Source organism: Musa acuminata, chromosome BXJ2-4, assembly GCF_036884655.1.
Source record: "Musa acuminata AAA Group cultivar baxijiao chromosome BXJ2-4, Cavendish_Baxijiao_AAA, whole genome shotgun sequence".
Lineage (NCBI taxonomy): Eukaryota > Viridiplantae > Streptophyta > Magnoliopsida > Zingiberales > Musaceae > Musa > Musa acuminata.
In genome coordinates, this window is record NC_088341.1 from 11,766,603 (window position 1) to 11,838,169 (window position 71,567).

Genomic DNA, 71,567 nt, shown 5'->3' on the forward strand with positions numbered 1-71,567 from the left:
TTGCTACTGCCAAGGAGAACGACGACGAGGACCAAATAGATCCTTGGCCGTGAAGTGATTCCGCGGCCGTGGGGGAAATTCGCGGCAGAGATCCACGACCCTTGGCACCGCGTCCGGGTGTGGCTCAGCACGTTCAACACCGCCGAGGAGGCCGCCAAGGTGTACTACTCTGCAGCCGCCCCGCCACCCAAGAAGAACCACTCTGACAACAACCTTGCCTCCATCTCGGACGCGTGCGACTCCAGCGATGAGTCGCGCAACCTCTCCTCCCCGACGTTTGTCCTCTGCTGCTCCTTCTCTGTTGATCTACCGCTAGCCGGTGGACTTCAAGCCACCGCAGCCGCCCATCTAAACTCCCCTTCCAGCCCTTCTTTCCCCTTCGTTGGCCCCCTCAATCTCACCTGCGGCCGTGTAGAAATCTGTCAACAAAAAACTGTTGCCGATCGACCGTTCTGCGACCATAGCATCGCCGGCTTCTCCCAAAGTGGGACTGGTTCCAGCGACTGGTTTCGGCTTACCTTCTCTCCTCATCTCTGCCATACACGTGACTAGTTAAGGGAGTATGCCAAGTGGGACCCCGACGGCCTTTGCTTCCTCGCATCCCAGCCCGCAAATCACGTCATACCAAGATCGTCAAGCAATTCAAGCTTCCTTCGTTGGATTCCTTGCCCACTCATATCTTCATATGACATTGCTGTCGAAGCCTGGTGCAAGCTACAAACCATCTTGACAAATCGTTCGCGTACTCGCCTGCTCAGTCTCCTATCTAGTCTCATGCAAGCAAAACAAGAGAGAAGTACTATTGTTGACTATCTACAAAATATCAAAGTTATCATTGATAACATGACCCTGATAGACATAATCTTAGTAATGAAGAAGTCATTATCCATGCACTTAATGGCCTCAGGGATGAGTATAAGGAACTGGCACCAGCGATACGGGCACGTGACTCACCGATGTCATTTGAAGAACTCTATGATAAGTTGACTAACTATGAGATATATTTCAAGTTTGAAGACAAATTGTCGGGTTCATCCATCACAGCTCAAGTCAGTCAAAAATCACAGAAGAAGGGTAACTGATACAACAAAACCATCAACAAAGGTTTGGCCAGCATGCCTCCTGAATTTATGGGCTCTAACCAAACCTCTCCCTATCCACATCCTTCGCATTTCAATCATCATCATCAAGGCATCTACTATAATTATCCTTAGTCCTGGCATCCTGATCATACAAATCAATAAAAAGTTATTTGCCAATTGTATGACAAAGTTGGCCACTCTACAAAAGGTATGTAGAACTCGACCCAAACTTCCTCCATCACATTAGCCTCACGTAAATCTTACAACTATTCCGAATACTAGCAACCAAAATTGGATTGTGGACTCTGGCGTCTCTCATCACATTACCTCTGATTTACAAAACTTGTTTGTCTACAACAACTATGGGGAAATGAAGACATCATCGTCAATAACGGTAACAGACTTCCCATTACATATACTGGTTCCACAATGCTCAATTCACATAGCACAACTTTTACACTCGATGATGTTTTGTGTGCACCCTACATATCAAATGAAATCTCATTTCTGTTTCTTAATTCTGCAAACAAAATAATACCTCAATTGAATTCTTTCCTAACTCCTTTCTTGTCAATGACTTGAGCAAAGGAGCATTCTTGGACCGAAGCCAGAGTAAGGACGACATCTACAAGTGGTTGTTAATTCCATAAATCACCCAGCCTGTTGCCTACTCTTCCGTCGCAGCTCTACCTAATGTGTGGCATCGTCGTTGAGAACTTCTTTCAGTCTAAAATTAAAACGGTTTACTTCGATGGTGGCGGCGAATATCAAGCCCTCACATCCTACCTATCTGCTTATGGTATACAACATCTCAAGTCACTTCCACACACTCCTAAACTCGTCAGTTCTGCTGAATGCAAATATCGATATATAGTTGAAACTAGTCTCACACTCCTACACCAAGCCTCTATGCCACCAACTTTTTGGACTGCAGCATTTCAAGCTGTTGTCTACCTCATTAATTGTATACTCACTCCAGTCATCGAGTACAAGTCACCATTTGAAAAATTATTTCATAAATCCTCAAACCTTCAAAAACTTAAAAGTGTTTGGATATTTATGTTATCCATGGCTCCGTCCCTATACCTCACATACGATAACATCAAAATCTAAACCTTGTGTTTTTGTTGGATACTCCCTTAATCATAATGTCTTTCGATGCTATGAACCCCAATCTCAAAAAGTCTTTACGTCTCGTCATGTTATTTTTATAGAGACTATCTTTCCGTTTCACAACCTTAAGTCTCTTGCTGTGCGACCTACTCTATCACATATACATCACTGGAGTACGCCATCAATCCCGTCAACCGAGTCTCCCATAATATCATTCAGTAATTATCCTCAAGATCTACACTCTCTCCTTCTCCCGGTACAACAGCTCCTCACTCCCTCCATTATGCCTCTCTCTTCTTCATAAGGTTCCCCTATGACTGAAGGCATACCCTCGGAAACACAATCACTACCTTTATCCTCTCCTAGGACCAATGATACTGAAGTCCCTCAGCATACCCTAATCCGTGTTAGTGCCTCTTCACCACCCATACCTACATCACACTCTATAGCCCTTGGACATACAATGACAACACACTCCAAAAGTAGTATTTTTAAACCACAACAAATCCTTGACCTACATACTATCACAACATCCTTGTTAGAGACCACTAAACCTACCATAATTACTCAAGCCAAAAAATCTTCATATTGGCATGAAGCCATGTGTGAAGAATATAATGTACTCCTTTATAATTCTACATGGACCCTTGTACCTTCTCATCCCATACAAAATATCATCGGGTGTAAGTGGGTCTTTCGAATTAAGCGGAACCCAAATGGATCTATAGCTAGATATAAAGCGCGTCTAGTGGCTAAAGGGTTTCATCAACATCCGAGTGTTGGCTTCACAGAGACATTCAGCCTTGTTGTTAAACCCACAACAATCTGACTTATTCTAGTTTGACTATCTCACAAGGTTGGCATTTACGTCAACTCGATGTTAACAATGCCTTTCTACATGAGACCCTAGCTGACGCTGTCTTCATGCAACAACCTCCTTGGCTTCATCTACCCTCAATATCCAAAGCATGTTTGTAAATTGTAAAAAACTATTTATAGACTTCGTTGGGCTCCAAGAGCTTGGTACACCGAACTTGGCTCATTTTTGGCATCAATTGGCTTCATCAACTCCAAGTCTGATACCTCCTTATTTCTTCGTCATTAAAGCTGCAATATAATATATCTTCTAGTATATATGGATGATATTATTGTCACAAGCAATAATCCTATAGTAATCAAGGCATTCCTCAAGCATTTAGCAGATCGATTCTCCCTTAAAGATCTAGGAACCTTGAGCTATTTTTTTGGAGTGGAAGCAACATACACATCTTTCGGGTTTTTCCTATCACAACGAAAGTATATTCGAGACCTATTATCTAAAACGAACATACAAGATGCAAAAGCAATTACAACACCTTTATTTACTAGCGAGTCGCTCAAACTATGTGATGGAAGCCCTACTACAGACCCAACTTAATACCGTGAAGTCCTTGGCTCCTTATAGTATTTATCTCTCACCCATCTAGATATCTCATTTGTGGTCAATAAATTATCTCAATTCATGCATCGACCATCTACTATGCATTGGTCTATAGTCAAATGAATCTTACGATATCTTCACGGGACTATCAATCATGGCATTTTTTTTTGCAAACACTCCCTCATTCATCTCCACGCCTTTGCTAATGCTGATTGAGCAAGGAATTTTGATGACAAAACATCAACGTCGAGGTATATTCTCTTCTTTGAACCTAATCCAATTAGTTGGAGTTATAAGAAGCAAAAGATAGTTGTACGTTCTACTACTGAAGCTGAATACCGTGCCATAGCCACCACTACTACAGAACTCAATTGGGTCATGAATCACCTCAAGGAACTTGACATCAACATCACATCTACTCCTACAACATATTGTGACAATGTCGGAGCCACTTATCTATGTGCTAATCCAGTATTCTACTCACGCATGAAACACATAGCCATCGACTTTTACTTTGTACGAGAACAAGTTGTCAGACATTAACTATGTGTTTTTTACGTACATACGGTTGATCAAGTAGCGGACTCCCTCACGAAACCTCTCACCTGTAAATCATCCGTAAATTTTTCTCAGTTCCTTCCTATAAATAGGGAGTATTATTTCAAACTCAGTGGAATCTTCTTCTTGTATTTCATTTATATCACTTTTATTGACCGGGGAATTATAGTTGATGCGCCGGTAGAATCAGCGTGCAGGATCATAGAAGAATTCGATAAATAGTATAGAGGCGTGGCTTCGAACTTTCCTTTTATGGCAGCTAAGTGTTATTGATCCGGCAACGCACTTTTACAAGTTCTTGAACATTAGAAAAGATATAAAAGTCGCCAAAAAAAAAAAAAAAAGTTACGTAAAGCTGCCTTTTCTAGTGCTATAATTGCCATATGATGAACTTATTTGGATGACGTGCGGAACACTCGCTTGGGCACGTGGACGCATCTACTCGTCGTCACCTTCGGCACGAGCCTAAATCTGATTGCTTCCGATCAAATTAGACCAAAGCCATGTTGCATGGTCGAAGCGACAATTGGTGGACGGGGATGAGATGTGCGACTGGTTCCCATCAAACAATCGTGACCGCCCAATCTCGATTCCCAGCGTCCTGTCTCGGGCCCCCCTGGTCCTCCTTTTCGTCGTGGCATCGAGTTCCAACCAGCTGCCGCCCACCGAATCATCCAAACCCAGAATTCCGACATTGGCTCGCCGGATCCTCGCCCGCGTCGCCCAGCTGGGATCCACTCGGATTCTCCAATCGCCACGCAAGGAGACGTGCGTCGAGCAGGTGAGGCCAGCGGGTACGGTGTGGCGCCTGTTTGGGATATTGATTACGTAGAACGTCGTGCCCCACCGGTGTGGGAAAAAGCCCCGACCGTGGGTCGTAGTTTTCTCCAGTGCCTTCACACACAGAGATCCATCCCACTGCGTTCACACGGTCGGATCATGTTTTCCTCGGGTGCGTTCACACGGCCACCAGTAATCCCGTGCCTCGTCCTCCTTGGGCCCCATCCGCTTTTATGTACAAAAGTCCAGTCGTGGGCCCCACAGTTGTTCCAAGGCGATTACCGCGTCGGCGAGCGAGCTATGGATCTGTCCGATTGGCTGATCGGGCCCCATTCTCTTGGCCACGGGACATAACTCGGCAGTTCTAAAACCCGTCTACGAATACGGAACAGAGAGTCGAGTTTCCGGACACGAGAGACCCCACGACTGATTCTATTCCCGGAACGACCGTCGCTTGCCGTTGGATCATCTATGGACGCCTCCGATCGTGGTTGTTAGAGCCTGGGAGAGTTGGAGACTCCGCCAATGGCTTTATCCACTCCATTAGGGTGGATTTATTCCGGGGGTAATGATCTCAGAAAGCAACAGCGTGTGTAGCGAGCGCTCTCGCCGACCCCAGTGGTACGAGTCCCTTGTTCTTCCTCGTTGGCCTCGTCCAATCCCGGGATCGAAGCGGCTTAATATAGGAGGGAGAAATCTTCGCCACTTCTCCTGTATTCTTGTGCGACTCTCCCCAGATCTGGATCCGCTCTCCGCGCTCCCGTTCGAGGTAATCCTTGCTCCAATCCGTTAAAGTTTACGCCCCACTAGAGCTCTGCCTCCTCCATGGCTTCAGTCGTCGAGGCTTTCCTTCGATCCGCCTTCGACTGGAATGGTTAGACTGATGACTGATGCAAAGTGATCGGCTCTAGTGTCGTGCCGTTGCTACCGCGGTCCGAGAGGAAGAATCGAGCAGGGAGCTAATCTTTACTCGGCTAACATGAGGATCGTCGAGTTGGAGGACGGGAGAGAAAAAGATTCCCGCGGTGGCGAGATTGCGAAGGTTAAGGCGAAGCGAGCGTTAGTTGGCGCGGGCGCTCGGATCCTTTTCTATCCGACCCTTATTTACAATGTAATCAGGAACAAAGTTCAGGCCGAGTTCCATTGGTGGGATGAAATTGATCAGGTATTCTTTCATGCTATACACATGCCTTTATTTCCTTTTTCCTGTCCGGAGTTCCCATCACTGCAATGATTTTTTTTCTGTGGTGGTTCTTAAATTCTTAGGATACTGCCATATACGAATACCTATTGCCAATAGCACTTTGAGTATGCATCTTAGGGAAAATTTGTGTTTAGCATTACGATGCATGCAATCTTACAATATAGTGGTGGATTAATTGTTGGACATTTTTATGCTGTTGAGATATCTAATAATCCGATGGACTGAAAGGCTTTTGCTTACTAATATTTGCCACTCTTTGGACATTTTTCAGTTTCTACTACTTGGTGCTGTTCCATTTCCCAACGACGTCCCTCGCCTGCAGCAGCTTGGAGTTCGAGGTGTCATCACCCTGAACGAACCTTACGAGACTTTGGTCCCATCATCCTTATACATGGTGACTTTTGCCTTCTTGAATGCATTTACTTCTAGAAATGCATTTTCAACTTGAGAATTACTATATAGTCTAAATGGTTTAATAACGACTTATCCATTTTGCCATATGGTAATACCCTTCATTCATACATTTTGTGGTTCTTTGTGCATTGGCTGTGCAGTGAAGTCTGATGGTCCAGCTGAAATATTTACAAATATGTAATTTTATACTAGCCATAGGATTACAAAGGTGAACATGGTCAGTCCTTTCAGGAGATTGAACGAGATTTAACATATATTGCAATTACCACACTAATCTTTTTGAATTCTAATTCAATAATAAGGTCTTAAAGTGATTTCTTTGACCTTGTTTTCCTTGGCAAAACATTCTGTAATTAATTCATGGAATGTCTTGCCACACACTGTATATTGTCTCACTCATTCGTTCAATCAGTCATTCAAATTTTCATTTATTAATGCATTCGTTCATTCATCATTCAGCTGTTTTTTCATTAATGTATTTTTTGTTATTCATTGCCTTTCTTCCTTATTTTCAGGTTCACGGAATCGATCATTTAGTGATTCCTACAAGAGATTACCTCTTTGCACCTTCACTTGTCGACATATATCGAGCTGTTGATTTCATTCATAGTAAGGATTCTGTCTTATCTATATCCTTATGAATAGTAAGAATAATGGAGCCTGCTGTCAGCGAGAATAAAACTATAAATGGAAGGGAACCCTGTTTTAGAATGCTTATCTTTAATTCCACTCAAAGGAATTTCACTGCTATATTATTAAAATCTCTGTGGCATAATAATTGTTTAGTGACACATGGTGAGTTAAGGTATATGGAGTCTAAGCTGGTCATAGTGGCAGTGTTACATGGAGCATTGCATTTGTACCTACGAGACATGCTGGATATGTATCCACAACCCACACACTCGTCAAACACCATTTCAGCATAATTTCATAATATATATATGTATATGTATGTATATATATGTACATGTATATCTATATATATATATGTGTGTGTGTGTGTGTGTGTATTCTCCTTGCTGAAGTGATACTTGGATAAACATAGATGTCAGATTATGTGCATGATATTGTATAATATTTCATATATAGTCTTGTCAAAACTAAGTTTCTGTCCGTATTTCAATTTCTTTTTAGATGTAGAATTGTTGAATGAGATAAAAGCTTCAACCTTCTTTAGGGAATGCATCCTGTGGGAGAACCACATATGTTCACTGCAAAGCTGGAAGGGGACGAAGCACGACAATTGTCCTATGCTATCTGGTACCTTTTCATTCTTAAACTTATAAATTGTATGGAATATTGATTAGCTGATCTATTACTCCTAATGATATAACATAGTGATAATTGTGATTATGTTACAATGTCAGGTGCAGCATAAGAACATGACACCCACAGCCGCTCTGGAGTATGTGCAGTCAATAAGACCCAGAGTTCTGTTAGCTCCATCACAGTGGAAGGTGTGAATCATAAGCACTAATTCATTTTACTCCATGAAAATTATGTTATTTTTGTTGGATCTTGTTGTACAAACATTAAGCTCCATTGCAGTGCAGCTTACGAGCTAGATCTGCCTTTTCTCCGTTCACTTTATGATTTATCTTAAATAAATAATATATCTTATACTTCATATGTATATCTGCCACTTTGTGATTTTAATCACATTCTCAAAGTTGTCAACATTATAGTTGGAAATAGAAAAGTCAACTGCTGTGTTCATCTAACTTTTGTGCATTATAACATATTCAAACTATTATGCTGACCATAGGGAAACAGCCTTTCAAGTTTCAACAGACCAATAGTGCATCTGATGCAGAGAGCTGCATGGCCTAACTTAAAATTGGCTAGTTTGCTATTGTATTGGACACATATGGGTAGCCTGACACAATAAACTTGGGAGGACATCTTGTTGCATTTTGGATCAACTTGTTTATTTTGTTTGTATGAAGTTGAGTAACTCTAAGAGAACAAAGAGGAATCTTGTTTCCAGTATAACTGCTATGAAGATTCTTGCCATACTGAACAATTTAACTTCTGGTACTCGATCACTGATATTTTTGGGCATCATCTTGAATGAAACTTCATTGACATTTGCTATTGCATTTAAGAGTTTCACTACCCTTTTATTTCCTCGCTCACCTGTTTACATATAAAAATTTCCAGGCTGTCCAACAGTACAGCCAGTGCAAGTTAGAATTCCCTGCCATTCGAAGTCCAAGGTCGATAGATTTGCTCACAGGAGATGAAGTGTTGATATCTGAGGCTGATCTTGAAGGTTACAATGTTGGCGAGGATACTAAAGACCTCAGCATCTCATCATGTAAGATGGCTGAAGCCAGTCCCACGATTGTGAAGCATATGACAGAAAGTCCCATCGGAGGGGATGAAGTTCTGATAACCGAGGCAGACCTAGAAGGATATGAAACCTTTATGATTGCTTGTGAAGATGGGAGTCTCTCATCAACTGTGACGACCGCCATTGTGCCTGCACGAACAAGAATGGTGATGAGGAGGCTTTGCTGCCTATGCACTTCCTTGAAATCCTCTGGCAGTAGCCAGGCCGTTGCGAGCCGGTTTCATGAGATCCATGCTTGTTAGATACAGAGAAGAAAACCCATCTCATGCATGTCAATTGCTGCAGGAGAGGTGAGGAGTTCCTACAGGATCATAAGTTTTCCTCCTTTTACCAGCACTACTAGATGAGACCGAGGACAGGAGGCAACCAATCAATGTATGGTCGTTTGGTTTGGTTGCCGAAGCTTTTGGCTTCATAATAATTGTATAGTTCACTCTTTTGGTTTGTTGTGGTGGCATCAGCATTTTGTTTTCATTTTGCAGAACAGTTTTCTTTTCAATAAAACAACCTTTGTTACTTTCTAGGTAACGTCCGAGCTTGTTTTGTCAGAGCCGATATCAGCAGAGTAATCTGAATGCTACTTACTCTTTCTGTCATTCCATCTGATCGATTGCTTTGTCTGAATGCATACTCGTATCTTTTTCACAAACGTACCTGCGAATAGCAATCGATCTTTCTCAGAAATTTCCATCGACAAAATGCATTTGTGTTGCGGGATAAAAATGCAGGCCGAAAGGACACGTGGCCTAAAAAATGTCGGTTCACCTTGGTGGGCCCCGTATTTACATTTACGGCCCAAAATGATTCGTAAATGAGTGGACTTCGAATCTGGGCGCCCCTCTTTCCTCTGGCACTTGGCCGTCCCCGCTACGACGATCGCCGCCCGAGCCTTCCCCATCGCCATCGGATTCCTTTTCCTCTTCCACGATCGGCTCGCCGCCACCCTCGGTTGGCGTGGCGGCAGCCGAGAGCTCTGGTCGCCTCATCTCGCTTTGCCTCCTCTTTTCTTCTCTCGAGCATCCGGGTCTCTGATGCCGTTCGCTGGAATTATTTGCGAAGCTCCCTCCGTTGGAGCGACTACGCATGAAGACATCAGCGTCGGCATCGAAGAAGAATTGCCCGAGGAGCCTGACGTGTAGGTTAGTATATGAGATTCTTTTTCTTCATTGCTTGCATCTGGCAGTTTTGACATAGAAATTATGATCGACGGTTAAATTATTGGAGACTATGGTGGGTGGCTTGTTTTGGTGTTGTCGATGACCAAAAAAAATATATATATATTTGAAAGTTGCAAGAGAGATCGATCTATTTTGAAAGTTTTCGACTCTTATTGTTGGATTTGTTTCTAATGATAACGATCAATTAGGAGATAAAATGGCCATAAGCTTTTGTTCTCTCCCGATGGTAAATGCCTTTGCTTGGTTAGGTTGACCATTGAGATGCTACCCATAGATAATTTGTACCATCATTTTGTTGCTTACAAGCAATTTGATGGATTCATTTTTGTCTATTAATTAGGTCATCATTTTGGCTCCTCCAGTATGATGCTAAGATTGGAAAACAACAGTACGTACTGTATTACTATCTCTATAGAACGAATGATGTAAGGTCATCCTTTTCCCCCCCCCCTTGAATTTGGTGATCAACCAGGAAAACCAAGGATGGGTATACACAGAGCATTTCCCCCTTTTGTTAGAAAGAAGTGGTCATTCTGCATGCAGACGTTATCTGAAATGAAAAACTTGCATTTCCCCCTGTTTCTAGCCTGCGCATGTTTCATAAAAAACTTGCTACTTGCATCCTTGAGAAGATTAATATCATTACACAGCTTATCAATCCTCCCAATTGTTCCAAACAGCAACGATAGTCACCTTAAGGTGATGAACTCTTCCAACAGTGAACAAATGTGTTCAAACTTTAAACCAGATTATACTACAACATCACAAGCCTTCACAAGATTCTCGTCACACTTGATTTCTCAGAGGCTCCGCACGGTAGAGATGACTTTAGGAAATGAGTGAATAGATGGAGCTCTTTTTAAAGTTGTTTGATCGAGACAAGACATCTGTTTCCATCTGCCGTGCATGACAAGTTCAAATGCACAACTATGTATGACCTGACAATTTCTCCCAAAATAAAGATCCCGAGTCGTCTGTGTCTGTGCCTGAGTTGAGTGGCTCGGTCAACAGGATTAGTGCCCGAGTCAAAAAAGGGAATAGATCTACTGGTTGTAGTCTCAACAAACTTGTGAATTCACTCTTAGACACAATTTAGACATTAAAATTTACACAATTTAGACACAATTGATGGGTGTATTAAGATTAAAATTGATTTATAAAAATTTGATGATGATTCAAATTCAATAAAATTACGGGGGTTGTTGCATAATAGCTAATGGGTCTTATTTCAAAGTGTGTGATGCTAATTCGTTTGAGTTATATTAAATAAAACATACATTTTGTCAACTAAGAAATTTGAGCTATTTATTGGATCATAGACTCCTGCGGATACACATGGTTACAATGAGTCATAGTTTGGCAACTTCAGTGTCTAAAGAAGAAGGTGAGTGAGGTTGATTGTCTGATAAGTTGTAAGGTAAAATATCTATGTCCATGTCCTGATCTTTGCATTTTAATAAATGCTCGAGTCTGCTGCTATGACTCGGGATAGAACAAGGTGTTGCCATACAGAAGAAAAAGCAAACAGATTAAGGGGAAATCAATTTCACTCGGAGAAATAAATTCGTAAGCACATATATGATCAGCCAAAGGCTTAGAATAATATCATCGATAATTTCCATTCTGCTCATGTGCGCTAGAGATTTGTTGTTGATGATGAGCTAAAAACAGCAGCAGGTTGGTTATATGCAAGCACTTGTGCGCACATTACCTGATGATGATATGATGAGCGCCTGGGCAGTGCGATTCAGGCAAGTCTTTTGTTGGAGTAGTAAACCAAGTTTGAGGACAGGGAAATAAATGAACTGACATGGTGCAAACTTATAATAGATTTTCTTAATGCCAAAGTGTTAAATCAAACCGAACATTGGCTGAAGATTTCAAATGTCCAAGAACATATAGAGTTTCATCGCATCAAAAGAGGGAGAGGAAATAAGAGACAACTCACTGTTGGCACTGCAGCTACAGAACCTGAGATGACAACACCCGTCTTGACTCTTGAATCCTGACCCTACTGCTTCTGAGAAGAAAAACATTTGAATCAAATTAAATTGAGAAGGCGTAATCTTCGGTCCCAAAGCAGACAGTTGATATATACTTGTTCCTTCTCAAATTAAATTGAGAAGGTGTATGTTGATCCTACCAATCATATATGTGTTCTGTTTCTTCTCGATCAACCATTGATCCGATCTGATCATATACTTATTCACGTCCGCACCCTTAAATTCTACCCTCCTCCTTTAAGTGGGTGGCCGTTGGACCGGTGGATCCTTCTCCTTCTCCCTACCTCAGCGGTAGCGCGTGATGGCGGAGGCAAAGGATCGAGTTCTGATCACTGGTGCGACTGGGTACCTGGGGAGGAGGCTCGTCAAGGCCAGCCTGGCTCTCGGCCACCCCACCTTCCTCCTCTTCCGCCCCGACACCGCCTCAGATCTCGCCAGGTGCCAGATGCTCATGGAGCTCAAGATGGAGGGCGCGCAGCTTCTTCAGGTGATCGACAGATCCTTGATCTGCTGCTTCAAGCGCTACTCTTGCGCGCAATTGATGATGTCTCGCATCTCCGCGCGGCTGCTCGATCGCAGGGATCGCTGGACGATCGCGACAGCCTGATCTCGGCGCTGAAGCAAGTGGACGTGGTGGTGTCGACGATCGCGGGCGATCAGATTCTGCAACAGCTCAAACTCGTGGAAGCCATCAAAGAAGCCGGCACCATCAAGGTATGCCCCATCCATCCCATGCCAAGTTCGTTCCCTCGTTCTCGATCTCATGATATGATGCCTTGGTCTCCGAGAGAACAAACTAACTAGTAGCGCGAGATGAGAATGATCCGATCCGGCTATTGTTTTAGTGTCCGAATGAGGAGAGAGTTCTGCTTCTACATAATGCAAAATCTATAAAAGAATAGTGTGACGTTTAGGATCTCAATCAACACCGACATACGTTCATTTTCTCTGTCGATCGAAACAAAAGGAGGCCACAATCGAGAACAATAAAGATTTAGGCGATGAATCGATATTTCACCTAAACATGAATATTCAGAAACTGCCCACAAACCTATGGAATGCAGTCGGATCGTAACAAATCCACGCCTAGTCGTCTTTATCCTACAAAGAAAAATAGTTAAGGTTTATATTTGAGCTATTAGGCTTTCTAACCGTCGTCCCTTGTGTTAGTTGATTAGAGTTAAGGATAAAAGAGATAACTCACTTAAGAAATAATCCTTAGGACTAGGATTTGGAGCCTTATATAAGTACGTAACTTCCATCTCTTTGCGAGTAAGATCTATCTACAATTGCAGGAACTCCTGTAGCATTTCGAGTGATCTCTCTCAAAGATCAATCTATATAATTCCTCTAGGATTCTATCATTCATGATGCGCGCCAGCTTTGCACACCAACGTTTGGTGGGTTCACTATGCACACCAGCGTTTGGTTGATGCCTATCCGGTGAGTTGGGACAAAAGATGTATTAGTACGGCTCGTGAATGGGGTGATCAGTTCACGCAACTTGTATTTATTATAAATTTAGAGTGATCATTAACTTATCTTTTACTCCAAGAGACCCATTTGTTCGTGGATTCTGGTGGGATACAGCCTGGTGCTATGCTTCTTCATATATAATGATAGTGTGTCCATCATGAAGTACCTACCAGATATATTATTATTGTTTTTGTAACCAATGATAGAGACAGACAATCAATCATCAGTCACTTTACAAGTTGATAGAAACGCAGGCTTCTCATTCACCGTATCACCTTTTTGTTTTTCTTCCTACCCCTACCCTAAAATCCTTTTGGTTTAAATAGTAAAAAAGAAACACATAATTGTGCGCATATATATATATATATATATATATATATATATATATATATATATATATAATAACCGAATATAAAAGAACTTGCATATGAAATGAAACCATAATGGGTATTGATACTCTTTAGAAACTCTTTGTGATGAAAAAAACATTGAGAGTTTATATCTTTATACATATTTGTTTAACTAAAATTAACTGATGTTTATGGAAATGGTTTACCCAAGCATACCGACGGGATCTCACATGATCTTATTATCTGGAGGGACATATATTCTATATTAAAGGATAAATATGTTATTTGTTAGTGAACAAAAGTATTGTGGTTGATTAGTCAGCATGGTTAGGTCCACGGGTTAATGTCGGGAGCTTCTTGTGGGGTGAGTAGGATGGTGAGGTGGTCGCGCCCTCGGGAAAAAATGTTGGCTGACATTGGTCGGGATCTGAGCCAGCTCACTGCTCTCCTTTGTGCGATGGAAGGTATCTCCTGGGTCGGGACGTTCGTCGGTCGGGAGTGACCATTTCAGAGCAACTCGGACAAGAGTCAGGTCGACGAAGTTAGCTGAGCCCTTGTGAGAGAGTGTTGATCCGAGTTTCTCAGTTTGCCGACCCGAGCGTCGTTTCTGGTGGGATGCGTCTCTCCGATTCCGGGATGAATGGCAGCGCGTCCTTGTGTATTGGATGGCAATTCTCGGACCGAGGTGCTCGCCGTTTAGGGGTGTCCGCCTTCCTGCAAAATGGCCTTCGTCGGGTGCTTCCCGACTTTGGCCCCTCTAACGAGCAAGTCAGTGGAGTATTTGATATTAAGTTCTTTTCTCCCCCTCTGGCCGAGCGTCGGCCAGGGGTTTATATACTATTGTGTGAGAATTGGTTGCACCTCGGTTCGGTGTGGTCGTTGACCCTTGTGGGATGGGACGACTTTTCTGACGAGCTGGCGTCTTGGAAGATGCCTGAGCGGCATCAGACGATACCGTCTCGAGCCCTCGGGATAGTTGTGTTGCATAGTATCTCGATACGGAATTTGGCTTGACGTGCGTCACAGGATTCTGATGGCGTGCGGCGTTGGATTCTGATATTGGTTGGGACATGACGTGTGACGTCGATGATGACTCATATGTGGGTTAAAATATGTCATATCACTGTTCTTGAGCTTCCAAGGATACATATGTAGAACATTTTCCTCTCTCTTTTTTTTCCCCCTTCCTGAGACATCATGTGATCGAGCTTTGAAACCAGTATCGGTGTTCAGATTCATCCTGACTCCACTTTTCACAGTAGAAGTTGATGCCGGTAACATATGCTTGCAGAGGTACCTCCCTTCCGAGTTTGGTATGGATGTTGACCGTATGCATCATGCTATGCCCCCTGGCGATAAGGTCTTCAGCGAGAAGCGTATCGTTCGACGAGCTATCGAAGAGGCCAGCATCCCCCACACTTACATCTCCGCCAATTGCTTCGCCGGCATCTTCCTAGCTGGGCTGGCGCAACTGGCAATCTTCATGCCGCCAAGAGACCATGTCAACGTTTATGGCGGCGGGGATAAAAGATGCATATGGGTGGCGGAGGAGGACGTTGCAATGTATGCCATGCTATCGGTCGATGATCCGAGGACCCTGAACAAGGTTCTCTACCTCCGCCCCCCGGATAACATCCTGAGCCAGATGGAGGTCATCGAGATATGGGAGAGGGTCATCGGCCGAAAACTCAGCAAGACGTTTATATCAGAGGATGAATGGCTCTCCCAAATGGACAGTGAGTGCGATTTATGATGCCTTGTGTTGGCTGTCAAGAACTAATAATGGTTCAAGTTTAAAAGTTGTGCTGGTTGATTGTGATGCAGAAATGCCACCATTTGAGCAATCGGCGATGGCACATTTCTGTCATATCTTCTACCGTGGTGAGTTGGACTTCGAGGTGGAAGGGCCGCGTGGTGTGGATGGTAGCGAGCTCTACCCTCACTACAAGTATGTCACGGCCCAAGAATACCTGAAGCGTTTCGTTTAGAACTGGCTCTGCCTCTGCCTCTGCCTCTGTGCACAACAATAAGCTGGTTCGAACTGCCTATGTATCATCAAGTTAATCACTAGGGTTCTGCTATGGAGATCATCTGTGTGTAATCAATATTTGACATCACTAGATTCATCACAGAGTTCACCATGGACTTCCATTCGAGAATACTAGCAGGGACGACTCTGTTTTCCATTCAACAACACCAGGAGTGGTCCATCTCAGTCTCTCCACCTCATCAACGGAGACTAATCTTTTATGTAGCACATATAATACGATGACAAGGAAAGGTATATTAGATGCTGACATCAGGTACATGGACACACAATGAATGATCTACCAAACCCCGGTTTCATTTAGTCTCTGCGCATGCGTTTCTACAGCATAGCTGCTGCTGCCGTCTTTGTTTTCAGAGTTTTCAAAAAAAAGGAAAAGGGATTTCGACTGGCACATGTTCTTCTCATGACTTAAACTTGGAACTTTTTTTTTTTCTAATACAATAGAATGTAGGAAGAATTTTTGAAAAAAGTTTTTTGCGAGAAGCATCCCCGTTTTCAGAATTTTCAGAGTCTCCCTTTCTTTTCTTTTTTTTTTTGTCTAATATACCCCCAACTATCTATATTCTTTCCCTTTTTTTTTTTATTATAGATCCATAGGATGTCTTCTTCGGTTATGGGATATGATCGATCTCAAGAAAGCCACCTCATTCTTCTCGATTGTGGACTTTGGATATTCAAATATTTCTTTTTATATTTTACCTTCATCATAGATATAAAATACCCTCATACTTGAATTTCTTATTTTTCAATATTTATTCTCCAAATAACATGAATCATATTAGTAATTTTTGAAATTCGTACTTCAAATCCAATTAAGATAAAAATATATATATCATTCCTGGAATGAAATTATCAAATGTCTTTTCTAAAATTATCTTTTTAAAAACTATGTAATCGTATTGTTACAGGAAAATATCATCCAAATCAAATCGATGTGGTTTAAGCTCATCTGCGTAAGGTTATCTGAGATACGTCTAAGGTAAAAACGTCGAGCTCCCGAGATGGTTGTTTGATGTGTCTTCGAGATAAAAATGTCAAACTCTCAGGGAGATCTTCTAAAATGCCACATGTATGAAGATTGAGGTTAGGAGAGGTTTTCCAAACTAGACTCTTTAATAACTTGAGGTAAGTGAGTGCAGTAAAAAGATAGTCTTTAATAACCTTTGATAATTTTGATTTAGCTTTTTATCCACATAAGTAACAAAGTTAGAGACAACCTATAATTGTATATCTTGGACTGATATTCACACGAGTAGATCGATGGAGGGTAGGTTTTGTCTCCTTTCTTCTAGCTTATATGCCACATGAAGGATATATGTTAAATGATAGTTTATTAATAATATCATCGCTATCATTTGTCTCCTCTTGAAGGTGTCATTTTGAGGCTTTTTGGTAAGGGTCTTGAAGCATAATATCTAGCCTATTCGACATATCAATTATATATTTCTTTAATTACTTTTTTGAGGGGGAGTACGGGGTTTCCGACCAACATATATTGGGCACACCTAAAGAGGGACTGAGAACTCATCTTCCTCGTCTTGAGTAGTGAGGCAATCAATATGCGTTGACTAGCCCACCCACCTCGAGTGGAAGGAGAGGTCGACACTCGACTCCTCCTCCATGGTCGGTGGAGGAGGTTGACACCCGACCCACTTGTCTCGGGTAAAGAAGGGGGGTTGGTGCTTGACACACTTACCTTGAGTGGTAAGGGGAGTTGGTGCTCAACCCCTCCACTTCGAGCTAGCATTAAGGGAGTCGAGTTATCTCGACCTCTATGTCTCGAGCAAGCCTCACTTTAGGTGGGTTAGGCTTTCTCGATTCGATCTGACTTATGCTTTAATGGCTCTCTTCAAGTGGGTTGAGTTTTGCTGACTCATGCATCTCAATTATATTTTATCTTATGCTTATTAGAACCCTTGCAGATTCTAAACTTGGGGTTGATCTCTTTAGGGGATCGACCTCCTTGGAACTCTATAGGGGTTCCTCCCTCCAAGTTGCTGCTCAAAGGCTACAGAAAATATTCATCTATTGCTTATTAAAAGAGGAGAAATACATGGCTATTTATAGGGCTTTAAACCCTAACTCCTAATAGGACTCCTACTCAAGACTCCTACTTATAACCAACTCCTAACAAGACTCATACCCAAGAATCTTATTCCTTTACAACTCATAATTCTTCTCTAAGAAACAACCTCCTAATCTTAGCTGGCCTCTTCACCTCTTTAATAGGGGTCGGCTTAGGTAGGTCTTACATGAATGCCCTTCTCAATTAGGACTCTTCTAGCTAGAGTTCTAACAATGCCTCATATTATGACAAATTTCTTCTTATGTGAGTCAAGTTTTCCTAACTCATATATCTCAGACATATTTTTTCTTGTGTCTCCCATCACGGTAGGTTTCTTTCTATGTAAGTTAGGTTTTATCGGCTAATGCTTCTTAGGCACATTTTGCCTTGTGTTTCCCATCGCGATGAGTTTCTTTTAAGGTGGTCTTCACACATTGATCACTTTTATACTTTTCAAGATAGTCCTTCATCAATTAGTATATATTTGAATTTGACCCAAAGGAACACTTTGTCTTCAATATAAGAGAAAGAGATTGATCCATTCCCTATAAATCCCCTCTAGTTATAGGGTGAGGCTCATTCTCTTATTTAAGCCTCTATAGTCCATGAGCTTCTTCTTAGCCTTCACTTTTTCCTTCAATGCAACTTGGTCCTTTATCTATTTTTTTAAGGTGGGTTGATTCTCGGGCTTCTAGTCGTCTAGGTATATTGGCTCTCCAATATCTCGACCTTCCAATGCTCCAATATCAAAGATTTTTTTTCGCCTTTACAAGTTGGGATGTCTTTCTTGTTAAATCTCAAAATTTGATAATGAAATTAATTAATGAGTTTATGGAATTAATATACTTTTTAGATAAATGAAGTAGGAAAATGCTTCGATTATAGAATTAAACCACAAAAGGGCTGATTATTGAATAAAAGAGTCAAACATTATGTCAAAAAATTATTATGTCAAAAGTTAGACGTTAAGCCAAAGGATTAATCGGCGTGTTAAAGATCAAATTTTATATTAAAGGTTTAGGCATCATGCTAAAAAAATTGGATATTTTATGAAAGATTAGATATCATAGAAAAGCTGACATATCGATGGAATACTGATATACCGATGGAAAAGACGATATGCAAAAGGTTTAGACGAAGTATTAAAAGATTAAATGATATGCCAAAAGAGCATACAATATACCAAAAGTTTATAAATACGTCCAATAGGTGGTTGATTTATCAATATCTTAATTGAGGATATTTTGGGTCAATTTAAATAAGTATTGGGTTGAAATAAAGTCCACTTATTAAGAAAGTCATTGAACTTAAAGTCGAGCTGAATTGGGCTAGTTAAAAAGCCAAACTGATAGCCTAAAATAGGCCAAGGTGGTGGTACTATCAGGCCTAGGCAGTAGTATTGCCTAAGTTAGTTGACATACATCGTTTGTGCTCTGTCAACTTTTTCAATGATGATACTACTTGTGATGATGATTGTACCACATAGGGTATCAATAGTACAACCCAAAATTTAAATTTGTGATATAGTATGGTCGAAGTCTATATTGACGATGTTAAAAATTACGATGGTAATACCACCATGTTAGTGGTAGTACCACTTGTATCTCAAAATTTTGAGAATTTAAATTTTTAGCTTAAAGTCTTTTAGGACTAATAAATACTCTATTAGGGCTTAATTGATATAACATCCATTATGAGATACAACATCCACTCGACTCATCGTCTACAGATGTACTATGCCACTATACCATAGTCCATAGACGATACAGGGAAATCTAATCCATTGAATTTGTTTGTCCTTAATTATTATGTATCTATAATCCCTCATCCATCTAATATCCCAGAGATCGTATATTAGACATGGTGTTGTCAGGCTCATACGGTTTCTACTCGAGTCTCGCTTTAATCGGATTCTCTTGGAGAACTCATTCTCTCTTAATTCGAATGACCCTAGCCAGGGATTTACCTAAGTAGGAATACATGAAATATTCCTCTTATGACACCGAGAGAGGATAATCCTCTATCGACACTCAATAGCCCTCGTAAGGTTGGTTGTCACTCCCGATGATCGGTTGTGTTAGATCTAGAACTTCAAAACCTATAAGTCCGGTATCAAATAGTGGAGTACTCATATAAGACATCCTTATTATCTTAAGTTTAAAGACCAGATACATCATTAGGATGATAGAATCACTGTATAACAATAAGGCATCATCAATCATCCAACATTCCGTGAGCGGATCAATCAGTGAACTCATTCTCTAATGAGTACCGTATCTCTAGTGTCCTCACATGAGCAACTATGAGACTAGCTACCTCCATCATATGAATATGTATATAGTACACCAGTCTATTCTGATTATCTTGATATCTCTTACGAGTAACATATGACTATGATTATTTAGGATTTGTGTCTAAAGGTCAATTAGTCTCATTATCGTGATCTCATCACGATCCGGTTCTTATTGCACAGATCCATGGATATCACAATATATACATGCAACAAACAATATAAAGTGATAAAATATCAAATAATATAATATACAAAAAAAAGTACATATCATGCCACTATGCTATCACTCATATGATTGTCTTGCAAGACATCTATTACTAGCAGTTAGGAGCTTGAGGTGGGTGAGTGTAGTCATCAATAGTAAAAAAAAACCCCTTAACTATGTGAAAAATAAACTTTTATACTTAGTAGTGAAGGAACAATATATTATGTGGAATATTCTTTGAGGGAATAGCTTTTAACCGTCTCTAACAATCTTAATTTATTTTTTATCCACATAAGAGACAAGGGTGAAGACAACTTATACCCACCTATTTTGGACCGATGTCCACACGGGCATACCAATGGGGGACAGCATTTGTCTCCTTCTTCTAACTTGGATGTCACATGAAGGACATATATCGGATGATGATTGATTGATAATATCTTTCGTATCATATATAAAAGTGTATATATTGAGTCTTTTATATATGTTTAAAGTCCGTACCATATTAATGAACATAAAAGATTTAAAAACGAATAAACTTATGTGTCACATCATATCATTAATATAATATCTCATCAAGAATTTGAGGTACTAATATTTTTTGTGGTGTTGTAATATTTCTATTTAATTCTACCCATGAAATGGTTTCAGATTTATAAAGTCTTATAAAAAATTAATAAGTGCGTTATTATTAATTTAATTTCAAGTATTTTAAGTTAATGATTTATTGTTAGAGTAAAAAATTATTCATGAACGAAGCTAAAGTTTATGTTTTTTTTCCTTTCAAAACCACCACAAGGTCAGATATCAGCTTAGGTTGGTAAATTACTCTCTCAAGCAGGGTTTTAAGTCCATAAATCATCGCAAATTTTCCTATACGTCATAAAAAAAATTCAAATAATTATGTCATCGAAAATGAAACAAGCACCCATAAGCATGCACTCTCCAAAAGCGAGGGACTGTAGGTTGAGAGGCACTTCCATGTCGTTGTGTGCGTGATTCACGAAGTCCCTGACCCGCTCCCCTCATTGGCAGTACATATATCAAACCAAACCATGCATTAATCCATCAACTTAGTACAATTAGAAGCTGCACTAAGGAAGCATCTGCTGATACATGCCCGCAGACTTGGCGTGCAAACTGCTGTGACACAACAAACACCGCCGACTGCAGACATGGTATCAAGAAACACACCTACTACCGTAGTATATTACAGTACTCAGCCACCTCCCCCACGCAATGAAACGCATCACCGATCTCTCAACGTAAGGGAAGCAGATGAGACGTGGAAATATCGATCACTGGACCTGCGACTGCTTGATGTTGACATCCAATCTGGGACCGCAGCTCATCGCCCTCACGATCTTGGACCCCGGCACGTCCGTGATGGTCCTGCGCTCGGAGCTCTTCCTCGCTATATCCCTCATGGAGACGGCCAGGGAGAGCTTGGGGTTGAGCCGGGTGGTCCGGTTGAACTTCTTGCAGAGGGACATGTGCGTCTCCAGGGCTTGTTCCTTTGTGACCGCCGGCGTCCGCTTCATCTGCTCCTTGACCGCCTCCGAGCACAGCCCGCAGATCCATATGCCGTGGAAGAACTCCTTGATCCGTTTGATGTACCTCGGAGTGCAGTCCTCGGAGATCCCGCAGCACTCGCACTCCACGCTCTGCACGTCGCTACCGTTCGCCTGCTCCTTCAGCTCCTCCACGATCTTGTTGGTGTTCATGATCGACACGTCCGATGAGACCCTTAGAAGCGCTTCATCCTTCCGTTGTGTCAGCTGTTACGTCAATAAGAAGAATAGGAATGATGAAGCAGTACGGAGACTTTCTTTACGTAAGGAAATCAAAAGAAAGACTTGCATGCACAGATCTTGAAGTAGGTGGCCCATTCGCTAACCGATAGATACCGATGATGGTTTTCGAGATCAAACATAGGGGAGCATGCATACGCGCATGCGTAGCAGCAGAGAATGGCAGAACGGAAAAGATATCACTATGAGAGTACTTCACCCCACCTTGACATTAGTAGGTCTTGCCTCCTCATGCCGGTGTGTCTTTTTTCTCGAAAAATGATGGTAATAATGATAGTTTACCTTGCAAATTAAGGATGAGACCTGCTTCTTGCTCTGTAAAAGATCGGACTGCCTTGCAACACGAAACAACAGACTTCTATTCTACCATCCTTGGGGTGGAAGGGAAATGCTAAGATATTGATATTTTTGCGTTTCGAGGGCAGGATAACCTCCGAGAAGATGATGGGGTGTTAATAAGAACAAGAAGCACAGATATGGATCACAGGTTTTGATGCTATATGAGCAGCCTACTGCAAAAGATAGATAAAGATGTATCTTTTAGTTAAGCACTTGCTTCGCCATTAAATAGCAAATTGTAACAACTGGATGTCTAGATTGATTGCAAGTGGATGATGATTGAAGTCATGGAAATTATCTTATTACAGTGGATCATAAATTGTGGAAATCCATCATCGTCCAACTCAAACTTGGATACAAAATGATCAGTAATGAAGCTGCAGCAGCAGCAGCAGCAACTACGACGACAACAGCAAAGTGATAGAGTGATGATTACCTTAGAGTGGATCAGGCGTGGCTCTTGCTCTCCACCAGAAAGCTTGGAGTACTGCATGTCCACTTGAGACTCGAAACAAGGGAAGCTTCGGATGCTGTACTACTTAGTAAGATGGCGTGGGGCTGCCTTGCCTCTTCTTATAGATGCGAAAAGCAAGATAGTTTACGAATGTACAAGGGGGGAAGAACCTCCAAGGTGGTGGGATGGTCATCTCGAAAAGGTTACACAGTGTTCAGATTAGGCCTTTTGCTTCGACGTACGTGAATGACCTTCTGCTAAAGCGAAATAAAGATGGATCTTATTTATGGTTACGGAAGGCTCGCTTCGCCATTAAATACCAAATTGCAGCAACCGGCGGCCGAGGTTGCAAGGAGGCACTGTGGCAGGGCGTGTGAGTTCAGACACTGGCCTGCACCACCTATGTGGGAGAACCAAACATTGGAGATGAAAAGAATTTATCATCAAAAGTGTATGGAATGTTAAACTTGTCGAGATCGATGCCCGTGATCTGCTCACGAGCCGCGGGCTGAGGTTTTCAGCCATGGAAGCTTTTTTCTCCGGGCTCACCTTTTAGGTTCATGGTCTTTTTCCTCCGTTTGCAACTGGATATTTTCCTGATCTCCATCAGTCATGTAAATTGTATCGGTAACAGGAAGAAGGAGAAGTAGAAGAAGAAGAATCAAAGAGGGATGAGTATTAAGGATACTTACAGCTGCATTTAGTTTCCTCAAGTTGTTGTGGTAGCTTTAAGCCCAGGGAGCATTGATGAATCATGTGGCAAACAATGTGCTGAAATTTAAATTTCTCTTTCTCGTGAGATCTAGATTTCATTTTAGATTTTAGCCTAAAGGCTGTTCATGCTGCATCACAGAACCCCTCTCAGTTAGATATCATCAGAAAACCTGGGTGTTTGAGGTGCTCATTCTTGCCTACAACCATGGGAAACAAGAACACATAAAATATATATATAGTGTTGGGAAGTCAAAAGTGAAATCTCAGATGCAAAAGAGTTGATAGAAGATTTACGTGATTCAACATTGGAAACCAAACCAAAATTTTCACCGTGGAAGGTACAGCACCCTTGAATTAAAATTACAAAATTCTTTTGAAATTTCTTTTTTTATTTTTTTTCTCTCGATCCTCTGTAAATTCATTAGAGCTCTCGCATCGCATGAATATTCAAAGTTTTCTTTTATCACAAATGCTCTCCAGATGTGCATAAAGTATAAATACAATAATAATAATAATAAATAATAATAATAATAACAAGCCTTAGTTTTTAGGGATTTTTTCCTTCACCAAGAATTCCTTTTTAGTATTGCTAGGATAAATCCTATACTCCAAGGATTCTGACTCAACGAATCAAAAAATACTTGGCTAACTCCTGCAAACACTAATGGTTGCCGTGAGAAGGTCTCCGGTCCTCCTCGTCTCTGCTCTTTCCTCTATCTTGACGGCTGTTAACGCATGAAAACAACTCGTACGGGGTAGCTCGTCCTAATCCCAAAGATATGGGGGTAAATCCGTCTTTCACTCGTTACGAGCGCGTCCTTTACGCCCTCGGATAACCAATGGCCCAGCGCAACCCATCCCCTACCTCCCGAAACTGCCCCTACGGTGATGTTCTCAGGGTGAAGTCGCGAATTCTCAGCTTCTGGTGACCCAAGTCTCCTCGTCTTCTCTGACCTTTTTAGATCTGTATCAACTTAAAGAGCACGACATGGAAAAAGCAATGCAGGGAGGCGGCCTTTAATGGGTATGCATGACCATACCATTTGAGAGACAAGGACATGACGTCACATGGCTGTCCGTCTCAGCCCCTGTACACACTATTTCGCTCTCCTTGCTTAAGCGGGCCGGATCGCACTTGAGAGCGTCAGGCCCAAGCTGGCCCACTACCAAACACCTTGGCCCGCGTTCCGAACTCCCATGTACGGGGAAGGAATTGATATTTATGTTCTTTTGACACGTAACAATTTCCCCAAAACCGCGGTATTTCCAAAGGGGCTCAGTTGTTTGAAATTTCCCCACCATTATTTTCGTCCAATTATTTAGGGTTTAGGGTTGGAGAGCAGAAGTGGAAGAGGAAGAGGAGAGGATAGCGATTGATCGAAGACCATGAGCTCCCCGATGCCGCGAAGTTCCAAGCCAACGCGGCTGTCTCCCTTCTTCCGCGATCTCGCCTCGCCGATCTCCCCTCACCACCGCCCCGTCGGTCGCTTCGCCACCCCCGGCCAAGCCGCCGCCGTCTCCGCCCTCTGGAAGGAGAACCTCGCCGGATCATCCGCGGATCCCCCTCCGCCTCCCGTCTTCACCCTCGATGACCGCGCTGATCTCTCGCCGGAGGTCGGCCTCGGCGAGCTGCCGCCGCCCTCGCCGGTGTCCCCGACCAGCACCCGGAGCCGGACGCCTCCCCCCCGGCCGAATCAGAAGGGATATCCCTCCCCTTCTCCGTCCCTCTCGTCGTCTTCCTTCGTCTTGAGAACCAGGGCTGAGGTGATTGGTTCTGGCGTCGCTAACGGCCGAGGGCAGAGCCCTGAGGGTTCCATCTGGATGGCCTCGCCGAAGGCCGACGGAGGAGAGCGAGAGATGGGCCAGGGTTCTCCGGTGGATGGGGTTGTCGAGTCCGGTGCGTTGATGGTACTCCCACCCCCGCTATCGAGAGAGATCGCGAGGCCAGAGCCACAAGGATATGGCGTGCAGAATGGAGGGCTTGATGCAGACGAGTGGGTTACTGTTTTTGGGTATGCACTCGATTCTTCCTTCTCCTTTGTTATGGTTTGCTGTTAAGTCTTCTGCACTTTCTATTAAACTAATTGTATGTATGAATCTAATAACCTCAGATTGATTAGATCTAACTCGAAGCACTGATAAGGGTAAAAAGTTTACTGGTTAAATGTGGTCTGGGATAAAAACAGGAAGCTAAGCATGCATATCAGTTATTAGTACATGGCAGATTACTAGATCAAGTTAGGTTGGTGAGGCAAAATTTTGCAACGTTGCTGCTCCATCTCATGTCATCAGAACCAGGAAATATTGGTCATTTGTTCTTTAAATTTTCAGTAGCGTATGGGGAAGTGATACTGAGCCAGTGCAGCATTAGCAGGGAGCATAAGGATTTTCAACAGGAATTGTCCTGGTCTGAGGAATTGTTCAGGGAATTCTGATGCTTTCGAGTTGAGAAAGACAATATGCTGCTGCGGTGTGTAATGTTTGGATTTAAAGAAAGTAGTAGGTTGTTTAATAATGAGATTACCGATAAACAAGCTGTCAGGTTGAAGTTTGTCGATAACTTTGATGATGGTCTCAAGTGGTGAGTCTATTTATGATGTTTGAAGTGTGATTTCAACTACTGGTTAACGTGCATTGTACTGATTGATATTTATCAGTTCGATAAGGACTGGTATTGTATTAACGGTTGGTATTCAATTTTTTAATATCTTTTTATTGATATAGGATGGTTTTGGATTGGTATACTATATAGTATACTGATATCATACCAATCTATTAGATTACTGAAACTACTACCAGATAGAGATTCGAAATCTTTCTCTGAGATATGAGTTTTTGTTGTTTATTGAGATTGCAGCATTGACACTTAATACTTGGTGTTTGGAGTGGTAGCTTCTTGTTGTTCTGCAAGTTGGTTGTGATTATTCATGGTGAAGGGTGTTTCTTTCTTTTAGCAAGTTGTGGGTGATGATTTGTGTTGTTAATTTTAAATTCTGGAGTAGAATAATATCATTTAGAGTGCCACCATTTGATTCTCGATTCAATTGGTGGCGAAGGTTGGTGTCAGTTGGGAGTTGTGTAGTCTTTTGGAGTATGTATTTTTACTGTATACCTGCTGCATACTGTGCAGTTGCACAATTTTAAGGTTGGATAAGATTATGTACACTGACTCTTCCCATTCCACATTGGTCGGAACCTCATGCACTATTCCATTTGCAGAATTTATTCATAAGTAATTACCTACTGAAAAAAAAAAATGCTTAGATTGATAGTTTTGATATATTGGCTTGTGTAGGGATCTTGAACTAGATCTATATGTCCAGAGTGTCTTTAGGATTTAGATGATGTTAAATAGTGGTGGCAGCCTTTATGTATACTGACTCTTCCCAACCCCACATTGGTGGGAACCTCATGCACTATTCCATTTGCAGAATTTATTGATCAGTAATTTCCTACTGAAAAAATGTTTAGATTGATAGTGAAAAAAATGCATAGATCGATAGTTTTGATATATTGGCATGTCTAGGGATCTTGGAACTAGATCTATATGTCCAGAGTGTCTTTAGCATTTTGATGATGTTAAATGGTGGTGGCAGCCTTTATTGATACTGACTCTTCCCAACCCCACATTGGTGGGAACCTCATGCATTATTCCATTTGCAGAATTTATTGATCAGTAATTACCTACTGAAAAAAATGTTTAGATTGATAGTGAAAAAAAATGCATAGATTGATAGTTTTTATATATTGATGTGTCTAGGGATCTTGGAACTAGATCTATATGTCCAAAGTGTCTTTAGCATTTTGATGGTGTTAAATGGTGGTGGCAGCCTTGTGCATTGTTCAATATTGCATGCATAGGGCTTTTTCCTGGGGGAAAAGAAGTAGTGTAGAGCTTTCTGTGTATTATTTTTTGAAGTTCCCCTAAGTTTTAAATTTAAGTTGTATGTATTATTTTTTGTCAATATTGAAGATTATCCTGATATTTTCACTTTAGGTGCTTTTGATGCACTTTGTAGCCTTTCTTATTGATTATCATTCTGTTGATTTGCTTATACATCTAGACCAATGTTGAAAAGTTCACAGGTCTATATTTCAAGGTTAGTTATTTACAGTATATCTAGTATTTTGCTATTAAGGCTGCACTTCACTTGAAATTCATCCATGTGTATTTATGCTACTAGCTTTCACTGTTTGTTTTATATGGAGGGTAGATTTTCTTACGTTAATTGGTTTGTGCAAATTTTACAATGGTATTCAATATCATTCTTTTACATGTTTGTCCTGTAATTGACTTACTATATCTTTCATTAAATATGCTTTGTTTGCTACCTCATTAAAAGGCCTCTTAGTTGATTATGGAATTGGAGAACATTATGATCTGCCTCATACAAATGTGTAGACAGTACGTTGCCCACAAGACATTTCAAACAATATTAACTCTTTCTTTGTTTTCACCAGTATTTTTTTCTTTACTGGTTTTGAATCAGAACCTGTAAACCTTAATCCCTCTAGAACATTTAGTTAACATGATCAGCTTATGTTTCATCTAGCTTTTTCTTATGTTGTTTGGATGTCCATATTGGTGGTTTCTTCTTGAGTTGGATAAGTGGATTTTTTTTTTAAGATACTTCAACACTTCAGTATTATAGATACATTAAACATTGGGAATATCATCATGTAGGTTCATTCAGAATACATGTCTAGACAATGATTCTCAAATTCTGTTCAAGATTTATTTTAGGGTATCTAATTGAGAAATACTTCTATAGTTTTTGGATATTAATTCTTACATCTAATGCATGAATTATATTAATCATGGCTTTTTCAGATTTTCCCCTGATCACACCAACTTGGTGCTACGTGAGTTTGAAAAATGTGGTGTCATAGTAAAACATGTACCTGGACCAAGTGATGCTAACTGGATACACATTTTGTACCAGGTAACTAATTTCTGTTTATTCTTTATCTTTCAACTTGTAAAGATAAGAATTTTGTTTGACTCTAATTTTCCACTAAGAACAATTGACTATTTAAAATTATTTTCTTTGCAAACTGCTCCATAGTTGACCATTCTAATGTTCTTGTGACTGAAAGTCGGCTTCATTGGGTAGAGTAAGACGTATTTGGTCTTCAATTTTATTGTTAGTTGAATAACAATTGTAGAATTTTCTTTTTGTTGCAATGAACCTAAGACAAGGATTATTAGTGATCTTCGTTCATCTTCAGAGTATGTCAGATTGACAAAGTTGTCAACAAATTTGCATGTTAAATGGGTTCCTGAAATAGTTGCACTGGTGTTTTCAATCATTATATTATCAGTGCATTAGTGGCAATCCCTTGTCGTTCTGTTGTCCTATAGTAGAATATTTTGTCTCATGTTTGTCACCAGTTTTGGATGTAACTGCTATAGAATGGGTGATGTTTCCCTGTCACTTGTTGCATCTCTTATCACAAATAAATTTCTTATCCTCTTATCATGCAGAACCCGTATGATGCTCAGAAGGCTCTCAAGAAAAATGGTATGCGGCTAAACAGTCTGTTGATTGTTGGGGTGAAACCTGTAGATCCAGTGCATCGTCAGCTTCTTAAGGAAAAAATAAACAGAAGCAATCATGGAGGCTTCATGGTTTCATTACCCTCAAAATCAGCTGCTTTAAATAGCTCAGCAACTTCTAATTCATCAGGAATCCTTGCTCGCTCCTATCAACCAAAGACCAGCTCAAATGTCACTACTGGTAGCTTCAACCGAGCAACAGGATCTATTGCAACTCCAGCAAAATCAGTTGTATCAAAAGTCATGGACCTGATGTTTGGGATATAAATTGGACTTGGATGAACATCTATCTACATTGATTACTTTGGCTCTTAAGCCTTTCTTTTCCTCTTTGAAGTTCTGTTGTAGATGTTCTTTCCATGTATCTGATGTAGTAGTCTGATGTCATTTCACCGGAATTTGTTTCATAGGACTGACTGCCTAGGAATGGCTGAGGGTAACAAAAGCAATTTGATCATGGACAGGATTTGAAGTACTGGTAATGCGTCTTGATGTAAAATGTAAACCCTATCTGTTTGTATCATGAGTGTTATAATGTATCACTAACGTATAGCTCCCTTGTCACAATCCAGAAAATGAGCAGCACTGTCCTGCAATGGATTTGCATGTTCAACTGTACCATTTGATCGTTTTTCCTAATTCTTGAATCATAATACCGAAGTTAATAATATTTTTTTTTGTCGTGTTGTGTGCAGTGATACTCGACGATCATTCAGAAGAAGGATCTCACATTTCCATGCATCAGAAGGTACGTCACCGGTTGATTACTGCATGAAACAGTGCATCGATGCTGTGGCATCTTATGAGAGAACTCTTGGTTGCAAGGAAAAGCTATCTCAACTGATCTCATCTTTAACATCAATGTTTGTGCCTATCATGCATCGTGGCTCTGCAGTTCTCAGGCAAAATTTCAGCAACTTCAATTTGACGAATGTGTACATTCTGAAAGATCATCATTATTTCCAGTCTCCGAGGCCCATTGACAAGATTCTTCAGTACAAGCTTATCCACCATTTGAGTTTAAAAGATCACGCATCTCAAGGCAAGACCATGACGCTGATCGCGTGCTTTGTATTCATTTTAATGCCAGGGATGTGGGAACCGTTCCTGTAGCCTCGTTCGTTGTCTGTCGCAGCCTTGGCCGGGCATCCGCCACTACCGGTTGTTCTGCCACGCGTCAGGTAGACGACTTATGGATGAGAGAACACGCGACCGGGAAGTAGCTGTCGTCGGCGGCGAAGGTGAGAATACCAATGCGCGGTGAAGTGAGAAAATGATGTAATATAAAATTTTGCGTTGTCTTTGAATGCGACGCTTAATTCATTCATTCGCTTCTATGTTTACAGCTGATATTTGCAATCACCGAAGACCATTGCCAGGTGTAGCGATGATTTGCCAGCCTCGGTCCATTGCGACCTGTGGACTCTTACCACGACACTTACCGATGCATTGCGAGCCAACTATATGCTACATATCTCTTTATCGTCTTGATTTTTAAACTTCAAAATTTTATATTAAAATTTTTATAAATTTTATAAAAAAATAAAATTTTTATTTTTATTTATTCTAACATCGTTAGTTTTATCATTGAAGATATAACATGTGACAACATGTGTATAAATGACCTAAAAATAATAGGTAAAAATATAATTTTAATGATGGTGATAGACAATGATACTGTGGGTAACTATTGTAGTGATGGTCAATGAGAACAACATGGTGGTTGGTCTTGTTAATATCGATCCAAACATCGACGATGAGGAAGAAGAGAAAACAAAACATTAAGGCATCTACATTTGCATTAGAGGACGAAGAGGAGACAAGTGAGGTAGAGCAATGCAGCGTCAATACAAATACCTCACCTACCTCCTCTTCCTCTAACGTAGATATATCATTGTTCTGTCTTCTCTTCCTCTTCGTTGATGTTCAGATCGACATCGGTAAGATCGATCATCACATTGTTCTCATCAACTACCATCATAACAATCATTTACGACACCATCACAATAGTTACCATTATCGAAATTATTTTTTTACCTATCATTTTCGTATTATTTATGCACTGTCACATGTTATATATTTCATTAGTAAAACAAAAAACGTTAGAGTAAATGAGGTTAAATATTTTATTTTTATAATTATAGAGATTTCAATATAAAATTTTAAAATCTTCATATCGAAATACGTATAACTCGAAAAGGATAATCCATAATTAGCCCCTCTCCCAAAACTTACTGTTCGTTGTTTGCCTAACATTGCAATGCTTATCCATCATTGCTTGGTATCGTATCAGTTGTTTTCAGGAGCTACAAAGGCGGACTACCTTAAGAATTTGCTGGCAGGCAGGTGAAGGTTCTAAACAAAGATGGCTACCATAATTATTTCTTACCTGCAGAACCTATAAGAAGATTGATAATACCAAAACGACTCCTCAATTTCTCTCTATAGGAGATTCTAGTGATCGATCAATGAAGCGTCATCTGTTACAACTAAGATGAGAATTTTTTAATGAAGCCCATCTGGAAATTATTTTTTTCCCATTGGCCTTTTCTTAAATCTTTTGTTAAAGACTCCTCAATCATCCTAAATTGGCTTTTGCTGGATGAACACCAAAGTCCCGTGCCTAATTTACATCAATCCAATCTGTTTGTCCACAATACTATCAACATCTATGCAGCCTGATCAGTAAGTTTCAACACGATCCACTAGAATATAGAAACCACTCGAATCAGTTTTTTGTCACAGACGCAATGCATTGCACGACTGAAGCACACATATCATCTTTAAAGGATTTTCTTGTATAAGACAGTTACTGACTTGGAAGCTGAAAATTGTCATTCTGTTAGTTGAGACATTGCATCATTTTTCTCTAATTTTTTCTGTGGCAAAAAACACTTTATGAAGAAAATATGAGAAAAAAAAGTGTATTTTAATGAAAGCTGCCATTGAACCAAAGGTTGCTTCTGAAGCTGGTGACCAAACAACCTGCAGAATTATGGACAAAATGGTCACCATCCCAAGCAGCAGACCGTTGATCATACAACCAATTCAATCAGCAGACTTGTGTTGTGAAGTCCTACAGTAGCAGTCTGGTGCTTCCAAAAACCGGTAATGGATTAACATGCAACAAGTAGGGAGGGTATCGAGAGGTTACAGCTTTTTGGGGAAGTTGTAGGTTCTCTTCAGGAACTTTGTTGCAGCCACATCATTCCTATGGCACAGAACATGTAGAATCGTGCTGGGCTCCGTCGGGCCCCAGTTCCCTGGATTTGGAGGTATTGGGTATTTGGATTTGGCTGCAGGATCGTAAGTCTCTGCAATCATATGTTTGAACTTCTCAATGAGGGTCTCAGTGTCAGTGCGAAAAAGGGGTAGCACCTTGTTCACTTCTGCTGCAGCCTTGTCAAACAATTCTTCAGGCAACCCATCTCTGTCAGCCAAGTATAACTCTCTTAGAGATTTGAAATCCTCCTCAATAATCTGAGAATCTTGGCAAGAGAAACCACGCGATGGGCCACCAGCAAGCAGCACTAGCAACAACCCATCAAAAGAAGCTTTCATCAGTTCGGTTATCAGCTGATGCCGAACTCTCATGTGCACTGTGTTCAATACTACCTCCAGAATAAGGTCGAGTTCTTTCAGAAAAGGATCTATTCTTGAAGAAGCGGCCTCACCAACGTATAAAGAATTCCATAGAACATGATCCAGGTCATGAAAGATCATCCTGTAGGCTGTTGTCTCACAAAGCTGCGGAATTCCTTCTTGGCAAGCAGCTAGAGAAAGTTCAAAACTGGACTGTGTGCCATTTGATACATCTTCTTGAGCTGATTCAAGATTCCTCAGACAGGACTTTATTTTCTTTTCCAGGTTCTCCAACATTTTGTGGATATGATACAGTGAATTAATGCGTACACAAAACTGTGACAAACCCAAAGAACAATCTCCAATTGTCAATCCAACTTGTGATCTTCTTTTTGTCGAGTTCTGTGGCTTGTCCTTTTTCTTCCGTAACTTGGAACTAACTGTACATCTGGTCAATTCAGGCAATGCAGGCATGAAATCATTTCGAGCACCTGAAAATGATGATTGATTAGTTGGAGAGTTGTCAATCCAGCATAAAAAGATGAGGAAACCTACCACATCCTGACTGGGCCTCAGATGCATAATGTTGTAGACTCCTATCAAGTCCTTTCAACAAGTCTGGAAGCAAGACAGCATGCATGGGTATAGGCAGATCAAAGTACTCATCTAAAGTTTCATCAACCATCCGCAGTATCTCAACTGAAGAAGGAGAACGATTTTCTTTGTTTGCCCTCGGGTTCCAAACCTAATGAGAAGATAAACAAGTAAGATTACTGGAAATTGGATATGAAAAGCCAGACACATCTAACAGAATTCCAGTGCATTTGAAACTTCAATGATATGCCAACATCCACCATGTGAAATGCATAAATCTAATGCTCAAAATTTTTTTTCTTTTTGGAAAAAAAAAGAGTTTTAAGAAGGATGAAAAGATCTCCGGTCATCTGGTCTTTTTGGCCAGATTTTTGATTTGAAAGATTGAGTGACGTAAAACATGCCTGTAGGAACAGTAGCAACATGTTAAAAAGTGGCGGTCATAGATAGAAACATGACAAAGGTGAGCCATAGCAAGTCTTTAAGTAACATCTAATGGTAACTAAAGAACATATGATCCAGCAATAGTGTGTAAGCAGAAAAAGGATAATTATGATTTTTCAATCAGATCTACTATGTTAGTTTGACAATTTTATCATTTCTGAAAAATCAGCACATCATAAATGGCAAGAACCACATATCTTGGTTAGGGTTTGCTGACATTTTACAATAAAAAATGGAAGCAACTAGCATAGATGGCTTCAAATCAAGAATTTTCATAATTAAATCAAGCAAAGGGAAAGCAGAAAAGATACCAGTTCAGAGTTCAATCAGCAACCCTATGATGTATGGGACAATGCCATTAACATATGTATAAAACCACAACAAAAGTCACAATATGAAAGAATCAAACCTCTTGCTGCAAGGTCCGGTCGAGCCATTCCTTTAGCTGATCTAGTCTAGACTTTATCCATGCTCTTACAAGATCGGCAATAGCAGATTCAGCTTCGTAAGGTGGCATTTCTCTGATTAGTGACTTGCCCCCATCATCACTATCAACAGAATCTTCAACAACAATGTCGAGGAGATCTTTCTCTAACTTGTCTGCAGCTCTAAGAACTTGGAGTACATCTGGTGCTAGCTCTTTGACACCAGATAAAAATTGCTTTAGTTCAGTTCCATAACAAGAATGAAGAGTCATAACAGCAACACCCGCAGCAAGGGGATGCCATTTCTTCAATATCGGACTGAACAACTCTTTTTCTTTGTTTGCCAACTCCTCAATCTCCTCTGCAAGGATGGAAAGCAATGGAGTACTCTGGTCTTCTGATGATAGCTTGCTTGAGGCTGTTTGTTTCATTTTCTGCATCAATACAAAACCACTGGTTTCAAAATTACATTAAATTTGACAGCTAACATGAGTAATCAGCAAAATGTAAAAGTTGACCCTAGAAAGAAATTTGGCAGTCTTATAACAAATCTGATCCAATCTCAAACAAAATGACTAACAAATCTACTCAAATCTGGAAAGGAGCAAGCAGGCTCCCAAATGAGCTTAATCTGACAGTTCAAAGAACCTACCTGAGCGAAGGCAGCACGAAGCGATGATCGAATATAGGCATCAATTCTGCTACGAGCTACATCAGTTTCTTCTCTCCTCTTACGGTGATATTCAGTAGAAAAATCTTCGACTAGTATCTTTGCAGCTGTTACTCCAAATGAGACAACAGTTTCCATCAACTCAATGTTGCTAGAATTAAACATATCATGGTAAGCAAAAAGTTTTTTCTCTGTCCAATCCATAATATAGCTTAATGTTGAACTTAAAATTTTCGAGTAAGTCGGGTCTTGTGTTGCTTTTGCATCACTTGCAACTTCAGTTAATTGAGCATCGGCTGCAATTAGCAGACCAACTTCAACTTCTCCAGTTGTAACAAATCTGAGAAACAAGGTCCAAGTAAAGCAGAGATTATGAAACATCTGATTTATTCCAAGGATGGCCCATGTCTTCTTTATCAACTCTAAAACCTCATCGAATTCATCAACTGTTGATCCTTCCTCGCTGCTGTTGTTAAAACAAGCTTCCAGCAGCATTTGGTACAGATGGAGATTTAGTGGAAATCCATCTGCCCAGTGGCATGCGTCTGAGCCAATTCCATCCAACAATCTGTAAGCAAGTGATGTCACAGCACTGCGTAGAATCTGCATTGATTCAGAGTTTTTTCCTGTCTCAATAGGCCCGTCTGAAGCCCCATGCATAATTTGATGAAGCTTTTGTGATGCAGCATCTGACTTGTCTAACGGAAGAAGAGGATGGAGGAGTAGTCCAGCCTCAAGAACCTTCAAATTCCTAGCCTGCCAGTCTTTATATTCCTGTTGATCAGGAAAATCTGAAGCCTTGAACTGCTGCAGAAACTCTAATGGTAAAACCATTGACTCCATGCGCTTTCCAAGCTGTTAACCAGATGAAGGAAGAATATGTCAAAACATTATATTGAACGTGGACAACGAAGAAAAGCAATTTAACACATCTTTTTTTCTTTTTGTGAAACAATAAAAAGAATTGAAATTACTTTAATGTCACTAATCAAGACATCCAACTCCTTGTCACAGTAAAACCACTTAAGAACTTGAGGTCCAAATTCCTTTTTACGTTAAAGAATTAGAACCAATGGAATATCACAATTTATTAGGATGGGCTGAAAATGGAGAATTTTTGTCACAAAAACAGTGTAAAATCACCAATGGTATTTGTACTTTCAGAAGCAAACCTAAACTGGAAGCAAAATTTCCTTGTAAGTAAATGTAAATCTAAAAATAGGATATGCCACAAGTAATAATTCAGATCATACTAAAGTTTGCCAAATCTACAGGACTCATAAATCCCATGAATCAAACTCTTGAAAACGGACATAATGGATCGAATGACAACCACTTCTTGAATTTTCTTTTACAGGTACGTACAAGCAAAACCTAATAATCAATATCAGAGTTCTCACTGGTGGTTTGGACTTGTTGGTTAGCAGAAACCTGATAGAACAGAAGAGTGTGATATATTTAAAAGACAAAAAGAAACTTGATTTCCGAAAATATTTTAAAAATACCTGCCTAAATTCAATTACCAACCATATAACTGCAACATGATCTTCCAATCCTTCAACTATAACACAATTAGCTATCGTCAAAAAATTACTAGACCAAATATAGATTGCCAAGGGTGGGGTTAGTCTATGAAGCACCGGCAATTTTCTTCCACAAATTCAGGATCAGATATCAGAACTAAATTAGAAATCCTGAAAAATGGACTCACATTTCCGGCAGCAATCCGCAGCAACCCCCTTCGAATCCGTGCGTCGAGTTGCTCCGATATGCCCATCTGCACCCTCATCAGCTCTCCCACAGACACTGGCTTCTTGGAGGACTTCACCGGGATGCTCTCCTGGCCGAGGCTGCCCTTCTTCGTCGGCGACCTGATCCCGAAGGCCTTCTTCATCTTGCTGGCGGCCGTGGAGGTTAGCGACGGCGGCAGGGAGCGGTCGACAGTTCGATCGGATTGGGGAGTGTAAGTGAGGGGCTTGCCGCCATTGGCGCGGCAAGCGGCGACGAAGATCTCGTAGGCGGTCTGGCGCAGCTCCGCGTCGGAGAGAAAGACGCCCAGCTGGCCGAAGGGGGAGGGGAGATCCGTGGCGACGGTCATGGCGTCGCCGGAGGAGAAGCGGAGGGAGGAGTTGCCGTCGGACTCCTTCTTGAAGTCGCCGAGGACTCCTATCTATCTGAAGAGGCGAGCCATTACCGCCGCGACGAGGCCTCTTTTAAATGAAGAAAAAAAGAAGCCTTTCTTCTTCCTATCTGTCTTTGTTTATATTTTTCTTTCACGGGAAAACAAAGCTGTGACGATGATTTGTTCTCTCTCTCTCTCTCTCTCTCTCTCTCTCTCTCTCTCTCTCTTTCTCTCTCTGTGGGGTTGTTGTTGCCTGTGTTTTATAAATGTTGAAGGGTGAGAGAAACTGGAACAGAGGAGAGGAGGGAGGAGGCAACTCGAGGATGGTGGGTGGGTTGGAAGAGACGAGGGAAGGGAGAGAGAGATGGAGAATGAAGTTGGGAAGACAGGCAAAAGAAAACAGGGCTGGAAGTCGATGACAGGTTGACAACGGAAGAAGCGCATCTGTGCTTTTTTTTTCTTTTTTTCTTCTATTTAATTAGAGGTTTGATGGAATGGTTTTTTTGTGCTTCTCTCTTTTGATAATAGTATTTATTTTTAGTCTTGTAATTAGAGGATTGCTAATTTTGTTTTTTTTTTTATTATTTACCCTTTCTTTTAATAACGGTGGTTGTCTTCTGTCTTGCAATCACAAGTCTTTTGGGTGAGTAAAGTGTGTGTAAATAAATCTATTCTTGTCGTTCTTAAAGGCTGCTAGTGAGAAAGAAAAAACTTCACAAGGCATTGCAAGGGGTTGTAATCTACCAAAATCTTCCTACCAACCTAATTGACACATGAATCTCCCATCACTAACTTTGGTCATTATAATTCCATATAAAATATACATAGGGAAGCACATCTTATTATATATAATAGGCCCTATATACAACTGGTGGACACGTACAAAGACCAGAATGGTTGAGCTGGTTATCCCATTGAAGCTTATAAATGTCGAGAAGAATGCTGCATATCAAGAAATGACGATGCAATCCCAAGTCAGAGACGTGAGAATATGACCAGTCGATTAATCACCGGAGTAAGGAAGAGAGGCCAAACCTTCACCGACGACGGAAAAGGATGATCGCACTGCAACTGAGGCTACGGGCAAGAGCACCATGCCCACCTTCCGCCTCCCTGCAGATCTATTCTTGATCAGAGAAGTGACGTTTTCGAAGGTTTGCGGGGCGAGACCCGCGGTGATTGAGCCAGCAATGCGACACTGTGCCTCCCACCTCGCTGGCCGCCCGCCCGCTTATCTTCGTTTCCATTTGCAGAACCCTCTCATCCAACCTGTAAGGAACCAATGCCGACCACCGAAAGGAAGAATCAGGACCTCCGAAACCCAAATCCATCAAAGTAATAGTGACCCACTCCGATTCTTGAACCGCAAGAACGCGGCTGTTGCAGAAGTCAAGAAAGATCAAATTGCTTGCGGATTCCCAACCTGGCTACTGCGAATCGAAAGATATCAAGGAACGAAAAGAGGATAAGGATCGGGAATGATCAAGGGGGCGGAGATCTTGCCTCTTCAAAGCTGGAGACCCCGGGGATAGAAGTCGCGGATTAGGATTTCCGCTGCGGAATCGCCGATCGAGGCCATCTGTGTTCGTCGTCGAGCATCGCAGGCTCGAAGTGGTTACGTCTATCAAGAAAGAAGCTTACTTAATCGACCCAATTATTTGGAGAGGCGTTAATTGGTCTTGCGAGGCAATAATGCTTTTACTACTAATTTGGGGACTACCCGATTGGCTACCACCTCGTGACACGGAGATGTCCGGGTCCCGGTGGTGAATTCTTTACCTGTCGGCCATTGTTACGTCATTCGGTGTCACGTTTCCCGCTTCCATTGCAACGCTCGCTGCTGCGTCAACCGGTTGCAGCCGGTGGGCCGAGCGGGAAGCGAGTGGTTTGCGTCGTCGAGATCGCCGTTCACGTTGCCTCATGATCCGTGCGGATGGGAGCACGATTAGCGATGATTATGGTCGTGCACCGTGGAGGAACAGCTCGACTCGTGATCACGACAACTTCTATCGCTTTCTCCCTAACACTGTGATGGTTCATAGAATTGTATAAATATACTATGAAACTACCGGATTAATATTTCGATCGAAGTTTTTTTCTTACTGGATCGTGTTGTGATAAACACGGTATTCCATAATAGCTCTTGAGAATCACAAGATCGGTCATGTTCTATCATTTCTTGGCCAATCCGATGCACCAATCAAGTTAAGTTGCTTAAGAGAAAGCAGGTCGCTTTGGAGTTCCTTCTGTGGGTGTTCAAAGTACTGCTCGATGAATATATTATTTTCAAGTATGAATTGCTTCGGTATCTTTTCGAAGTTGATTCATTGAAACAAGATAAAAGCATCAGAATTAGGAGAATAAATCTCCCCCAGCAAAGTCACAGAAGCAGAGTCTCTGCACCGCTCGAGATGAGTTGGAACAAATCTTATTTCATGACCAAAACAACACACAGCTCCCCAACAAATTGCTATCAGAAATAACATCACTGGAGACCGATCGATTTGGTAAACTCAAGTGGACTAATGAATCACTAGGAAACTTCACATCAGAAATCTTATCTTACATGACCTATGGATCGGTCATAGATAGCCTGGGAATCCCGCAATGATACTTAGCTCCATATAGCAGTCGCAGTTCTAAATGCGTTCTTATTCTTTGCATTTGTCTTCATGTCTCTAGGATTCCTGTCGTCTGCAAGATGGAGTTCCTGACTCGACTTAGATCCCTTCCTTTGAGTGTCCTGCCATTACCAATGCACACTGAGAACGCCATCTTCTCAGTCATCCGACGAGCTACAATAACATGCGGCGGAATCACGTTGCCATCACTGCTCCTGTTATCGTCTTCAACGTTGCAGCTGTCACTGATGGCGTATGCAGATCGCGAAGGGATCTTTATGGGATCGGATAGCTTCCTCTGAGTTCCGCGTCCCTCCCTCGCACTCCGAGACACCGAATTGGCTTCCTTGTCGCATATGTTCTCCGGCCACAAGATGTCAGGCTCCTGGAACTCCTCCATGAACGCTTGGGTCAGAGGTTTCAGAAGAAGAGAGAGCGGAAGGTTTATAGAGGTTTCAAGGGGATTGAGCTGCAGGATCGTGGTGTTAGATTGCGAGATCTAATCAGTTGCAGTACATTTCTGATTGGATTTATGGTACGTTTTGACAGGAATCTTCTCGCCGACGCTCAAATCTGTCGAATGTAAAATGCTTTGATCCAATTGTTACGTGTCCTCCTAAATATCCACAATGAACATCATTATACATATATATATATATATATATATATATATATACACACACACTATCAGTAATATGGATCGACATAAATCAGGATAGAATGGATGCAGTAGACTTGTTAAAATGATATTGACGTATAATGAGATTGCAAACATATATACATTGTCTACCTCATCTAAAGACCCTCATTTATCAAAGCCAGCTTGTCATACTGTCAAGTTTCTCATGATGCAAGTATGAAGGCGACTCTGCAATTGATGGTTCACAGGATGTGATCAATTGCCATGGAGTCGGCTGAGTTGCTCGGCCACATTGATCAAAAACTTTTCAGCAACATATGGAAGAATAAAAAGGACGAGAACATGATCGGATGCCAATGAAAACGACGACACTCGATCGACCAATAATTTGCTGCCGTGGGGACTGCATCCGCTGGAATCTGAACACAAGAAGGAAAAAAGAAAACAGTGCAGGAAAAAAAAGGGGGTATTTTGGGGATCGTATGTTGTTTATGTTTTGCATTATAACAAGTTATGACTGAATTATTATTTCTTATCCTGACCGAGTATTAGTCACCTGCGTGTCTTCGTGTTTCGACCGGTTCCTTCCCGTTCTATTCCTTGATCATCTACTTCGCACACACATTTACTGACGGATGCAAGCTTGGTGTACTGTGGGATGAGAGACCGATTTGGACCCTTCTTTAATGAATTACTTATATGACATCGAGATGATAAAAGCCTCTAGAAATATACAAGAAGATAATTATGCGATAGTATTAGGATAGACGAACGATAAAATAATAAAAACAAGATATAATCGAAAGAGAATATTTTTAACTAAGAAAATCAAAATAATATTAAATAAGAGATAAAAACCAAGAACACTTATAAAATATTTTCAAGCACGCACAGATCTATCTTTGCTTTATGAACTATGATCTTATTTATAAAACTTAATGATAACTACTTCGTCATCTCATGTCACCTATGATTAAGTTAGGTGCAGGAACTATCTTTATGATAATAGTTTCTTAGACCATGATCACTTGAGTAAAATTATTTAAAACATGAGTAGAACTATCTACAACATGATACCTAACTAAGATAACTATCTATAAACTTCTTAAAACTTTTATAAAATTAATATGGTTATGAATATATTCATTATAAGTTTTCATTTGATTAATAATTTCAGTCACTCAAGAAAAAAATCTTATATCGATTTATTATTTTTCATGAATAAAATTTTAAACTCACGATAAAGGGTTTGAAGTTTTACCATAATCATCTTCGATAAGCCTTGAAATTAATTTTGAAATATCAATCAAGTTTATCTTGAGGTTATAGTTATTTTAATTCTTGAGAAAATTATCTTATGTATAACTTGTTGAACGAAGAACAATACATTTGAATCCTTTCTATTCTCCCTCGGCCAATTTATTCAATGCCTTTGAGACTTCAATAGAATTTTCATCTTGATATTTTAAAATCCATAGCATTTATCCAAAAATATGAGAATAAAGAGTTAAGACATAGAATTGAAGTCATAATGCCTAGTGCAAATTGAACTTGACTCTGATATCACAAATATTAGAAATGGATGAGTAAAGAAATAATAAAAATAAAATACTATAATACAATTATAAGTGAATACTTTCAATCAAAAAAAGTAAAATAGTATTAAATAAGAGGTAAAACTAAAAATACTTATAAAATATTTCTAAATTCACACACTTTTGTTTGATGAACTATCACCATATTTACATAACCTAATCATTACTATCTCGTTATCTCACATATGATTAAACTAGGTATAGGAATTATCCCTATGATAATAACTTCTTAGATCATAATCATTTAGATAGTAGAACATGAGTAAAATTGCCTAGAACATGATAATTATCAAAGATAATTATATATAAATCAATTCTTAGATCATAATCATTCTAGATCGATTTGAACCCCTCTTTAACGAATTACTTATATTACATCGAGATGATAAAAACCTCTCCATTACAAATATACAAGAAGATAATTATGCAACAGTTATGATGATGCTCCAATCCCTCTCGTGGTGTCCCCTCGGAGGTTACCTCTTTTCGTCTTCATCAGCTTGACAAGAACAAGGAGCCAATGGCGCATGGGGAAGCACACAGACCACCCCAGTGAGATGTTTCTGTTTGTGCAAAACAACAAAAGCAAGCGTGGCAACCTCTTGAATCAGAAAACCTAATGGAGTAAGAACCAAAGGCATCTTTGCGATAGGTCACACATTAGTAGTTTTTCTTAGATAAGCAATGTATGAATACTTGGTTCCGGATGGTGAACTTTCCTTTGTCATTTAGACAGCATTTGTCGAATAATGTCAATGGCTTCCGGTTTTATTGGAAATGGCCGTCTGCTTTCTTTCCTGTCCATTGCTTTCCTTTTATCATGGGTAGAAGATAGAGCCGTGAGAATGCCGGCAGTGTAAGCACAAGACTCCTACGAGTTGGTGCCTCATCTTTAATTTGTTTTCATTAGCTCTTGTTAGGATGGGGGTTTATTTACTAATTCTCAGCTTCTCCAGTTTTTGAGAACCTTCTGTTTCATGGAGATGAAGTTTAGACATCAAACGAGGAGTAGAACGAAACTCGAATCCATGATGTTGATGTATACCATTGATAGGGCACATTCCCTCCGACCACTATTCACAGCCACGTTCGCTCGAGTACAGTGTCACTCTGTAAACGTTGGGACAGCGCTGCTCGAGCACAGTGCTGCCTCGCAAAAGTTGGGACGGCACCGCTCGAGCATAGTGCTGTCCCGCAAAAGTTGGGACAGCACTGCTCGAGCACGGTACCATCCCGCAAAAGCTGGGACAGTGTCGCTCGAGCACAGTGCTGCCCCGCAAAAGTCGGGACGACATTGCCCGAGTACAGTACCATCCTGCAAAAGTCGAGTCGGCAACCATAAATATGATAGGTACGGGCGGTCTCCAGGGGGAGAGAGATAAAAAGCTTCTCGCAGGGCCAATAGAGGTGATGGTTTTTTGCCACTCAATTCTAACCAGAGCTTGGAGGGGTCAAAGTCGGGAGCCCCTTCCCGACCCTGACCTATGTGTAGGGACCGGAGGCCAAGAAGCAGACGGTTGACCCGAGGGAGTCTCCGACTTTGAAGCCAGAGTGCAAGCCCGACCTTGTCAGACCACCATCCATGCCGACTGAATGCCGACGTGAATGATCCTGCGCACCCGGGACTGAACCAAGCCATGCCAGCTCACTTTGCCATGGTGTAAAGGATCCCCATCAAGTTGGCGCTAGAAGGAGGGCCCGATGATGCAGGATCAACCTCAACCAGGCAACCCGACCGAACACTCGGGTAACGACCGCCTCCTTACCCACTCAATACCTAGGCTCAGGGAGCAACACCCATCTCCGGGAATGGTTGCTGCTCACTAGAGGTTGTTCACTAACCCGGGGTTATCGCCCCCGAGAATGGTTGCTGCTCAACCTTCCGTCTCCGTTGAGGCGTTCCTCAGCCTGACGCACCAAGTTCAAGTCCTGGCGGGGATGATGCAAACCATCGTTCCGATCGTCTCGCCTCCCAGACAACTCCCGACGCTCCTACTGACGCCATAATGAGGGTTGCCACCCCTGGCTCCCACACAGCTCCCACCCTCTCTAGCACCGCCTCTGGCTCCTCGGCAGCTCATGATGATGATTGTTGCCATGTTGCTCGAACGACGACTAAGCCCGAGGCTGATGCCCATGCATGACGCGCGAAGCCTTCGACACCCCTGCACCGGCAGCCCCGAGCTCGACACCCTGTTGTCCGACTCGGCGGACTCCCTCCGGGCACAACTGCGCTCGGTAAATCGACGCCTTGATGAGGTTCAACATGAGTTTCATAAATCCAAGGAGGAGCTCAACGAGGCCTCTTCAGGAGCATCGCCTTTCACACTCGAGGTTCAGGACAAGCCAATCCCTCCAAGCTTCCGTCTCCCTATTCTCAAAGCCTATGATGGTGGCTCTGACCCAATAGAACATGTCATCACCTTTCGGACCTAGATGGCCCTATATGGTATTTCTGACACCCTCATGTGTAGGGCATTCCCCACCTCACTCCGAGGCCTAGCTCGGATGTGGTATAGCCATCTCAGACTGGCCTCGATCACCTCTTTTAGCCAACTTGCCAAGGAGTTCAAGCTCAACTTCATGGCCAGTGTGCGACCAAGGCTGTCCATGGCTCTACTCATCGGTCTTAGCCAAAAGGATGACGAACCACTTTCTCATTTTGTGACACATTTTGCTACTAAAGTCCGAGGGCTGCCTGACGGTCACCCTTCCTTGATAATGCAGGCCTTTCTGATGGGGACTCTGACCTTCCAGGTTCTTCTAATCGCTGGTCGAGCGGTCTCCTATGATTATCCCCAAAATGCTTCAATGAGCCAACCAATACATGGCCGCCGAAGCATTGGTGGAGGGAAAGTGGGAGGAGAATAAGAGGCCACGACCAGAACTAACCCGGGGGCTGCCCCTAGTGCCGCCAAGAAGGAGGATCGATTGACCCGACGCAACACTCCCGAGGCCCCCGCTCCCGCCTTTAAATTCCTCCAAGATTGAGATATTCTTGCAGATCAGGGAGAGAGGACTCCTAAAGGCCCTGAACCCGTTGAAGGCACCGAGCGAACTTAGGGACCATTCGAAATACTGCCAATTTCATTATGATTATGGGCATGACACCGAGGAATGTCGTGACCTCAAGAATCAAATTGAAGAACTCATACGGCGGGGGCATTTGGGGCACTACATTAGGAGGCTGCGTGAAATGTCTCCCCATCCCTCTGGGCCGGTCAAGAAGCAGATTGACATGATCAGCAGCGGTCTGACAGTAGGGGGAGATAGCATGGTGGGACGAAAGGCTTATGCCCGAACAGCCGTAGAGAAGGGCTCGAGGCAACCCCAGGTGCCCGAGATCACCTTCCCAATAGGAGAGACCGAATACCCGAAGCACGATGACGCACTAGTCATCTCGGCCAGGATCTCCAATGCTCGGGTTAAGAGGATCGTGGTGGACATTGGGAGCTCCACCAATATCCTATAGGAGACACCAGGAGATCACCTTCCCAATAGGAGAGACCGAATACCCGGAGCACAATGACGCACTAGTCATCTCGGCTAGGATCACCAATGCTCGGGTTAAGAGGATTATGGTGGACACCTGGAACACATGGCATTCATCACAAACTGAGGAGTTTACTTCTACAAAGTCATGCCATTCGGGTTGAAGAACGCACGGGCAACCTACCAAAGGATGATGAACAAGAGTTCGCTCACCAGATCATAAGGAACATAGAAGTATACGTCAATGACATGACCATCAAACGCAAATCTGCCCTGACTCACCTAATGGATCTCACAAAGACATTTAGGACATTGTGAAAATGCGGCATGCGCCTTAATCCCGCCAAGTGTGTCTTCAAGGTCAGCTCGGGAAAGTTCCTCAGATTCATAATCCACCAAAGGGGAATAGACACCAACCTAGAAAAAGTCCGAGCTATCATCAACATGGAGCCCCCCCGGTTGGTAAAGGAGGTCCAACGTTTGGCTGGAAGGCTCGCCTCCCTAGCTCGTTTCCTGTCTCGGTCAAGGGATAAGTGCCTTCCCTTCTTTCGAATCCTGAAAAGCCTAAAGAACTTTGAATGGACCCAAGAATGTCAGGAGGCCTTTGTCCGACTAAAGGAGCACCTGACACACCAACCCCGACTTGCTACGATCTCTCCGGGAGAACCGCTCGGCCTCCACCTTGCGGCTTCCGAGCATGCTGTCAGTTTTGTCCTAATTCGAGATGATTCTAGAATACAATAGTTGATCTACTACTTGAGCCACGTCCTCGATGGGCCAGAGGTGAGATATCAACTGGTGGAAAGACTGGCCTTAGCACTCGTATAAACGGCAAGAAAGTTATGACCCTACTTCCAAGGTCACCCTATCAAAGTGATAACCAACCAGCCACTATAGTAGATCTTGTCCAAATTTGATGTGTCCGGAGAAATGCTCAAGTGGTCGGTCGAACTCGGGGAGTTCGACATACAATATGTCCCAAGGACGGCCATCAAGACTTAAGCCATAGCCGACTTCATCTCAGAATTGACTCCCCCCAGCAACAGCGAGCATACTAAGCAATGGTGGAGCTTGCACGTCGACGGCTCGGCGAATGCAAAAGGGGGAGCAGGGGCTGGCCTCGTCCTTGAAAGCCTTGACGGTCAGACATTCAGGCACGCACTTCGCTTTGGGTTCAAGGCCACCAACAATGAAGCCAAATACGAAGCGCTCCTATCCGGCCTTAAGTTGGCCCTCGAGCTGCAAGTCAAAGGCATCCAAGTTTTCACCGACTCTCAACTAGTGGTCGGCCATATCAATGGAGACTATATGGCTCGGGATGCCACCATGATGAAATACCTATCTAAGGCAAAGAAACTCATTAGCCGCTTCTAGGGCTTCGCCATAATGAGGGTGCCGCGGGCGCAGAATGCACACGCCGACGCCTTGGTGAGGCTCGCCTCAGGTCGAGACACCGAACCACCACTGGAGGTTGAACGACTTCCTTACCAAACTATTTCGACCGAAGAGGTGGCCACCGTAGATGTGACCCCAACCTGGGTCGAAGAAATCCTCCGCTACAAAAAAGATGGGACACTGCCAGCTGACAGGATGGCCTCCCGATGACTCCAGCGTATGTAGGCGTGGTATTGCGAGATGAACAAGCAGCTTTATCGGAGGTCATTCACCTAACCATTCCTGCACTATTTGAACCCCGCGGAAGCTCAGTCGGTGTTAGCTGAGGTTCACGAAGGAAACTGCGGGGAGCACATTAGCAATCGGACCCTAGCCTTCAAAGTCCTTCGACAAGGATACTACTGGCCGACCATGCATCGGGACGCTATGACCTACATATATTGATGCTTGTAGTGTCAAAAGCATGCTCGGGCACATCATTAGCCTACGGTTCCCCTGACCCCCCTATATAGCGCTTGGCCCTTCACGCAATGGGGGATAGACCTCCTCGGCCCCTTCCTATCGACTTCGAGATAGAGAAAATTCCTCATCGTCAGGGTGGATTACTTTACCAAGTGGTTGGAGGCCGAGCCGTTGGCGTCCATCACCGAGAAGCAAGTAAAAGGATTCGTGTAGAGAAGCATCATCACTCGTTTCGGCATCCCTAAAGTCATCATCATCGACAACGACACCCAATTCAACAATGAAAAATTCAAAAGATTTTGCTCGGACTATGGAATACAACTAAGGTTTAGCTCAATGGCCCACCCGTAGACCAATGGCCTGGCCGAGGTAACTAACCAGGTGATACTAGAAGATCTAAAGAAGAGGGTCATGGGAGCTCAGGGTACTTGGGTTGATGAGCTCCCAAGTATACTATGGACCTCCCAAACAACACCAAAGACCGCCACAAGGGAATTACCTTTTAGCTTGTCGTTTGGCATCGAGGCAATTCTTCTGCCCGAGGTGGTCTTCCCGACCCCTCGGGTCGAAAACTTCGACGACACCACATCGGAAAGCGGGCTTCGTGCCGGCTTGGATCTCATCGAAGAACGGAGAGCCGACGCGCATCTTCGCACCCTCTCTTATAAAAATGTCATCGCAAGACTTTACAACCAAAGAGTGCGCCCTCGGCCGATCAAGCTTGGCGACTTGTGTCACGCCCCCCGAATTATCACATTCAGGAGGTGTGACCCTGTCTAAAATCAATAATATTATAATTCATCATCAATTCAATCCAGGATCCAATCTAACAATTTGAGGATACTAAGAATCATTCAAAAATCAATATCCACAATTCATAAACATGTACGTTACATAAATCATAATTCACTTCACTTAGAGATTCACAAAATCCAAAGGCAACTCAACTAAACATCAACTACAACACAAATCCATAACCGTAGAAGTATATACAATCACAAAAAGATAATTATTTACCATGAGTTCTTATCCTTATACAACTTAAATGTATCATTCCATAAACATGAGCGGTCCTTTAAACTTTTACAACACATAAGTATCCACATATCCTTAACATTACATCAGCAGTAAAGTATACTATACAACAAAAAAAACCTATCATCCAACAAAGATTAGCTCAAAAATCTTCTAGCCTTTCACCGCTTCAACCCAATTCTAGCTTTTCAGTGCGTGACAAGCTATCCTGAAAAATTTATATAGCAATGGGGTGAGCATAAAGAGCTCAGCAAGTGACTAATGTATCCATGGCGATAGGAGAAGTTCAAGCAGGCTTAGTATCAAGATACAAAAGTAGTAATACAAGTGTTCATTTGAAGTCATCTCATTTGATATAAAATCATAAAAGTTTACCTCATTCAAAAACAGGCATTGGACATAACAATAGGAGAAAGGAAATTGGAGCATTTCATTGGCAAAAGAAGCATTTAGGCATGTATCAAATGACACATGAAGCATTTAGGTGCATATCAAAGGCATAAGAGTGTTTGGGGGCATAATAATGACAAACAAAACATTTCAAAGTATAACAAGTGAACCGAATAATAAACACAAGCTTGTATGTCATTTTTGATGTAGCATGCATTCCATTTTTATCCAAAGCATAATATGAACTCATAAACAAAGCTTTGGATATCATATCAATAAACATAGATGGCGCTGTGGGACCACATACATAATGTGATTCATCCATTTCTGAATGACCACCAAGCATAAGTCTCCCACGTCTGGGAGCTCCATCCACCCACGTCTGAGTGAAGTCAATGGGGCCGGCAGAGCAATCGTGGGCTCTAAGCATAACTCCCTTTACCATTTCTGACAAAGGTTCACAATATCCCACAAGACACCAGAGTACAAAAGGATAGTATGAACAATAACATTGGCATATATCAGAAGCACATGCGGAACAACGAAGATATGCATGTGCCTTTATCAAACAAGGTAATGCAAACAAAGCATTACATAATAAATTTCAGATATATAACAACTTCAGGATGAATAATACAAGAATTTCAAAGGACTAGTATAATGCTCAATTGAGGAAGAATTTAGCAGAAATAAAATTTCCAATAGGATGAAAATTGAATAGGCAAAACCCAACAAAGTTTTCAATTCTGATAGAATTTGAATGGTACATTTCCTGAATTGTTTGAGTGACCAAGCATGCTCCAAATCACTAAAAATAGATTTCATTGGAAAGATGTATCAATCTATTTTCGGATGAACTCAGATTTATAATTTTTTGAGTTCTTAACAGGAAGTTACAATAAATAGAGTAAAGGAAGGTCAGAATTGATCATCCCTGTTTTGCAGACTTGATAGAATCAATTTAAACAGATGTTTCAAAAGGCAAACATACTTCAAAATTTCTAAATTTATGTCAAAAGAAAGATATGCAAATCTAGTTTCCAAAGAACTAAGTTTTGCATAATTCAGAATTTTCACTAGAGAGTTATTAGCAATTTAGTAATAGAATGTCAGAATTGATTATCTCTGTTTTGCAGAATTGATAGAGTCAATTTAAACAGATGTTTCAGAAGGAAAACGTACTTCAAAACTACTAAATTATATGTCAAAAGAAATATATGGGAATCTAGTTTCAAAATAACCAAGTTTTATATAATTCAGAATTTTCACTAGAGAGTTATGAGCAATTTAGTAGCGAAAGGTCAGAAATTTCAGTCCCTATTTTACAGAATTTGTAGGGTTAATTGAAACAGAAGTCTTAGTAGGCATTTAAACTCCAAATCATTCAATCTCAGTGTCAAAATAAAGATATTTGAGTCTAATTTCAAATGGATTAGGCTTTGACTAAATCAGAGTTTAGTGCTAAAAGTTTGATCTAAAACAATGTATAGAAGTCAGATTACCAAAAAATTTCAGATTCATGGCTTTGTATCAAAAGGAAAGAAAGGTTTGGTACTAAGCTGAAATCTTTTGAATTATGAAGTATTAAAAGGAAAACAGAGATTAGAAATTTTGTAGGAAGAGGTTAGAACACTTGCCTTAGATGAGTTTGATTCCCAAATATAGGGAGTTCATGCAAAACCTCAAACAAAGTTTCCACTTCTTCTTCTTCTCCTTCTTCTTCTTCTTCTTCTCTTCTTCTTCTTCTTCTCCTCAAACTAACGTTGGCTGCAAAGTTTCTTTTTAATGGTGCTTTAAATTACTTAGGTTTGGCTCATGCTAAAATGGTGAGGTGGTAAACATGCATGGGGGTTTAGGTGTCATCTTTAGAATAAATACAAGTGACTCATCCTTGTTAATGACACATGTCCTCCATTTTATTTTATTTTATTTTTATTTACTCAATTCTGAATATTTTATAAATCATATCAAAATTTTAATATTTACTCTTAGGTCCTTAGCCATAAACTTCAATATAATATTATTTAATATAAAATAATTATTAAATAATCCTTATTTTTACAAACAAATATTTTACTAAATTTTTAAAAATGGGGGATGTTACAACTTGGTCTTACGAAAGGCCGAGGTTAGCGATCCAACACACTCTCGAGGCAAGTTAGCTCCAAGTTGGGAAGGTCCTTACAGAGTAGCTGCGGTAATCCGAGATGGTGCTTATTGCTTAACGACACGAGAAGGATGGCTTGTACCAAGGACATGGCACATATCAAATTTAAGAAAGTTTTACGTCTAAGAAGTCCATCGGGCAAGAAGCCCTGTCGCCGAACAAAGGAGAAAAGACGTGCGAAAGTAGCAAGGGAAATTTTCAATGATGAAAAGGATTTTTACATCACCCGGTCAGTCGTGGCATACAAAACAAAATAGCTACGAGCGACCACCAAAAGAAAGAAGAAAAGAAAGATGCCACCTATGCCCCGGGGGGATTCATGATGTCGTTAAAAAGTACTTCCATGGGCATCTCGACATCTTCATCCTCGGGATGACACGAAAAGGGTTCCAAATCTTAACAACCTTAAGATCGGGCTTCTTCCCTTTCCATATCTCATATGGTGTAGATATTACCGACTTAGTTGGAACTCTACTCAGAAGGTAAGCTGTGGTCTCTAAGGCATATCCCCAGAATAAGATGGGTAGGTCAGTGAAACTCATCATGGACCATATCATGTCTAGTAGCGTATGATTTCTCCTTTCAGACACACCATTGAGCTGAGGTGTATAAGGAGGTATCTATTGGGATAAAATCCCATGGTCCTTGAGGAATTGGGTAAACTCTATACTTAAGTACTCACCTCCTCGATCTGATCGAAGAGTCTTGATACTCTTTCTAGTCTGGTTCTCCACTTCATTCTTATACTCTCTGAATTTCTTAAAGGCCTCAAATTTATACTTCATTAAGTACACATATCCATACCTTGAGAAATCATCAGTGAAGGTAATGAAGTAGGAGTAACCACCAATGGCATGAGTTGACATAGTTCCACATACATCACTATGTATAAGTTCTAACAGCTCAGTGACTCTCTCTCTAGTTCCACTAAATGGAGAGTTGGTCATTTTTTCACGAAGGCAAGGCTCGCAAGTTGCATATGGCTCATAGCCAAATGGATCTAGATATCAATCCTTTAGCAATTTTTGAATCCTTCCCTCATGGATGTGACCTAGCCTACAATGCCACAAGTATGCACTATTCACTTCATCTCGTTTCCTCTTAGACAAACTTACATTCATGATATGTGGAGTAGTGTTTAGCGTAAACAAACCATTATGCAATGTTTCTTTCGTGATAATCTCATTATCCAATAATATTGAATAACCATTATTCTCAAAAACTAATTTATATTCACTAACTATTAAATATAAAATGGAGATAATATTTTTTATAATAAAAGGAACAAAACAACATGCATCTAATGCAATAATAGCTCCACCAAGCAGATGTAGGGTGACCTCGCCAATAGCTACTACAGCAACTTTTGCTCCATTGCCCATCTTGAGGTCCATCTCGCCTCTCGCCAATCTCCTAGGCCTTGCTAGAACCTGCAATGAATTACATATATAATAAGTACTACCGGTATCCAATACCCATGTGTTATCTCATAAGAGTCTGACAAATGGAGACTGATCATGAATGTACCTGAAGCTTCTCCAATCTTTTGTTTCGCCTGTTAGGATCGGAGTGGCACTAAGAGGGGGGGGGGGTGAATTAGTGCAGTGGATTAAAACTTCGGTTTTGATAAATCTTTCGTACGATGAAAAGCAATATCAATGGAAACCGATTTTAGAAGCTTGATAACTTAGAAACGTATGGAAGCGTAGTAACTAAGTAGAGAAGTTTGCAGTATGTAAATGGCAAGAGTAGGATGCAAACCAGATAACGCAACAGTTTTTAAAGTGGTTCGGTCAAAATGACCTACATCCACTTGCGAAGCCTTCTTCGAAGAGGCTTCCAACTTCCACTAGCAAATTTCTTGTAGGGGAAGGACTAATACCCCTCTTACAACCTTTACAAGTGGTTCACACTCTTATAATTCTTTTCAACAAGATGGGAGGAGGTGAACACTTAAGCAATATTAAAAACAAGGCTTGCAAAGACTATTCTAAGGCTCTTAACTTAAACTATTGCTTTTCAAAAGGTTGTGATCTCAGTTGAGATTTGAGGGGTATTTATAGGCCTCAAGAGGATTCAAATTTGGGCTCCAAAATTTGAATTCTCTTTGGTTCCCGATGCTGGCGGTGCCACCGCCCAGCCAAGCGGTGCCACCGCCTAACTCTCGGGTGCTAGGCGGTGCCATCGCCAAATCTGGCGGTGCCACCGCCTGCACTATTTCAGCTCACTGGTTGGGCTCCAAAATTGGCCCAAACCAGTCCGAACTAGAGCCCAATTGGCCCCTACTTAGTTTATAGGATTAACACCTAATCCTAACCCCAAGTAACGTGCTAACTACGAATTTAAAGACATTTTCTAAGCTATTACAAAGTCCGTAAGTCAAGACTTCTTCCGGCGAGCTTCCGGCGAACTTCCGACGGTTTTCCGATAAACTCTCGGAAACCATTCTGCGGACTCCCGGTAAGCTCCTAGACTTCACGATTTGATCTTGACGAGTTCCAACGAGCTTCTTCGGCAAGCTCTGATCTTTCTCGGCGAGCTCCGCGAACTTCCAAAGAACCTTCCGGCAAGCTTCAGAAAAACCCTTCGGCAAGCTCCCTACTCATTCTCGGCTAGTTCCGGCAACATTCCCGACGAACCTTCGGACTTCCGTCGAACTCTCGAACTCGTAATGAATCCTTCGTGCTTGACTCCGACACTTTGTTTTGCTTTATGTCTTCGTCGTTATCGTAGTTATTCCTGCACACACAAGCTAAAACTCTACTCCGATCTAGACAATTATTACTACGTGAATTGACATTCTGTTGCCCGGCACGTCATTGGTTGGCGTTTCGTCCTCTCTTGCGGCTTGTTGCCCAATCGGTGGTTGACCTCCGCAACCCCGATATCCTTGGCGCAATTTCGCTCTCCTTGGCCCGATGCCCGACGTCCGAAGCCTTCTGCCGTCTAATATCTTGATGTGATCTCCTTCGTCGCAACGTCAATTCCTCCTGCGTTAACTGTCTAATCCTGATCGAGTAGACCTGCATCACTCAAAATGCAGTTTAAATTATAAACACATATCAAGTGGTTTCATCATCAAAATACGAGATTCAACAATCTCCCCCTTTTTGATGATGATAACCACTTGATGATGGAGTTAACCTTAACTCCCGGAGTTTAAACAAACTCCCCCTATCAATATGCCATATTGATAGAACCTTGAATTCAAACTGAATTCAAGTCATTGCAATATTCATCATGAATACTTGCAACACATCATCATGAACATATGCATAAACTTATGCATCACATGTCATGTCATCAACATACTTCTCCCCCTTTGTCATCAACAAAAAGGAGAAGTACCACAATCAAGTGTTTGTTATATGGGTTCAACTCATTGCTTGAAAAACATAATATTAAATTTTTATCATCATGCAATCTAGCAATTTTACAACATTTTAGAACTTGCAAGCTTGCAATTTAGAGATGTTCAAGAAAGCAACTCTTGCTTCTTGAAATATGCAAGTTTTATAAGCTAGCAAATTCAAATATATGCAAGTTGGCATATTTACTTTTCTTGAGATAGGCATGATAGCACATTTTTGCATTTTCTTGATGTTTCAAGCTAGCAATTCTCGGTGATGTTCAAGATAGCAATTTCTTCTCTTTTGAGAAGTGCAATTTTTGCTTTCTTCTTGAATTGTGCAAGCTAGCTATCTCCCCCTTAGTCATTGTCAAAAGGAAGGGAAGACCCTTTATGTCAATTTCTAAATCATGACAAAGGTGAGTAATCATTCTTATTTAAAAATTTCATAATTGAGATAAACCTTGAATTCAAATTAAGGCAATATTAATCATGATTCACATCATATGTAATACATCACATAAAAAGCATAAGTATTGCATGCATCATTTTAGCAACAAATCGTAGCATTTCATCACATGACAAGATATCAGCAAGTAAAATTACAATGCAAGTTCTTGATATCTTAACATGGCATATGGCAATCATAGCATTTCGATTATCAATTTACCATATATTTCGATGCAAGCTTCTTTTGATATATTAACATAATTCAAATTCAAATATGACACTTGTAGCATTAATTCATATATTTATCATTCAAATATGGCACTCGTAGCATCAATTCATATATTTCTCCCCCTTTGTCATTACCGAAAAGAAGGGAGAAATCAATGGCCAAAAGATTTTAATCATTATACAAGCCAACTTACAAAATCATGTCATGATATCAAGAAAATTCAAGAAGGACATGATTCATTCAATAAATCCTTTTAATAGAGTAAAAGAATTATACAACCAATATATCAATATCATAGATCAAGTCATGATTCGTGATTCATCATAAAGCAAATTAATTTTCAGTCATCTCATAAGGCTTTTATAGAATTTTTGAAACATAGGAGAATGATTAATTTAAGCATGCAATGTTTTAATCAAATTCAAGTCATGAATACCAATACTTTCATATTGTGAGTATCAATTCATGAATACCAAAAGATATTATTTGTAATTCCAATTTTGCAAGATCAAGATTATGATTTAAATAAAACTTATTCAAATCAAATCGGTAACTTGAAACTCATAATCAAGTCATCAAAATCAATTTCGAGATTCACAAAATATTATGAAATCATTAATCTCGATCAGATGGGAAAAGCATTTTTTAAGTGATTCTTTTTTATCTAAGCATGCCTTAGTCTTTATATGCCAAATCAATATAAGCATGAAAGTTCAAGACGTAAAGGCAAAATCTTATAAGACAACTCATTTATAAAATATTCATCATGTTTATTTTCATGAGATTCACAAGATTGGTAAAATAAATTCATTAATCTCAATAGGATAGAAAATTATTTTCATTTCATACAATTGATTTCATGTGAGGGTATTCAAGTCTTTTTGTGAAAACAAGTATCATCATTTAAAATTGAAACCTAAGTTTCGTCATGAAGCCGTTAAGACCAAACACATCATGATATCACGTCTATCATCAAAAGATTATCAAGAAATTCATACATAGATGTACATGCACTATGTCATCTTAATATGTCATGAGAATGTCATCTTAATTCATCATAAAAACGATTAGACCAAAAGCATATTAATCTAAAATGAGAGGTTCAAATAAACATTTACTTCAAAAATTCATGCATGACGTATACATATGTATGGATTAATCCTAAGCATTATCACATATCATATTATCATCCCTAATATTGCATCATTCAACATTTCAAAACATAACATGCATGAAACCTTTGCAATATACTTTTCATGATCAAATTTTTTAATTTTTCAAAGATGCTACAAAGAAAAACATGATATGATTTTTGAAAAACAATTTTTTTATTTCCTATTCCTACTATCTAAATTAAGCACTCATGAAGGGCTTTAAGTAATTTCAAAATAATTCAAGAGATTTGAGTTACTCACCTTGTAGTCGAAGCCCGTCAAAGCCCAATTCGCTGTTTCGCCTTTGGAAGTTTTTGATTCATCCTTGGTTGCCTTCCTCTTCTTTGGCCTCTTCCTCCGTTCAAGTTCATTGTTTATTTTAGATTTTTGTTTAATAAACTTATTAAGATTTAGTGTTCGAAGTTCAAGTTCAACATTGTCCTCATCACTTGAGTCATCGCTCAAGTGGTATTCATTTGTCTGGAGTTCCAAATCCTTCCTGTTCTTTGGAAGGTGATTTTGTTCATCATGTGTATTGTGAACCATTTCATATGTCATCAATGAACCAATTAGTTCTTCAAGTGGAAAAATATTTAAATCTTTTGTTTCTTGTATTGCGGTTATTTTAGGATCCCACCTTTTTGGAAGGGATCTTAAGATCTTGCTCACGAGATCAAAATTCGAAAAAGATTTACCAAGAACACTTAGATTATTGACGACATCCGTGAAACGGGTGTACATGTCGCCTATAGTCTCGCTTGGTTGCATTCGAAAAAGCTCAAAATCATGCAATAAAATGTTAACTTTCGAGTCTTTGACTCTACTAGTTCCCTCGTGCGTGATTTCAAGTGTTCGCCAAATATCAAAAGCCGTTTCGCACGTTGAAATCCGATTGAACTCAGTTTTGTCCAAAGTGCAAAATAAGGCATTCATAGCCATTGCGTTTAAAAAAAAATATTTCTTCTCCAAATCTGACCAATCGTTCATCGGTTTAGAGGGAAGTTGAAAATTATTTTCAATGATATTCCATAAATCCAAATTTATAGAAATCAAGAAAACTCTCATTTGAGTTTTCCAATAAGTGTAGTCCAATCCGTTAAACAACGGTGGACGAAAAACCGATAAGCCCTCTTGAAAGCCATGAAGAGCCATTTCTCTCGGGTGTAAATCCGAAATGAGAAATACCGGGCTCAGATACCAATTGTTAGGATCGGAGTGGCACTAAGAGGCGGGGGGTGAATTAGTGCAGCGGATTAAAACTTCAGTTTTGATAAATCTTTCGTACGATGAAAAGCAATATCAATGGAAACCGATTTTAGAAGCTTGATAACTTAGAAACGTATGGAAGCGTAGTAACTAAGTAGAGAAGTTTGCAGTATGTAAATGGCAAGAGTAGGATGCAAACCAGATAACGCAACAGTTTTTAAAGTGGTTCGGTCAAAATGACCTACATCCACTTGCGAAGCCTTCTTCGAAGAGGCTTCCAACTTCCACTAGCAAATTTCTTGTAGGGGAAGGACTAATACCCCTCTTACAACCTTTACAAGTGGTTCACACTCTTATAATTCTTTTCAACAAGATGGGAGGAGGTGAACACTTAAGCAATATGAAAAACAAGGCTTGCAAAGACTATTCTAAGGCTCTTAACTCAAACTATTGCTTTTCAAAAGGTTGTGATCTCAGCTGAGATTTGAGGGGTATTTATAGGCCTCAAGAGGATTCAAATTTGGGCTCCAAAATTTGAATTCTCTTTGGTTCCCGATGCTGGCGGTGCCACCGCCCAGCCAAGCGGTGCCACCGCCTAGCTCTCGGGTGTTGGGCGGTGCCATCGCCCAACCCAGGCGGTGCCACCGCCTGGCTCTCGGGTGCTAGGCGGTGCCACCGCCAAATCTGGCGGTGCCACCGCCTGCACTATTTCAGCTCACTGGTTGGGCTCCAAAATTGGCCCAAACCAGTCCGAACTAGAGCCCAATTGGCCCCTACTTGGTTTATAGGATTAACACCTAATCCTAACCCTAAGTAACGTGCTAACTACGAATTTAAAGACATTTTCTAAGCTATTACAAAGTCCGTAAGTCAAGACTTCTTCCGGCGAGCTTCCGGCGAACTTCCGACGGTTTTCCGATAAACTCTCGGAAACCATTCTGCGGACTCCCGGTAAGCTCCTAGACTTCACGATTTGATCTTGACGAGTTCCAACGAGCTTCTTCAGCAAGCTCCGATCTTTCTCGGCGAGCTCCGCGAACTTCCAACGAACCTTCCGGCGAGCTTCAGAAAAACCCTTCGGCAAGCTCCCTACTCATTCTCGGCTAGTTCCGGCAACATTCCCGATGAACCTTCAGACTTCCGTCGAACTCTCGAACTCGTAATGAATCCTTCGTGCTTGACTCCGACACTTTGTTTTGCTTTATGTCTTTGTCGTTATCGTAGTTATTCCTGCACACACAAGCTAAAACTCTACTCCGAGCTAGACAATTATTACTACGCGAATTGACATTCTGTTGCCCGGCACGTCATTGGTTGGCGCTTCGTCCAATTCTTCGGTGCATCATCCTCTCTTGCGGCTTGTTGCCCAATCGATGGTTGACCTCCGCAACCCCGATATCCTTGGCGCAATTTCGCTCTCCTTGGCCCGATGCCCGACGTCCGAAGCCTTCTGTCGTCTAATATCTTGATGTGATCTCCTCCGTCGCAACGTCAATTCCTCCTGCGTTAACTGTCTAATCCTGATCAAGTAGACCTACATCACTCAAAATGCAGTTTAAATTATAAACACATATCAAGTGGTTTCATCATCAAAATACGAGATTCAACATCACCCTCTCTGCAAGGTACTCTTTGCAATTCCTCTTCCAATGCCCATCTTTGCTACAGTGGAAGCACTGGCCTTTGTCTTTTACCGGGTCTTTCTTAGCAACATTTGCTTTACTTGGTCTGCCCTTGCCCTTGCCCTTGCCTTTCTTAAGAGATTTTTCTACTTTCCTTTCTTTCTAGTCTCACTAGTGTAGAATATTGGCTTCTCTTTCTTAATAGTGCTCTCTGCCTCCCTCAACATATTAAAGAGCTCCAGAAGAGTCACCTCAAGCTTGTTCATACTAAAATTCATTATGAACTGTAAAAAAGAATCTGGTAGGGACTGAAGCATAATGTCCACACACAAGTTCCTCCAGGACCATTCCTAGACCTATAAGTTTCTCTATCCACTCAATCATTTTTAGGACATGGTTCTGAACCGGTGTCCCCTCAGTCATCCTAGCTTAAAAGAGGCTCTTGGATATCTCATATCGTTGAGTCCTTCCCTATTCCTCAAATAGTTTACGGGCATGAAGTAGTATGGATCTGACATCCATTTTTTCATTTGTCTATGTAACTCAGGAGTCATAGAGCCTAACATGTAACACTAAGCAAGAGTGGAGTCATCAATGTACTTCACGTAGCGAGCGATCTCATCCTCTCTTGCCCCTTCCTCGGGCGTAAGCATCACTGTATTAAGGACGTACATGATTTTCTCCATTGTGAGAACAATTCTCAAGTTGCGGAGCCAATCCATATAATTTAGACTAAGAGGCGGTTGACATCAAGTATGTCACATAAGGGATTTGAAAGCAATATTTTCTGAAAATAAAGATGTAGCAGAAATAAATAACATACATATTTTATAAAAATAAACAATCAAGATATGGACTTCTATCTTAATATGCTTCCACTATTTTAATAGCGAGTCACGCGACACCTTCAGCACATGAAACGAAAGTCTCCGGCAGACTTCTAGTGGGGATAGGATCCAATCAGCATCTTAGTGTAATCTCGAGGGACTCGACCAATCACACTAAGCCCCCCAAAAGGTAGGCGACTCTTACCAATCATAACTCCTTATGATTCTCATCCTCTTTGGCCTCCGAATCATCATAGTCTCGAGGGACTCGACCAACCATAATGTTCGGTTAAGTCAACACCATCATTACAAGATGAGTCTGATCTGATGATATACCATCGAGGGACTCAACCAAGCATACCATGTCCTTAGGTCACCAGTGACATCTCTATGCCATAGGCAAAATAGCAAATCACGATGTAGGTGAGCTTCGAGGGACTCGACCAATTCAACCTATACCAGGAATCGGTCCCTACCTATAATAATGAAAGGCCACATGGGTCAATCTAATTGTCTCACGTTTACCGACTTAATATTATCGAGTGAGGGATTTCTATAATTTGGTCTCCTAATATGACATGTCACACATATACATATTTAATATATATCTACATCGCATACAAATATATATACATATATAGTAGGTGTATAAGCAATCACACTAGATGATCATGGACCATAGCCTAATATGATCAGGCCCGAGCCAATGGGCCTAATCAATTACATCAAGATCTATATGTGCAATGGTACATATCCATGCCCTATGATCGTCCATTTCGTCCTCGTTGGTTTCATCAACATCTTGACGCATCTTCATGCATCGCGATCGTTCGTCTTGTGGGTCCCACTATCGCTTCAACGCTCCCGCTGTGCCTCCTTGTATGATTACAATTTAATCATAGGCACGTAGGCTCAACAATAAATGAGAAATATAATGGAGGCTCGCAGGTCCCAATAATAATAATCACAAGTACACACATCACTCCGTCCATGATCATCCGTCCACATCTCATACATCACATGTATAAATCATCATCATGTAGGACTACTAGATAATAATAAAAATAATAATTAATTAAATATTTTAATTAATTAATATTTTTTGAAATTAAGGACATGTAGGGAATTTTTTTGAATTTTGAGGGGTATTTTCAAAATTTGAATACAAGGACAAAATCTAGAATTTTTAAAATTTCGAGGGGTAAAACTATCTTTTGACTGAAAACCCTAATGCCCTTCTCCCTCTCCCTTACTACTGCCACCGCCGCCACCCTGCCCCCACGGGCGACCCTATGGGTAGGGGACCCTACGAGTGGTGTTGCCTCCACGGGTGGCGCCCCCTTAGTGCAGGTGGCGCTGCCCCCACAGGCGACGCCCCCTTAGTGGGGGTACTAAGCCGCCCGTAGGAGCCGCCCTTATGGACAGGTTGCCCCTACGGTCGGCGTTGCAGGAGGCGACTGCCTCTACGGGCCACTCTCCCACGGGTGAGCGTCGCTACGCGCGCTGTTCCCACAGGCAGCACCCGCGGGTACCACCGCTTGCGGCTGCAACTGCGCACAGCAACTGTTGCTGTGCGCAGGCGGCCTAATTGCATGATGATGGCAGCAAGGCTGCCATCATCAATCGTAGCAAGGGCAGCAACAGTTGCTGCCTTTTCCATCAACAATTTTGACACTAAAATCTTCTCCAAAACACAACACACACAGTTCAAAACTAATCTATTACAAGAATAACCTAGCTCTGATACCATTGCTGAAAAATCTTAGGGGCGACATCACATGTGCAGTGGAAGAACAGAAAATAAAATCCCTAATTTCCCAAAGATTTATTCGTCGTTGTGAGAAGATTGGTGCGCAAAATCTGCAAAACTTAAAACTGCGTATAGAATAGATTGTGTTACCTAGGGAGATCGTATATCCCTGAATCCTTGTAGATCTCTAGGAGAGGGTGAAGGAGGTCAAGCACCCTCCTCTCTAGCGGTGATCCATACAGTAGGGCTACGATGATGCTCCTAAAAACTTCAGGCCTGCTATGAGGTGGAGAGGGGGGAAGAGAATATGAGAGGCAAGCAAAGGCTCTAGCCTATGAACCACTGAATCCCCCCTATTTATAGAGGTCCCCTGTCAACTTAACCTTAATGGATCCTCCCCTATTGGGTATCGTATCTTCATCCAACTACCCAAGCCTCTTAGATTAATGGATCTCTATCCAATAATCTCTCATGGGCTTTTATTGGATCTCGTCCATGGGATCCAATAATTCAGGGGCTTATTGGATATCCAATAAGATAGGAGGTCCGACGGATATCTCATATCCGAATCTCTACTCATCCCAATGCCTACCATATGTGTATGACCCTCTAGGCCTAATATCGAGCTGGCCGTGAGTCATACCTGTAAGAACACCTTTTGGCTCAGTAAATTATTATCTCCATAATAATTTACTCGACTTATCGACTGTAAGCGTACTAGGCCGCTACGTCGCAGTCCCCAGATGATAGAAGAGAATCCAATTCATTGGACTTGTCTGTCCTTAGTTACCGTATACCTATAGTCTCTTATCCATCTAATATCCAAGAGACTGTATACTGGGCATGGTGCTGTCAAACCCATATAGTTTCTACTCGAGCCTTGCTCTAATCGGATTCTCCCGGAGAACTCTTTTTCTCTCAATCCAAATGACCTTGGCCAGGGATTTGTCTGAGTAAGAATACATAGGATATTCCTCTCATTACACTGAAAGTAGATGATCATCTATCGACACTCAATAGCTCTAGTAAGGTTGACTACCACTCCCGATTACCGACTATACTAGATCTAGGACATCCAAATCTATGTCCAGTATCAAAGAATGGAGCACTCATATATGACATCCTTGGTGTCTTAAGTCTAAGGACTCGATACACCACTAGAACTACGAAATTGTTGTCTGACAATAAGGTATCATCAACCATCCAACATTCTATAAGCGGATCAATCAGTGAACTTATTATCCAATGAGCACCTGTACTGTATCTCTAGTGTCCCCACACGAGCAGCTATGAGACCAACTGCATCCATCATATGGACGGGTATATAGCACACCAGTCTGTCCGGTTATCTTCATGTCCCTCTTGAGTAACCTATGACCGGGATTATTTAAGATCTGTGTTTAAAGGTGAATCGGTCTCATTATCGTGATCTCATCTCGATCCGATTTCCATTGCACAGATACAAGGACATCACAATATATACATGCATATATGCAATAGTCAATATAAAATGATAAATGCCAAAATATAATAAGCAAAGTGATAAATGTCAAGTCACACATGCCATTACTCATGTGATTGGCTTACTGAGCACATATGACTAGTATTCATGACCTACAGAGCTCGAACCGTCCTCTCGCTCACAAGAGATATCCCACCCGATGATAGACCACTACTTGAAGTTGACACTGCCACCTCGGATATCACCCTAATAGAAGAAGAGGAAGAAGAAGAAGAAGAGGTGGACATATTGACGGACTTGAGGCGTTTATCGACCAAGGAAAAAATGAGGGAATGAGGACCCGGAGCACAGGAATGAACTCAGCTAAAAATGAGGGAGACGAGCAAACAAATAAGGAGGCCAACAGTTGCTTCCCTCACCTTAATGACTCTGGAGAAACATAACTTCTGAGACAAGCAACGGGACATCTCTCTCTCTTCCCCCTGGTGGAAAACTTCTCGCCATAGCGAAAACTTCCCGTTATGACGAAAACTTCCCATCAAGGCGAAAACTTCCTGCCAGGACAAAAACTTCCCACCAAGGCAAAAGCTATCGAGGACAAAGATTTCCCGCCAAAAACTAACATGGCGAGAATCTCCTGCTCGGGCACAGCGGTCATCTAGTGCCCGAGCCGTGCCGCTCAGTCACATCAGTCATACAGTGCCCGAGTCATGATGCTCGGCCGCATTAGTCATATGATGCCCAAGCCGTGATGCTCGGCCACATTAGTCATATAGTGCTCGAGCCATGATGCTTGGCCACATCAGTCATACAGTGCACAAGTCGTGCTGCTTAGTCACATTAGTCATATGGTGCCCGAGCCGTGTTGCTCGGTCGCATCAGTCATATAGTGCCCGAGTCATGATGCTTGGCCACATTAGTCATTTAGTGCCCAGGTCGTGCTACTCGGCCGCATCAGTCATATAGTGCCCGAGTCATGATGCTCGACCACATCAGTTATTCAGTGACCGAGTCATGATGCTCGGCCACAGCAATCATACAATGCCCAAGTCGTACTACTCGATCACATTAGTCATACAACGTTTGAGTCATGTTGCTCGGTCAGATCAGCCATACCATACCCAAACCGTGCTATTCGACCACATCAGATCGCAGTACCCGAACCATGAAGTTCAGCCACACCAGTCTACAACACCTCAAACCGTGCCTCACAGTTATGCCAGCCTTCGAAAAACTTAAATCGTGATACCCAGCTACATCGATCCTTCAATATCCAAGCCAAGGTACTCGTCGACTCCGATCGAAGCGCCATGCCCAATGTCGAACAAAGCCACTCGTCTAATCAAAATCCTGATAGTCTTCCCCAGCGGGGCCTCGCCTATGACCAACCCCCGCTCCCAAAAATCTCCGACTAACCACTGGCGATACCCTAGTCATTACATAGGTAAACCCGACCCACGAAAACACACCACGCCATGCACTAGGCCCCTCGGGGAGCAACCCGGTACAAGACGCTCTTTGAAGGGGGGGAGAGAATGATAGGGCACATTTTGGTAACCTGCCCTCTAACCACTATTCACAGCCAGGTCCGCCCGAGCACAGTGCCACCCCGCAAAAGCCGGGATGACGTAGCTCGAGCATAGTGCTGCCCCACAAAAGTTAGGATGACACTGCCCGAGCACAGTGCTGCCCCGCAAAAGTCAGGACGGCACCACCCGAGCACGGTACCATCCCGCAAAAGTCGGGTCGACAACCATAAATATGACAGGTATGGGTGGTCTCCAGGGAGAGAGAGATAAAAAGCCTCTCGCATGGCCAGTAAAGGCGATGGTTTTTTGCCACTCAATTCTAACCAGAGCTCAGAGGGGTCGAAGTTGGGAGCCCCTTCCCGACCCCGACTTATGTGTAGGGACCGGAGGCCAAGAAGAAGGTGGTCGACTTGAGGGAGTCTCCGACTTTGAAGCCAGAGCCTAAGCCCGACCTCGTCCAACCACCATCCATATCGACCAAACGCCGACTTGCATGATCCTACGCACTCGGGACTGAACCAAGCCGTACCATCTCACTCTTCCACGGTGTTAAGGATCCCCATCAATCACGTTGACTATATCAATATTCAATGCTACTGTTTTACATTTCTATGATGCACAGTACATGACACCACTCAAACAATCTCCATAACAATATTTAGTAGTCCAATTAGGCCCTGTCCCGGCCCATTAATCCTTCAAAGTCGAACCTCCTTGGCATCCATCATCCTAAGCTGTGATCTTGCAAGCATGGTAGATGGTAGCGCTGAGAAGAAACTGGCAGAATACAGATCTTTATTATCAGAAGGAAGAGGAGAACACCACCAGATGGCTCGCAAAGTCAAAAAGTGTCAACTGCATCGAGGACATAATCTTGTCAGACAACACTGTGTAGGGATTTTTCTGCTTGTGGGTTTTACAGGTACAAGAATAAATAGGTGTTGCATGTCGGACAGACTTCGACTCCGAGTGAGAAGATCCAAGAGCAACATGGATCTTTGATGGCCACAGTTTTATCTGGCAGGTAAACTACTGACCTATGGCAATTTCAATCACCCTTGTTGAGAAAGCTTGCAATTGTTCATAACCTATGATTTCTTGATTTGTACCAGCAATGTACCCATTATCTGTGCTTTGCCAGTCTGGAGAAGTTGTCGATTCTTTCGTTCAGCAGCTGAGTGATGCTTTCGTTCAGCAGTTGTCGATTCTTTCGTTCAGCAGCCTTTTGTTCAGAGAATTGGCATATGGGAGTTGTAGCTGATGGGGATATAAAGAGGAATAATCTTTGTATATGAATAAATACTAGAAGATCATAATACGCAGCGGAATTAAATAGAAACACAATCAAACAGAACACTAAGATATACGTGAAAAATCCTTTCAATGTGAAGGATAAAAACCACGGGGCAAACTAGAGATAATCCACTATGAGAATAATGAATATATAAATCTCAATCTCTTGCCCTAAACCCTAGCAACAACCACAAGAGAATAACTGGGATACAAGGATCACGTTACTGCCCACAATATCTAAAACCCCCCCAAGTAATCACAGTAAGAGTCTACTGTAGATTTGATCTAACCTGAGATGAGAACACTGATAGATGATTGAGAATAGTCTCTCTGCGTTGTCCTTGTCTTCTTCCCTTTCTTTCTCTTTCTTTTCTGCCTTGTTCTCCTTCTTCTCTTTGGAATCCCGTGGTACTCAAGATCTGTCTCGTTGCTGTCTTTTTATAGCCTTTTTCTGCTTCTAAAACGCAGCCACCACACCCCCCTAATCTTAATTAGGGTTAGGTTAAGAGGGGGTGTGGGCTGTGGGCTGCCCTAGCCCACATGGGCTGAATATGGGTTATCAGCCCAACAACCTCCCCCTTCAGCCTATAAGGGAGGCTGTCCCATGACTCCTCAATGTGAAGCCATGCCGACCAGTTGTCGGCATATCTCCTGTCTTTCTTTTGGTAAGGTCTTCGTCAACATGTCTGCTCCGTTGTCATCTGTATGAATTTTCTGAAGTTGCAACTGCTTCTCTTCAAATACATTTCGAATACAGTGGTATCTGACATCTATATGCTTTGATTTAGAATGAAACATTGGGTTCTTACACAAATGGATGACACTTTGGCTGTCACAATGCACCACATAATTTTCCTATTTCAGCCCCAATTCTTGTAAGAATTCTTTCATCCATAACATTTCTTTGCATACCTCTGTAGCAGCAATATATTCTGCTTCTGTGGTAGAGAGAGCAATACACCTTTGCAACCTGGATTGCCATGACACAGCTCCCCCTGCAAAAGTAAGTACATAACCTGAAGTAGACTTTCTCGTATCTATATCTCTTGCCATATCTGCATCTGTGTAACCTATCAACACAGGTGATCTACCTCCAAAGCTTAAACAAACCTTAGAGCTCCCTCTGAGATATCTAAAAATCCACTTCACTGTTGCCCAGTGCTCTTTGCCTGGATTTGCAAGAAATCTGCTAGTAACACCCACTGCATATGCGATGTCCGGTCTCGTACATACCATTGCATACATTAAACTTCCAACTGCTGAAGCATAAGGAACCTTTTGCATTTTCTCCTTCTCCTCATCACTTGACGGACTCTGTTCTGAGCACAACTTGAAGTGACCTGCAAGAGGAGAACCAACTGGTTTTGCGTTGCTCATACTGAATCTTTCCAATACCTTCTCGATGTATTTCTCCTGTGACAACCAAATCTTCTTGTTTTTCCTGTCACAGAAAATCTGCATGCCTAGTATTTGCTTTGCTGGCCCCATGTCCTTCATTGCAAAAGACTCACTCAGTTCCTTCTTCAACATGTCAATTTTAGACATATCTTTCCCAAGAATAAGCATATCATCAACATAAAGTAAGAGAATAATAAAATCCTCACCAAACCATTTGATGTACACACAATGATCTGAATCCGTTCTTTTGTATCCATTTTCTATCATAAATGAATCAAACTTTCTGTACCACTGTCTTGGAGCTTGCTTTAGCCCATACAAGCTCTTCTTCAACTTGCAGACAAAATTATCTTTACCTTTGACTTTGAAGCCTTCTGGTTGCTCCATATAAATTTCCTCCTCCAAATCACCATGAAGGAAAGTTGTCTTCATATCTAACTGCTCAACCTCCAAGTCCTGGCTAGCAGCAATACCAAGAGCAACACGAATAGAAGACATTTTAACAACAGGAGAGAAAATCTCTTCAAAGTCAATACCTTTCTTTTGACCAAAGCCTTTCACAACCAATCTAGCTTTGTACTTTGGTTGAGAATAATATTCTTGAGTCATCAACCTAAAAACCCACTTGTTCTTCAAGGCCTTCATTCCATTTGGTAGTAGCACCAAATCATAAGTGTGGTTCTTTTGAAGAGCATCCATCTCTTCCTGCATAGCAACTAACCACTTCTCTTTCTGCTCACTTTCAACTGCTTCCTGGTAACTCTCTGGTTCACCTGCATCAGTAAGCATCACATACTTATATGTAGAGTATCTTCTGGAAGGTTGACGTTGTCTAGAAGATCTTCTCAACTGAGGTTCTGCGGGAACTTGCTCTCCTACTTCTTCTTGCTCAACATGTCTTGTAGGTAAATCAACATCAGGCTCTACACTATTTTCCTACACATCTCCCCCATTACCCTGATATACTGAAGGAATAACTGGGTCACAATCTGCTAATCCTTCTGCAGAAGTCTTGGCCTGTGTCTTCTTCTTCAAATCTTCAAAAGTTTGATCCTCAAAGAAGACTACATCTCTGTTTCTGAATACATTCTGCTTTTCTGGATCCCAAAGCCTGTAACCAAAATGATCATGTGAGTAACCAAGAAAAATACATTCTTTAGACTTACCATCTAGCTTGGACCTCTCATTGTCTGGAATATGTGCAAATGCACGACAACCAAATACTCTCAAATGCCTGTAGAAAACATCTTTCTCTGACCATACATACTCTGCAACATCACCATCTAGGGATGTACATGGTGATAAGTTGATCACATCAACTGTAGTCCTCAAAGCCTCATCCCAAAACCTTTTGGGTAGCTTGGCCTATGAAAGCATACATTTGATCTTTTCCATGATGGTGTGGTTCATCCTCTCTGCAATTGCATTATGCTGAGGTGTACCAGGAACTGTCATCTCATGTTGGATCCCATGTGACCTGCAATAGTCATTAAACAATCCCGTATACTCACCACCATTATCTGATCTTATGCATTTCAATTTCCTTTTTGTCTCCCTTTCAATCCTGGCATGAAACTCTTTGAAGACATTAATAACCTGATCTTTGGTCTTCAAAGCATAGGCCCAAACTTTTTTGGAAAAATCATCTATAAAAGTGACAAAATAAAGTGCACCACTTATACCAAGAACATCAATAGATCCACCAGGAGTTTTTGTCCTCAAAGGACCACATACATCTGTATAAACACGGTCTAAGGCATGCATTTTTCTAGACAAAGCAGCACTAGCAAATGAAACTCTATGTTGTTTACCAGCCAAACAATCAATACAAGGGTTCGGATGTATACCTCTGAGATCTAGCAATACCTCTCTCTTGGAAAGAGCTTGCAGCCCCTTCTCGCTCATGTGTCCCAATCGCCTATGCCACAACTCCATACTGAAGTCTTTCTCTGTAGCATTTAATTGCTCACCATAAGCTTTAGCCTGCAACCTGTACAAAGTATGACATTTCTTTCCACTAGCTATAACAAGAGAACCCTTACTGAGCTTCCATTGCCCTCTATGAAATATGCTTTCATAGTCTTCATCATCTAGTCTTCCAACTGAAATTAAATTCAGCCTCAAGTCAATCACATGCCTCACATCCTTAAGTACCAACTTGCAGCCAAGGTTGGTCTTTAAATGAATATCACCCATGCCAATGATGTCTGCTGTGCCATAGTTGCCCATCTTGACAACACCAAAGTTTCCAGACCTGTATGTAGCAAAAAACTCTCTCCGAGGTGTAGCATGATAAGAAGCACCTGTGTCAATCACCCACTCAAGATCCTGACACACACAAGAAAAAATATCATCAGAAGGAGATAAAATCAAATAATCACCACCCTGCACTGTAGCTGTAGTATTATCCTTTGACTCTATAGACTCCACTTCTTTTCCCTTTTTCTTGTTCTTCTTAGGTTGCTTACATTGGTTCTTGTAATGTCCTTTCTCACCACAGTTATAGCAAACAATATCTTTTCTTGATCTTGACTTGCTCCTATCCATACGTGAACTGCTTCTAGACTTTGACCTTCCTCTGTTCTCTGAGATAAGTGTCTGTGAATCATTCTGAGATGTTGCCGAACTCTTTCTTCTCAACTCCTCATTCAACAAACTGCTTGTTACTTGACTCATAGTGACAATACCATCTGGCGTAGAATTACTAAGGGAAACCACTAGTGTCTCCCAACTTTCTGGTAATGAACTGAAAAGTAACAATGCCTGTAACTCATTATCAAGAGACATTTTCATAGAGGATAACTGGTTAGTAATACTCTGCATTTCATTCAAATGCTCAGCAATAGAAGCACCCTCTCTATATTTTAGGTTCACAAGTTTTCTGATCAAAAAAGCATTGTTGCCAGGTGTTTTTCTTTCATAGAGACTTTCTAATTTTTTCCAAAGAGAATATGCAGAAATTTCAGTAGAAACATGGTGAAAGACACTATCATCAAGCCACTGTCTAATAAACCCAATTATTTTTCGATCTAACCTCTTCCACTCATCATTTGTCATAGTTGTAGGTTTTGCACTATCCCCCTGCAAAGGTCCATACAAATCTTTGCAATACAAGAGATCTTCCATTCTTGGTTTCCATATCATCCAATTATTTCCATTCAAACTAATCATGCGAGAAATATTACTGGCCTCCATGTTCAAATACAAAAATTAAATCACCAAAACCCCGCTCTGATACCAGTTGATGGGGATATAAAGAGGAATAACCTTTGTATATGAACAAATACTAGAAGACCATAATACGCAGCGGAATTAAATAGAAACATAATCAAACAGAACACCAAGATATACGTGAAAAACCCCTTCAATGTGAAGGGTAAAAACCACGGGGCAAACTAGAGATAATCCACTATGAGAATAATGAATATATAAATCTCAATCTCTTGTCCTAAACCCTAGCAACAACCACAAGAGAATAACTAGGATACAAGGATCACGTCACTACCCACAATATCTAAAACCTCCCCAAGTAATCACAGAAAGAGTCTACTGTAGATTTGATCTAACTTGAGATGAGAACAGTCTCTCTGCGTTGTCCTTGTCTTCTTCCCTTTCTTTCTCTTCATTTTCTGCCTTGTTCTCCTTCTTCTCTTTGGAATCCCGTGGCACTCAAGATCTGTTTTGTTGCTGCATTTTTATAACCTTTTTCTGCTTCTAAAACGTAGCCACCATACCCCCCTAATCTTAATTAGGGTTAGGTTAAGAGGAGATGTGGGTTGTGGGCTGCCCTAGCCCACACGGGCTGAATATGGGCTCAGCCCAACAGTAGCTTCTTCGGTTTGCAGTGCAGTTCCATATGCTTTCACCTTTATTTGTTTAACTACGTAATGCAAACTATCGAAATCACTAAATAAAGGAGACATTTTGATGCCATCGTGGGTAAAGCGGCAATAAACTGCCGTGTGAAATGATCACACGGTAGTTCCTTTCTCTGTCCGACATTGTCGCATGTTAATATTGTAACAGGGTTAGATTGGATACCTGAGCTCCTCTGTTGGAAACAGGAGCTTCTGATCTATCTACGTTAGATTTTGGAAACGCAAGTGTTTGGTAATGATGTCTTCTAGCTGTCAGCACTCTTTAAATCTTGGCAGACCAGAACTAAGCTTCCCAAGAACCAGTTGCGTTGAAACCATGAGAGCCCAGCCTACAAATCTGTGTTCTGACATTTCTGGCTGGAGTTCC

At 41.4% G+C, this 71,567-nt stretch overlaps 7 protein-coding genes across 7 annotated transcripts in view; 4 read left to right on the plus strand and 3 right to left on the minus strand.

Annotated features, from left to right (window-relative positions):
- Nucleotides 1-552, plus strand: part of LOC135608709 (ethylene-responsive transcription factor CRF1-like) — a 925-nt gene extending 373 nt beyond the window's left edge. Inside the window, exon 2 of the mRNA XM_065101735.1 lies at nt 89-552. Within this exon, the coding sequence (XP_064957807.1) occupies nt 89-552 (464 nt within the window). The remainder of the gene's footprint in view (nt 1-88) is intronic.
- Nucleotides 553-5,403: 4,851 nt separating this feature from the next.
- LOC135610045 (phosphatidylglycerophosphate phosphatase PTPMT2-like) lies at nt 5,404-9,452 on the plus strand. The gene is made up of 7 exons (XM_065103997.1): nt 5,404-5,722; nt 5,865-6,118; nt 6,429-6,551; nt 7,087-7,180; nt 7,749-7,831; nt 7,939-8,028; nt 8,732-9,452. The coding sequence occupies exons 2-7, from the start codon at nt 5,933-5,935 to the stop codon at nt 9,164-9,166; spliced, it is 1,011 nt and encodes a 336-aa protein (XP_064960069.1). The 5' UTR covers nt 5,404-5,722; nt 5,865-5,932; the 3' UTR covers nt 9,167-9,452.
- A 317-nt stretch (nt 9,453-9,769) lies between these two features.
- Nucleotides 9,770-16,095, plus strand: LOC103981518 (bifunctional pinoresinol-lariciresinol reductase 2). Its single transcript, XM_009398269.3, has 5 exons — nt 9,770-10,063; nt 12,348-12,592; nt 12,685-12,819; nt 15,223-15,667; nt 15,756-16,095. The coding sequence occupies exons 2-5, from the start codon at nt 12,407-12,409 to the stop codon at nt 15,917-15,919; spliced, it is 930 nt and encodes a 309-aa protein (XP_009396544.2). The 5' UTR covers nt 9,770-10,063; nt 12,348-12,406; the 3' UTR covers nt 15,920-16,095.
- Nucleotides 16,096-21,756: 5,661 nt separating this feature from the next.
- LOC135609030 (uncharacterized) lies at nt 21,757-22,524 on the minus strand. The gene has a single exon (XM_065102118.1). The coding sequence runs from the start codon at nt 22,266-22,268 to the stop codon at nt 21,843-21,845; it is 426 nt and encodes a 141-aa protein (XP_064958190.1). The 5' UTR covers nt 22,269-22,524; the 3' UTR covers nt 21,757-21,842.
- Nucleotides 22,525-25,128: 2,604 nt separating this feature from the next.
- Nucleotides 25,129-29,986, plus strand: LOC135610046 (nuclear pore complex protein NUP35-like). The gene is made up of 3 exons (XM_065103999.1): nt 25,129-25,874; nt 28,694-28,805; nt 29,348-29,986. The coding sequence occupies exons 1-3, from the start codon at nt 25,249-25,251 to the stop codon at nt 29,684-29,686; spliced, it is 1,077 nt and encodes a 358-aa protein (XP_064960071.1). The 5' UTR covers nt 25,129-25,248; the 3' UTR covers nt 29,687-29,986.
- A 2,210-nt stretch (nt 29,987-32,196) lies between these two features.
- On the minus strand, nt 32,197-38,614 carry LOC103981520 (protein unc-13 homolog). Its single transcript, XM_018824387.2, has 6 exons — nt 38,292-38,614; nt 36,846-38,198; nt 35,117-35,989; nt 34,449-34,898; nt 33,557-33,746; nt 32,197-33,492 (listed from the first exon to the last, which is right to left on the minus strand). Exons 2-6 carry the CDS (start codon nt 37,230-37,232, stop codon nt 32,570-32,572), a joined length of 2,823 nt encoding a protein of 940 aa, XP_018679932.2. The 5' UTR covers nt 37,233-38,198; nt 38,292-38,614; the 3' UTR covers nt 32,197-32,569.
- Nucleotides 38,615-39,926: 1,312 nt separating this feature from the next.
- Nucleotides 39,927-40,277, minus strand: LOC103981740 (protein S40-3-like). The gene has a single exon (XM_009398476.2). The coding sequence runs from the start codon at nt 40,275-40,277 to the stop codon at nt 39,927-39,929; it is 351 nt and encodes a 116-aa protein (XP_009396751.2).
- Nucleotides 40,278-71,567: the final 31,290 nt, after the last annotated feature.

Excerpts from the sequence above, each read along its gene's own strand:
- LOC135610046 (XM_065103999.1), top strand. The coding sequence starts at position 25,249 with ATGAGCTCCCCGATGCCGCGAAGTTCCAAGCCAACGCGGCTGTCTCCC. Across the intron at positions 25,875-28,693 it reads GAGTGGGTTACTGTTTTTGG|ATTTTCCCCTGATCACACCA; the intron begins GTATGCACTCGA and ends TGGCTTTTTCAG. Across the intron at positions 28,806-29,347 it reads GGATACACATTTTGTACCAG|AACCCGTATGATGCTCAGAA; the intron begins GTAACTAATTTC and ends CTTATCATGCAG.
- LOC135609030 (XM_065102118.1), bottom strand. The coding sequence starts at position 22,268 with ATGAACACCAACAAGATCGTGGAGGAGCTGAAGGAGCAGGCGAACGGT.
- LOC103981740 (XM_009398476.2), bottom strand. The coding sequence starts at position 40,277 with ATGGAGGAGTTCCAGGAGCCTGACATCTTGTGGCCGGAGAACATATGC.
- LOC135610045 (XM_065103997.1), top strand. The coding sequence starts at position 5,933 with ATGAGGATCGTCGAGTTGGAGGACGGGAGAGAAAAAGATTCCCGCGGT. Across the intron at positions 6,119-6,428 it reads GGTGGGATGAAATTGATCAG|TTTCTACTACTTGGTGCTGT; the intron begins GTATTCTTTCAT and ends GACATTTTTCAG. Across the intron at positions 7,832-7,938 it reads CAATTGTCCTATGCTATCTG|GTGCAGCATAAGAACATGAC; the intron begins GTACCTTTTCAT and ends TTACAATGTCAG.
- LOC103981520 (XM_018824387.2), bottom strand. The coding sequence starts at position 37,232 with ATGACCGTCGCCACGGATCTCCCCTCCCCCTTCGGCCAGCTGGGCGTC. Across the intron at positions 35,990-36,845 it reads TGCGGATTGCTGCCGGAAAT|CTTGGAAAGCGCATGGAGTC; the intron begins GTGAGTCCATTT and ends TCTGGTTAACAG. Across the intron at positions 33,747-34,448 it reads ACCGGACCTTGCAGCAAGAG|GTTTGGAACCCGAGGGCAAA; the intron begins GTTTGATTCTTT and ends TCTTCTCATTAG.
- LOC103981518 (XM_009398269.3), top strand. The coding sequence starts at position 12,407 with ATGGCGGAGGCAAAGGATCGAGTTCTGATCACTGGTGCGACTGGGTAC. Across the intron at positions 12,820-15,222 it reads AAGAAGCCGGCACCATCAAG|AGGTACCTCCCTTCCGAGTT; the intron begins GTATGCCCCATC and ends ATATGCTTGCAG. Across the intron at positions 15,668-15,755 it reads ATGGCTCTCCCAAATGGACA|AAATGCCACCATTTGAGCAA; the intron begins GTGAGTGCGATT and ends ATTGTGATGCAG.